Source organism: Thamnophis elegans, chromosome 3 (genome assembly GCF_009769535.1).
Source record: "Thamnophis elegans isolate rThaEle1 chromosome 3, rThaEle1.pri, whole genome shotgun sequence".
Taxonomy (NCBI): Eukaryota; Metazoa; Chordata; class Lepidosauria; order Squamata; family Colubridae; genus Thamnophis; species Thamnophis elegans.
Genome location: NC_045543.1, coordinates 30,311,437 through 30,373,082, shown reverse-complemented (window position 1 = coordinate 30,373,082; position 61,646 = coordinate 30,311,437). Strand labels below are relative to the sequence as shown.

The 61,646-nt window shown below is 41.5% G+C and overlaps 2 protein-coding genes across 3 annotated transcripts in view; both read right to left on the bottom strand.

Annotated features, from left to right (window-relative positions):
* Positions 1–16,896: 16,896 nt before the first annotated feature.
* On the bottom strand, positions 16,897–39,943 carry LOC116505848 (cytochrome P450 2K6-like). 2 transcript variants are annotated; one of them, XM_032213285.1, is made up of 9 exons: positions 39,644–39,943; positions 34,274–34,436; positions 32,327–32,476; positions 31,377–31,537; positions 30,933–31,106; positions 27,853–27,997; positions 24,989–25,173; positions 22,584–22,725; positions 16,897–17,647 (listed from the first exon to the last, which is right to left on the bottom strand). In XM_032213285.1, exons 1-9 carry the CDS (start codon positions 39,824–39,826, stop codon positions 17,304–17,306), a joined length of 1,647 nt encoding a protein of 548 aa, XP_032069176.1. In that variant the 5' UTR covers positions 39,827–39,943; the 3' UTR covers positions 16,897–17,303. The 2 variants fall into 2 exon arrangements, with proteins under 2 accessions (XP_032069176.1, XP_032069177.1); XM_032213286.1 differs by lacking the exon at positions 16,897–17,647 and adding an exon at positions 21,665–22,395.
* Positions 39,944–54,416: 14,473 nt separating this feature from the next.
* Positions 54,417–61,646, bottom strand: part of LOC116505857 (cytochrome P450 2K1-like) — a 14,641-nt gene continuing 7,411 nt past the window's right edge. The window contains exons 6-9 of the mRNA XM_032213299.1: positions 61,138–61,282; positions 56,571–56,755; positions 55,695–55,836; positions 54,417–54,601 (exon numbers count right to left, since the gene is read on the bottom strand). Coding sequence (XP_032069190.1) covers positions 54,417–54,601; positions 55,695–55,836; positions 56,571–56,755; positions 61,138–61,282 — 657 coding nt within the window. The remainder of the gene's footprint in view (positions 54,602–55,694; positions 55,837–56,570; positions 56,756–61,137; positions 61,283–61,646) is intronic.

Below are 61,646 nucleotides of genomic sequence, written 5' to 3'. Positions count from 1 at the left end.
AGCCCACTTTATCATACAGTCTTTAACTAATTCTGTTTCGGAATCCATCTGTATTAATACATTGTATATCCTCTTTATATGCATTAAACTTTGATCTCTTATTTGTTTAAATAAATTATCCTCGATTTGCATGAAAGCAATTTTTTGATCTGTTTTTCACCTGGCCTGTAGCTGTCCATACTGGAACCATGTTTGAATTACCTTTTCCTCTTTTAATACATCTAAGGATTTTAGTTGTAATACACCCCTTTCTAGGGTAAGAAGCTGTCTGTAAGTAATTATATCCTGTTTTTGTGCTATTTTCTATTGCATGTCTAGGAATTTCCCACATGGGTATCTTATCATTTAATTTATATTGATATTTTTTCCAAACCCGCAGTAAAGCATTCCTTAAAATATGACTTTTAAAATTTTTGTCCACTTTTTTGTTTTATAACAGGTAAGCATGCCAGCCATATACCAGATCATACCCCTCGATATTAAGTATCCTATCATTAGTTAAATCAATCCAATCACTAATTACAGATAATGCTACTGCATCATAATATAATTTTAGGTTGAGTAATTTCAAACCTCCCCTCTCAGGCACATCTTGCATTATTTTTAGCTTTACTCTCAGCTTCTTTCCTGCCCATACAAATTTATTAATACCCTTCTGCCATTCTAGCAGGTTCACATCTTTTTTAAGTATAGGTAGCATTTGGCAAAGAAATAAAAATTTAGGTAAAATATTCATTTTCACTGCTGCTATTCTTCCCGGCAAAGATAACTGTAACTTGTCCCATTTTTTAATCTCTGTCTGTATACTATGCCAAAGTGGTTCATAATTATACTTATATAATTTCCCATTTGAGGTTGAAATATTAACTCCTAAATATTTGACCTTCTTAACTGTTTCACATCCTATCATTCTTCCTAGTTCTTCCTTTTGTTTAGTATTCATATTTATAGCTAGTATTTTTGTTTTCCCTAGATTTATTTTAAAACCTGACACTATGCTATGGATTGTATACAGTAGCTAAACAAATATATGACAAATGTATGGTGCATAAAAGATTTAATAAATAAGTTCCACAACATAAAGAAAGGGGATGGAGACGTTTAGTATGAGACCATTTCAATGCATTCAAGTTAATTTTACTGCATTACCTCAAGTGGGGATACCTAAATATTTATTGGTGAGAGTGGATCACTTGACTGGATGGTTGAAGCTTATCTAGCCACGAGGGTCCCTGTAGCAAAAGTCACCAAAATTATATTGGAACAGTTAATGACTAGATATGGAATAACAGAAGCTGTAGATAGTGACTAAATGTCTCATTTTACTGTAAAAGTGCTTCAATCAATCATGGAAGCAGTGGGAATTCAGTGGGAATGCCATGTTCCATGGAATGCAAATGAGTCTATGCCATGGACCAAATGTTTACCCTTGGCCTTGCTCAAAATTCGAACCCCCCCCCCATAAAGGGATACTGGTATTTCACCTTATGAAATGATGTTTGGATTGTCATAGGTGGGCAGAATGGGGGAGATTTCACAATATGAAACTAAGGAGATGTTTGTAAAGAATTGAATACTTTGGCTATCTTCTTTGTCTTACCTCAGGAACAAACGATTGCTAGCTCAAACCCCACTTCTCAAATGTGCTGTCCATGAGTTCCAGCCTGGTGATTGGGTGGATTCATTAAAGCTGAGTGAAAGTACCAGTGGATGAACAAAGGGAGTGGAAAGTGGTTCCTGGAGAAGACCTGCTGAGAATAAAAATTACCAGAAACTGATATGGTCATTGTGGTATGAATGCATTTTGTTTGTGTTTTTTCTGATTAAAAGAATAGCAGCTTTTTGGTTTTCCTGGCCTGAGTGAAAGGCCTACGTTATTCCATCTGAAGGTCCTTAAAAAAGCTGTGGAATTTCACACTCTACAAGATGTGTGGGTTCTGTAATTGTAACTATATCACTGAATGTTGTTACGATTGATGTGATTGTGGACAAGCTTGTGCTTGTGAAGAACCTTGTGATATAGTAATAGTGGAAGACTGGGTAAATTAAATGTGCAAATGTTTGATGCTAGAAGATAATTTTTTTATCAAACATTTTTTATTTTTTGGTTTGAAAATACGTTTATTTCCATTTCCATTTCATTCCATACAATCACATGTATACTGTGCATAACCGGGGCATATAACATTGAATAATAAACACAGCCCTCGCTTTTATAGACAATACCCCCCAAAATACAAACCCAATATACCACCTTGACCCACCATACACCCTCTTTCACCCCCCTCCAACTTTCATTCTTCCTTCCAACATACCCCTCTACTTCCTACTTCCCCTCCCCCTCTATCACTCCTCTCTCCCAATACATTCCCTCCCTTCCTTCTCCTCCTGCCTCCAATCCTCTCTCCCACCCTCTCCACCCCTCCTTCTTCTTTTGCTCTACTCCTCCCTTCGGTGTACCTCTATTGTCTACCAATATGTTCAGCTTGTCCTATTTTTACACTAACATTAAAAAGCCACAGTATACAAGTGCAATCATGTGCTTTAAGATCTAACACATATTATATTTCCCCCCTCCCCCCTCCCCCTAGAACCCCACCTCCCTTCCCTCCCCCCAACTTCCCAGAGCCCATACACGGTATAACCTTTTAGCAAACACAGTCTAAAATGTCTTAAAACAAAGCAGAAAAAAAAAAGGTCGATAAGATCTCTACGTTGAACTCAGCTTCTTACTGTTACCCAAACTTTAAACAGTTTAAGTTATTGCTAATCTTAAGCATAGGCTATCTGGAGTTTCTTAGTCCCATATTTGCTTTGTGTATAATCAATCCATTTTTTCCAGTCTCGTTTATATCTCCCGTTTGAATGTTCTTTAAGATATGCTGAAATTTTTGCCATTTCGGCTAAGTTTATAACTTTCAAAGTCCATTCTTGAGTTGTAGGCACGTCTTTCTTCTTCCAGTATTGCTCCACCAACAGTCTTGCTGCCGTTATTAAGTACAGAACCAAGTTAATCTCTACCGCTGTAAAGTCAGTACATATACCTAGTAAAACTGAGGGGTGAATTTTATCCTTCTTTTGAAGATATTTTGCAGGATCCACCATATTTTTATCCAAAATGCCTTAACCTTACAACATGTCCACCATGTATGAAAATATGTAGCGTCAAGAGAACCACATCTCCAACATTTAGGCTGTACATTCGGATACATAGAAGCAAGCTTTTTGGGATCTAAATGCCATCTATAAAACATCTTATAAAAATTTTCTCTCAGATTTTGTGCTTGTGTAAATTTCACATTTCTTACCCATATTCTTTCCCATGTGTCCAGCATTATTGGTTCCTCAATTATCTGAGCCCATTTTATCATACAGTCTTTAATCAGTTCCGTTTCGGAATCCATCTGTATTAGTACATTATATATCCTCTTTATATGCATTAAGCTTTGATCTCTTATTTGTTTAAACAAATTATCCTCAGCTTTTACAAAGCCAGTTTTTTTATCTATTTTCCACCTAGCCTGCAATTAGCCATACTGAAACCACGTTTGAACTACCTTCTCCTCTTTAAGTACCTCTAAAGATTTTAATTGTAACACCCCCCTTTCTGAAGTAAGAAGTTGTCTGTAAGTGGTTCTATCGTGTTTTTGTTCTATATTCATATTTTGAATTGCATGTCTAGGAATTGCCCACATGGGCAACTTATCGTTTAGTTTGTATTGATATTTTTTCCAGACCCGCAATAAAGCATTTCTTAAAAGATGATTTTTAAAATTCTTATCCAATTTTTTGTTAAATAACAAATAAGCATGCCAACCATATACCAAATCATGTCCCTCGATATTCAATATTCTATCATTGGTTAAATGGGTCCAGTCACTAATTGCAGATAATGCCACTGCATCATAATATAATTTTACGTTAGGTAATTTCAATCCTCCTCTTTCACGTACATCTTGCATTATTTTCATCTTTACCCTCGGCTTCTTTCCTGCCCATACAAATTTGTTGATACCCTTCTGCCATTCTAAAAGATTCGCATCTTTTTTAAGTATTGTTAACATTTGAAAAAGAAATAAAAATTTTGGTAAGATGTTCATTTTCACTGCCGCTATCCTACCCAGCAGAGATAAATGCAATTTCTCCCACCTTTTCATCTCTGTCTGTATACTATGCCAAAGTGGTTCATAATTATGCTTATATAATTTCCCATTTGAAGTTAAAATATTAACTCCAAGATATTTGACTTTTTTAACTACCTCACATCCTAACATCACTCCTAATTCTTCCTTTTGTTTAGTATTCATATTTATAGCTAATATTTTAGTTTTTCCTAAATTTATTTTAAAGCCAGAGACTTGACCATATTGATTAATCGTATTCATTAAGACCGTACTGGATTCCTGCGGTTGTTCCAATATTATGACCAAATCATCCGCAAAAGCGCGGACTCTATATTCTTGCTGTCTAATCTTGATCCTTTTAGACCATCCAAGCCCCGTATCTTATTCAACAATACTTCCAAAGTTATAATGAACAATAGTGGGGACAAAGGACAGCCCTGTCTTGTACTTTTTTCGATTTGAAAGGAGTCTGTTAAACTTCCATTGACTATGATTTGGGCTGTTTGCTGCTGATATATTGCACCAATTGACCTTAAAAAACCATCTCCTATCTGCATTTTTTGCAATATCTTCAACAGGAATTTCCAATTAACTTGATCAAAGGCCTTCTCAGCATCCAGAAATATAAATGCGGCAGGGATTTGATTGTTCTTTCCCAAATATTCTAAAGCATTAATGATTAATCTAACATTGCTCTTCATCTGTCTCCCCTGTATAAAACCTGTTTGGTCGGTATGTATCAATTGTTGAATAACCACCATTAACCTATTTGCTAATATTTTAGTAAAAATTTTATAATCTACATTAAGTAATGAAATAGGTCTATAATTTTTTGGCTGAGTAATATCTTGATCTTCTTTGGGTATCAACGATATAAACGCTGTCTTCCATGATGGGGGCACTTTACCTTCTGATTGAATTTTATTAAATAATTCTCTAAGAGGTTCTACCATTTCTAACTGTAAGTTTTTATAATAAACTGCTGTTAGGCCATCTGTACCTGGTGCTTTCCCTAACTTTAATTGTTTGATTACCTGCAGGATTTCCCCAGAGGTTATTGGTTGGTTCAACTTTTGCCTGTATTCTTCTCTAACTAGGGGGATTTTCTCTTTATCTAAGTATTTATCTATGTCTAAACCCCTAATTTTGTCCCCTTTGTACAGTTCTGTAAAAAATTCCCGAAATGCCTTTTGGATCTCCTCCTGTTGAAACACCTCCTTCCCTCTATAACGCAATTTGGATACATTTCGAATTTTTCTTTTTTTCCTAATCTGATAAGCCAACCACCTGCCGGGTTTATTTGCGTTGCAGAAAGTATTGTGTTTTGCATATAATAAACTGGTGGCTACCTGGTCAGAGATCAGCATATCAAATTGGGATTTTAATATGGAGATTGCTTCCTTAGCCTTTATATCGCCTGGATTCAGTGTTAATTCCAACTCTTTCCCTTTAATTTCCTCTTCCAATTCTTTTCGTTTTTGCCCTTGTTTGTGTCTATGTATTTTGTTTATATTCATCAGTACTCCTCTCATATACGCTTTGCTTGCATCCCATACATATTCCATAGATGTACCCTTATTCATGTTGAGAACAAAGTATTCAGATAACAGTTTTTTACAATCATTAATGTACTTTTCATATCTAAATAAATTTTCATTCAACCTCCAAGACCTTCTTGCCTGCACTACCCTTCCCAGTTCCATCCAAACTGGGTTATGATCCGAAAGAACTCTCGCCGCAATCTTTGTCTTCTTCACCCTAGAAAGTAAATCATTAGTAATTAGTATAAAATCAATCCTTGAAAGAGATTGATGTCTATCAGAAAAAAGGTGAAGTCATATTCCTCTGCATTCCTTTCACGCCAAACATCTCGCAATTCGAAATCGTCCATCATGTCAAAAAAAGATTTGGGTAACTTAGCTCGGAATTTAGTGTTCGGGCGAGATGTCTTCTTATCTCTTTTAGTGTCAATCACGCCATTCCAGTCACCCAATAGTATACAAGACTTAAAGTCCCACTGTACTAATTTAGCATGGAGATTTCTATAAAATCCATCTTGTTGTTGATTAGGAGCATAAATTCCCAAAAGTAATGTCTTTTTCCCTTCTAAGATTAAGTCTAGTGCGATATATCTTCCAAAGGGATTGCTTCAATTAGCTCGGCTTTAATGTCTTTTCTTAAGTATACAACTATGCCATTTTTCTTTTCCGTAGCAGAGGTCACAAAATGTTGACCAAGTTTGGGGTTAAACAAATATTTTTGATCAGTTGATTTAATATGAGTTTCTTGCAAACAAATTATATCATTCTTAAACTGTTTGAGATAATGAAATATTTTCTTTCTCTTCTGTGGAGAGTTCAGTCCGTTAACATTCCATGTCAAAATCTTAGTTGTCATTTTTGGTTGCCTGAAGCTTTTTTAGAGCCTCCCGCATGGCCTGTCTAACCTTTGGTCTGGCTCCTCCCACGGCTTCTGAGCTTGTTGCTGTGACTCCTTGATCAATGGCCAGTGATTGTTGAGATTGTTGCGTTGTAGCTTGTTTTTCCATTTGTCTGGTAGTCGTACGGTTAGGTCTTTGTTCCCTGACCCCTTGCCCTTTCGGGAGGGGGAGATGGTACGTTTTGTCTGGTAGTTGTGTGGTTTGCTGTTTATCTTGTCCTTCTCGTGGTCTTTCTCCATATCCCGATGATTCAGGGTGTCCCACCTTCAGAATCTTATGATAGAAATCTCGAGCTTTCCATACAGAGTTGAGACGATATCTTTGCTTGTCAAATGTGACTATGATACCGAATGGGACATCCCATCTATACTGTATCTGACGCTTTCTGAGCTCTTCCACCAAAAAAGCATAATCTCTTCTGGCTCTTAGCATTTGAGGTGGTATTTCTTTCAAGACAATCAAATCCTGTCTGCCAATTTGAAGCCTGGTATTATAGGACTCTTGTAGTATCATGTTTCTGAACTCTCTTGTAACAAAGTATATTACCACATCTTGGGGGAGTTGCTTCTGTTTTGCCGCCCAAGAATTAACGCGATAAATTTTGTCGATCTGCCAATCAAAATTGGATCCCGGTCTTCCCACCAGACAGTCAAAAGCCTCTGAAAACATCTGCTTTAAGTTCTCCTGTTTCTCTTGGTTTTTTATTTTTTATGATACATATAATATAATCTAAAGTATACCAGTACATCTTAAAAAGCATTTTTCGAATACTTAATTATAATATATCAATTCCTTTTGCCGTTAAGCCTCTTCAATTTTTATTTGCTCTTCTGCTTTCCATACACCATATTATAGTCTATTTCATCTTCAGCTCCCCTCTCCTTCTCTTCTCCCTACTTTCTTTCTTCCTTCTACCCTCTCTCTCTTATCTAATTACCCTAGCTCTCTCCCTCTCCTCTCCTCTCTTTCCACACCTTCTCTCTCTCCTACTCTTTTCCTCTAGAAGATAATTTTAACACTGGAGAATTGGGGCATTGAATCAGATCAACCTGACTTGAACATAGTCCCAGGAGATAGTGATATCATAATCCCTTCTACTGCCCATACACCAAAGTGAAAGCCTGGGTGTATCTGTTTATGAGGAAGTAGGTCACAGATCTAAGAGAGAGTTGAAAATAGGACAATAGAAGGATAATGAATGGCCTTCCAAAAGAATAATTCAAGTATATGGACCAATAACCTGGGAGAAAGATGGAGTGTATGGTTATATAAATCCTATTTATATGCTGAATAGAATTATAAAGTTACAGGCAGTGCTTGAAATAATAACTAATGAAACCACTATTGCTTTAAATTTAATAGCTAAACAAAAAAATCCATCTTCAAAGAGCAATATATCAGAATAGACTTGTTTTAGATTATTTGTTAGCAAAAGAAGGAGGTGTATGTGGAAAAGTTAATCTCACAAATTGTTATTTGCAAATAGATGATCAAGGAAAAGCTGTAGAAGAAATAACTGATAGAACAAGGAAGATGGTTTATGTTCCAGTGCAAACATGGACATGAGTAATGGATAATATCTGGTGGGGGCAACTGATTAGTGGGGGATGGAATAAATGGGGAACAATATTACTTCTGGCAATAATAGGATTACTAATGGCACCTTCCTTGCTCTCCTTAATTGTCCAACTGATTACAATAGAAAAAATGCAGTGATCAAAAACTGGACAGCAAATGGTGACATAATGTATGGTACCAGATTTGAAGAAAGAGAAAACACAAAACATTGAAATAGTCTTGAAATATTTAAATGGTTACCAAAGTATTAATTCAAGATAAATGTGGCAATAATAATTTGAAAATATAGAGAAAGGGTGGATTTGTAGGGGATGTTTTAAAGTTATTATTATCAGAATAAAGGCATAAAGAGTTACCAAAGTTTGACCTAACAAGGTAATACAGTAAGTAAATATGGGATTCAATATAATAAGTTGTAGTTTTCTATAATGTAGAGTACCATATACTGTAGCTTATGAAAGATGTATAACTTAAGCAGTGGTGAGATTCAAAAAATTTAACAACTGGTTCTCTGCCATAAGGATGGGCTAGGTAGGTGTGGCTGTGTGGTAATGTGTCTGGACATGGCCAACATGATGTCTCTCATGTCAAGGGATGCCTCTCTTCTCCTTGCCATGCCTGGCCACACCCCACCTGATCACTTCTGGCCATACCCGGCAATGCCAGGCAGCTCACTTCGCCTGGCCCATTGTCTCAAAGGCCTCAACAAGATACAATTTCACTCTCTATTTATTTACTAGTAGTGTATATCCAAAATACACTATTTAATTCTATGTATATGTGCCATATGCAGTGGTGGGATTCAGCCGGTTTGCACCAGTTCGGTAGAACTGGTAGCTAACGTTTTCTTCGGTTCAATGAATCAGCTGAAGCCTCGCCCCTTCCATTCCACAGCCCCTTTCCTCACAGGGTGGTTCACCCAAACTTTTTAGAGCAGCTTTGCACCCCGATATCACCCAAGGGGAGGGAGTGGAAGCAGGGAGGCTCACTCGCTCCTTTCTCTGGCCCTGCGCCATTCAGCCTTTCCTTTTCCTTTTCAGCATCTGAGCCATATGACTACTTCCATGGGCCACCAACAACTGTACTGGAGCCACCCTAGGAATTTCAGGCTGGACTCATTCTCCTGGTATGTTTGTTTATATTGATGTTTATTTTATTTATATGCCGCCCTTTTCCCCCGAAGGGGACTCAGGGCGGCTCACAACTCAACTAAGGGAGGGGGATACAGACAAAAAAATTAAAACAACACACAACAATACATAATTAAAAACACACAACAGTCATACCATTCGAGAAGGGGGTAGAAGCTTTTTAGCCCCAGGCCTGTCGGAATAGCCAGGTTTTAAGGGCTTTGTGGAAGGTCTGGAGGGTGGTGAGGGTTCGAATCTCCACGGGGAGTTCGTTCCAGAGGGTCGGAGCGGCCACAGAGAAGACTCTCCTCCGAGTAGTCGCCAGTCGACACTGGCTGGTGGATGGAATTCGGAGGAGGCCTAATCTGTGGGATCTTATCGGTCTAGAGGAGGTAATTGGCAGCAGGCGGTCTCTCAAGTACCCAGGTCCAATACCATGAAGGGCTTTATAAGTGACGACTAGCGCCTTGAAGTGTATCCGGAGACCAATAGGCAGCCAGTGCAGCTCGCGGATGATAGGTGTTACGTGGGTGAACCGAGGTGCACCCACGATCGCTCGCGCGGCTGCATTCTGGACAACCGGGAGTCGCCGAATGCTCTTCAAGGGCTGCCCCATGTAGAGCACGTTGCAGTAGTCCACTCTAGATGTCACAAGGGCGCGAGTGACTGTAGTGAGGGTCTCCCGGTTCAGGTAGGGACGCAACTGGTGCACCAGGCGAACCTGAGCAAATGCCCCCCTGGTCACAGCTGACAAGTGGTGTTCAAAAGTCAGCTGTGGGTCCAGGAGGACTCCCAAATTGCGGACCCTGTCTGAGGGGCGTACTGTTTGACCCCCCAGCCTGAGAGATGGAACACTTGGCCAATTAGTAGGAGGGAAAAACACCAGCCACTTGGTCTTATCTGGATTGAGTACAAGCTTGTTAACCCCCATCCAGTCCCTAACAGCCTCGAGGCCCTGGCACATCACGTCAACCACTTCACTGAGTTGGCACGGGGCGGACAGATACAACTGCGTATCGTCCGCATACTGATGGTATTTTATCCCCTGCCGTCGAATGATCTCACCTAGTGGCTTCATGTAGATATTAAAGAGGAAGGGGGACAGGACCGAACCCTGTGGCACCCCATAATTCAGGGGCCTAGGGGTCGATCTCTGCCCTCCGACCAACACCGACTGCGACCTGTCCGAGAGGTAAGAGGAGAACCACTGTAGGACAGTGCCTCCCACCCCCACCTCCCGCAGTCGTCGCAGAAGGATACCACAGTCGATGGTATCGAAAGCCGCTGAGAGGTCAAGGAGCACTAGGACGGAGGCGTAACCACCGTCCCTGGCTCTCCAGAGATCATCGATCAATGCGACCAAAGCGGTTTCCGTGCTGTAGCCCGGCCTAAATCCTGACTGGAAGGGATCTAGATAATCAGTTTCCTCCAAGGACCGCCGGAGCTGAAAGGCAACCACCTTCTCAACAACCTTCCCCACAAAGGGGAGGTTGGAGACTGGACGATAGTTGTTTAAGACGGCTGGATCCAGAGATGGTTTCTTCAGAAGGGGTCTCACCACCGCCGCCTTTAGAGCGGGGGGAAAGAACCCCTCCCGAAGGGAGGCGGTAACAACCGCTTGGATCCAGCCCCGTGTCACCTCCCTGCTGTTAGCGACCAGCCAGGAGGGGCACGGGTCCAGTACGCATGTGGAGGCACTTACAGCTCCCATGGCCTTGTCCACGTCCTCAGGGGTAACAGCTTGAAAATCAACCCAGTGATGTCCAGCCAGATTCTCCCCTGATGTGCGCATGCGTGAGAATAGAATGGCTGCCGGATTCCGCCGCTCCGAATGCCTGAAGATGAGACGATATTAACTGCAGCGCCCAAGACCCCTAATATGGTAACCGGGGGGTTCTTTTTGGGCGCCAGCCTTCAGCCCTCCCAGGGAGGGGGTCGTTTGAGGAGGGGGTCGCCTCTCGGCGGCCCCAGGGACAGCTCTAGAACGACGATATCCTCCCTGGCTTGGTTCATTACATCGGCCCTTTTGAACAGCTGGGAGGTGGCGGTGACGGCTGGGTGCGAGAGGCGGAGGCTTTGGCACCGCTGTTCGGAAGGGTGCCGAACCCCCTTATTGACTAGACAACATTGTGGGGTCGGCTTATGCCCCGAAGAAGAGGTGGGAGATCCAGGAGAGATGTTTGGACTGGACTGGGACTGGGACCGCACACAACTGCGATTACCACTGCTTCGAGAGTGCTGCGTTGGCTGGGAACTCGGGCCCCCTCTAGTGGCCACGACTAGTACTTTTTCCGCAGACCATCAAGTATCATCATTATTGCCAGCCACTATTACATCAGAGAAGCAGTGTGTTGAGCATTTGGACTCCCTCCAGTGGCCATCACTAGTACTTTTCTCTGGACCATTATATTATATTTCTGGACCATATATACTATTACTGGACTCCTACCAGACTCTGCTAACACGAAGGCCAAACTTTTAAAGACCTTTCATATAAGCCTTCACCAATTCGCACAACCGCGCAATTTTTATTTGGTATGATGAGTGCATGAGGTTTGTCTGTGTTGAATGAATGAGCCCACTTTTACTGTTTATTACTGTTGTATTCTTATATGTTTTTTAAATATTACGTGGGGGATTGTTAGGGTGGATATATGAGAATGTTTGACTCGGAGGGCCTGCTGGGGAAGGCGGGGGTCAGTGGGGTGGTTGGGGGGACTACTGCTACGGGAGTGGGTCGGAGCATTACGGTCATTACAGGGAGGGGCAGACATGGCGGGGACTTTAGGGCTAGCCATTACTGGGGAAGGAGGGTTCGCTATATCACAGAGATCCCTCCTTCCGGCCCTATGAGTCCCACTCCAAGGCCAGATGGCGTGAGTAGTCAGGACCCTGGTCTCAGGCTGCTGTTGCTAAATGCCAGGTCTGTTGTTCACAAGGCTCCTCTCGTCCGGGACTTAATTTCTGATGAGAGGGCAGACCTGGCATGTATTACTGAAACCTGGCTGGGCACAGAAGGAGGAGTCCCCCTTGTAGAGATGTGCCCAGAAGCATTTCAGGTGCTTCATCAGCCGAGAGCCCAGGGAAGGGGTGGCGGTGTGGCTATTGTTATCTGGGAGTCTCTAGTACCTTGTAGGGTCCCTGCTCCGGAGCTTGTCGGGTGTGAGACTCTGCTGGTGAAGTTGGACCTCAAGGGTCAAGTGGGTCTGCTGCTAACGTACCTGCCTCCCAACTGCGTTGCAGCAGCCCTCCCCTCGCTCCTCGAGTCAGTAGCCGAGCTGGCAATTGAGTTCCCCAGGCTTATGGTTCTGGGAGACTTCAATTTGCCATCGCTCGGTGAACACTCTGATGGGGCGCAGGAGTTCATGGCTTCCATGACAGCCATGGGCTTGACCCAGGTAATTCGGGGCCCAACCCACTCTGCGGGTCACATGCTCGACCTCGTATTTCTCTCGGAGCAGTGGATGTGTGATCTTGGTCTGAGGGGAAATGACACCATACCCCTGTCGTGGTCAGACCACTGCCTACTGAGGCTTGACTTCCGGAGGCCAAACCCCCACCGTAGGGAGGAGGAACCGACCAGGTGGTTCCGCCCCAGGCGACTGATGGACCCCTTGAGGTTCCAGACGGAGCTTGGGGTTATTCCTGATACTCTCGCCCACAGTTCGGCGGAGACTCTGGCTGCTGCCTGGTATTCGGCGGCATCGGAGTCTCTTGACCGGATTGCGCCACTACGGCCCCTCCAGGTCAGCGGATCCCGGAGACCCCCTTGGTTCACCGAGGAGCTCCGGGAGAAGAAGCGCCGGAGGAGACGCCTAGAGCACTTGTGGAGGTCCGATAAGTCCAAGTCGAACCGAGCACTATTAACAACCTGCACCAAGGATTACATCAGGGCACTTAGGGCAGCAAAAAGATCCCATATTGCCACCTTGGTTGCGTCCGCTGAGTCCCGCCCAGCCGCCCTGTTTAGGATAACCCGTTCCCTCCTAAATAGGAGGGATACAGGGGAACCCTTGCAGGGTAGAGCTGAGGATTATGCCCAATTCTTAGCGGACAAAGTTGCTCGGTTTCGGTCGGACTTGGACTCCACCGCAGCAGATCCAGCCGAGACACAAGAGGATCACTTGGCAAACCATCTCTGGGTTGAGTTTCAGGTTGTTGCCTCTGGGGATGTGGACAAGGCCATTCGAGCTGTGAGTGCCTCCACCTGCATTCTGGACCCGTGTCCCTCCTGGCTGGTTGCCAACAGCAGTGAGGTGACATGTGGCTGGATCCAGGCGGTCGTAACCGCCTCCCTTTGGGAGGGGCACTTTCCCGCCGCACTAAAAACGGCGGTGGTGAGACCCCTCCTGAAGAAACCATCCTTGGATCCAGCCATTTTAAATAACTACCGTCCTGTCTCCAACCTTCCCTTTGTTGGGAAGGTTGTTGAGAAGGTGGTGGCCTTCCAGCTTCAACGGGCCTTGGATGAAGCTAGCTACCTTGACCCCTTCCAGTCCGGCTTCAGACCCGGTTACAGCACAGAAACCGCTTTGGTCGCATTGACCGATGATCTCTGGAGGGCCAGAGATGGAGGCCATGCGTCCATCCTGGTTCTCCTTGACCTCTCGGCGGCTTTCGATACCATCGACCATGGTATCCTTCTGCGACGACTGCGGGAGGTGGGGGTGGGAGGCACTGTTTTGCAGTGGTTCTCCTCCTACCTCTCGGACAGGTCGCAGTCGGTGTTGGTGGGGGGGCAGAGATCGTCCCTGAGGCCCCTAAAATATGGGGTGCCGCAGGGTTCGGTCTTATCCCCCCTACTATTTAACATATACATGAAACCGCTGGGCGAGATCATTCGGAGGCACGGGATAAAATACCATCAATATGCGGACGATACGCAATTGTATCTGTCCGCCCCGTGCCAACTCAATGAAGCGGTGGATGTGATGAGCCGGGGTCTGGAGGCCGTTAGGAACTGGATGAGCGCTAACAAACTGGTACTCAACCCGGACAAGACCGAGTGGCTGTTGTGTTTCCCTCCCAACAATTTGGCTAATGTTCCATCTATCAGGCTGGGGGGTCAAATTTTATACCCCTCAGATAGGGTTCGTAACTTAGGAGTCCTCCTGGATCCACAGCTGACTCTCGATCATCACCTGTCGGCTGTGACCAGGGGGGCATTTGCCCAGGTTCGCCTGGTCCGCCAGTTACGACCCTACCTGAATCGGGAGGCTCTCACAGCAGTCACTCGAGCCCTTGTGATCTCTAGGCTGGAATACTGCAATATGCTCTACATGGGGTTGCCCCTGAAGTGCATCCGGCGACTGCAGTTAGTCCAGAATGCAGCTGCGCGAGTGATAGTGGGCGCACCGCGGTTCGCCCACGTTACACCCATCCTCCGCGAGCTGCACTGGCTACCTGTCGATCTCCGGGTGCGCTTCAGGGTACTGATGACCACCTTTAAAGCACTCCATGGTAGTGGATCTGGGTACTTGAGAGACCGCCTTCTGCCGATTACCTCCCTCCGACCGATTAGATCGCACAGACTGGGCCTCCTCCGAATCCCATCCGCCAGTCAATGTCGACTGGCGACTACACGGAGGAGAGCCTTTTCTGTTGCAGCTCCGACCCTGTGGAACGATCTCCCCGTCGAGATACGCACCCTCACCACCGTCCAGGCCTTCCGCACAGCCCTCAAGACCTGGCTCTCCCAACAGGCCTGGGGATAAGTCCTTAATTTGCCCCACCCGAGTGTTGAATGTAGAATGCATGTTGTGTTTTTACTACTTATCTTGTTTTCATATCGTTTATTGTGTACTGTTTCCCCCCCCTAATGGTTGTAAGCCGCCCTGAGTCCCCTCAGGGAAAAGGGCGGCCTATAAATTTTAATAAAATACCTAAAAAAAAAAATACCTGATGCCTCAGCTGGCTCTGCGCAGTTGGAGTCCAGGTCTGTCCGAAGCCGAGCAACTTTATCCACGAGGAATTGGACGTAATCCCCAGCTCTGCCTTGCAAAGGATCGCTCATATCCCTCCTATTTAGGAGGGAACGGATTATCCTGAACAAGGCGGCTGGGCGCGACTCAGCGGAAGCAATCAGAGAGGCAATGTGTGTTCTTTTAGTCGTCCTAATTGCCCGAAGGTAGGTTCTGATGCTGGATGTTAAAAGCGCTCGGTCTGACTCGGACTTACTGGATCTCCATCATTGCTCTAGGCGTCTCTTTCGGCGCTTCATCTCCCGGAGTTCCTCAGTAAACCAAGGAGCCCTCCTGGATCCACTGCCTCGGATCGGCCGTAAAGGCGCAATCCGGTTAAGAGCCTCTGTCGCTGCTGAATTCCAGGCAGCAACCAGAGTCTCCGCCGGACTGCGGACAAGGGTATCAGGAATAACTCCAAGCTCCGTCTGAAAGCCCAAAGGGTCCATAAGTCGCCTGGGGTGGAACCACCTAATCGGTTCCTCCTCCCTACAGTGGGGGTTTGGTCTCCGAAAGTCAAGCGTCAGTAGGTAGTGGTCCAACCATGACAGGGGTAAGATCTCGCTACCCCTCAAACCAAGATCACAACTCCACTGCTCCGAGAGGAATACGAGGTCAAGCATGTGACCCGCCGAGTGAGTCGGGCCCCGAATTACTTGGGTCAAGCCCATGGCTGTCATGGAAGCCATGAATTCCTGCGCAAAGGAGGCCCGTAGTTGTCTCGCCTCCCTCTGCAGTTAGCACTAAGCAGACTCAGAGTCATCCACTGTGACTCTGGAGTCTGGCAGCAACTACCTTAGCCTTTTTCCTTTTAATTATTCTTTTCTTTTCCTCATGACACTGGTGAGGCCCCACCTCCCCTGCCTCCCCTGACTGCACATCCCTGGTATGTGTATGTGTTTGTGCGTGGGGGGGGGGGGCTTAAGTCTATCTCCACTTTCCTGAGCAAAACTGGTGGGGTATCTAAACATGGTGTTATGACTCTAGTTAGTGCAATCTTGCAATTCAGATGTGTCTCATTGCCTTCTTTACAGCCATGGGTTGTGACTACCTTGCCCTCATCCAAACTTGAAGATATTTTGCTTTTTAACATTTATATTACTCCTCTTAATAAGAACAATCTGGTAAAGAGTATTTTGGAGCACATAAAAAGAATGATCCGTAGTGGTTTGACAAACATTCCACAGCTGCAATTATAATATGTGGGGATTTAAATACTAGGATGGGACCAAATGATTCTACATTATTTCACCAATTTAAGATCCATTATGAGGAGAGTATATTAGAGGAACCCTTGTGCTTTAGACAATTTAAAGACCTAAAAGCTAACTGAACTTGTCTATATGCAAGACAGGTGACTGCACATCTGAACCCATGTATCCTTAACGGTTCCCTAGTTACAGTTAGGTTATTCGCGTTATCCAGTATTTGTAAAGTTGAAAAAGTAGGCTGATAATTTTATACACCCAATTGTGTCTCTTGTTTTATTTTAATATCCTCTGTGTAATTAGTATATTTTGACTTACTAAATGATGATTTTTCTTTAATGATTGGTCAAGAATCTCTTTAATAACAGATACTAGCTCAGAATTAGGTATCCTCATAGCGCCCTCTAGTAGTCAGACTATTATTTATTTATTTATTTATTCCTGGCCAATCAGAGTCCTTAAAATCAGCAGATTTCAACTACCCACAACAATATATTAAAGAGCAGCTAATTATTTTAAAAGTAGTAGATTAAATCCACAAATTTATCCTTATATTTCAAAAGAAAGAATGTTCCATGTTTCCTTATTTTGACTACCTGAAGCAATCTTCTCCCTGTGGTTTAATAGTAGAGAAGAAGTCTGAGAAATGGCATGCCAAGCTTCAAAAAAGAGTAGTAATCTGTAACTATGGAGAGCCTCTTTTAGCTTGTAAAGGTAATAGTCTCATAAATTGTTTAAGAAATGAAGGTCATGGCTTATTATTCATTTGAAAAATAAATTCAAAAATGGCTTTTTTAGCCAACAATGACATGATTTCGAGCCCTCCCAGCTTCAGCCCACCAGTTGTTCTGGAAGCTCATCTTCTAAAACTGTTTGCAGGCTGTTGCTGTTATCCGAGGATATTTGAGGGATGATTCTGGGACTTTCCTTAACTTCAGAGAGACAAGAAGACAAAACGAAGCATGTTCCTTTTGTTGTTGTGTTGAAAAAAACATCCAGAGAGAGGAGATTCTCTGGGTGTGTGAGACTGCCATGGTAGCCAATGATGGGAGTGGCAACCAGAGCTGGAAGAGCTTGAGGACAAGGAGAATCTGACCATGCTGACCCGCTGATGAAGCAAATGATGACATTTGAACCCCATGCCGTGGCTGCCACCTGCGAGTCCTGGTGGACCCCAGATCAGGAACATGGAGGATGGGTGTCAGCACTGGAAATATAATGATTATTACAACTATAATCAATCACGGAAAGGAAACAACTGAAATCTGGCTAAGAACAGAGTAAATTACTGAATGATTTTTACTCTCCCCTTTGTTGAAGACACCACTATTGGTTGGCTTCACAGAAGCCAAACAAAACATCGTATGGCCAAATGCGATATATGAACCACTTTGTTGGTTTGCAGATCTTCCCTTGCATACTAATAAAATTAAACTCCTAGCTTATTAATGTATAAAATTATACCTCCAATTTCAATTTCTCCATCAAAATACCAATTGCTTTATCTGAGTTGTTTCACAAGTTAAATGGTAGGCAATTATTTTCCTATTCTATCACATTAATGACTGTTTTTAAATAAATTACGACTCCTCCCAGGAAAGGACATAAAAAGGGGGAGAGGAAAGTCCTGTACCTTCTTGGACATGGAAATATAATCAGCTGGTAACAGAAGCTGCTGACATGACTATGGGTGCTCTGATTGAAATTATGGGAGAATTTCAGTGCCAGCCATCCAACGTAACCAGGCCAAAGCCGTCTACATGTCCCAATTCTGCTTGCTAAACAAGGACTGTAACCAATTGGAAATATATAGTCTATTGCTGTCTGAATGAGCTCACATTAACTTGTAAGCTTCCCTCCTCTTAGAGCTAGAAAGGAAATTTTAAGTTTCTGTTCTAAAACATGGTGGACTATTGAAAATTAATTCATTAATAGGTCAAAATAATATATTTGCCCTTCCTTACCAATTGAGAAAATTACAAGGAAGCCTTTAATTTCCTCTCAAATGGAAACAGACATACTTGAAACCAAAATTTATGTTGTTTCATTCATATAACAATCCATAATTCTCCTTATATGTTCTCCTTAATCCATAATTCTCCAGATTATATGTTTTCTTTTTTCTGGGCAGCTGAACACATTTTTACAACAAAGCACTGGAAGACACTTACTTTTTTCCCAAGGAAAATAATGGGGCTAAAAGAAGCTCTATCTGGGTGGGGATCAGTGATATTCATCCAAATTTTCATGTTCCCATCCGCTGCCAGGCCCAATTGCAGAGGTCAGGTGGCACCAGACAGCATTGGTACTGGGTCCGGCAGAGGCCAAAAAGAGGGAGTCAGGGAGGGTCGGATATATACGAGTAATCAGGACCCTGGTCTCAGGCTGCTGTCACTAAATGCCAGGTCTGTAGTTCACAAGGCTCCCCTCGTCCGGGACCTAATTTTAGACGAGAGGGCAGACCTGACATGTATTACTGAAACCTGGCTGGGCCCGGAGGGAGGAGTCCCCCTCGTAGAGATGTGCCCAGAGGGTTTTCAGGTGCTTCATCAGCCGCGATCCCAGGGAAGGGGTGGAGGTGTGGCTATTGTTATCCGAGAGTCTCTAGTACCTCGTAGGATCCCTGCTCCGGAGCTTGTCGGGTGTGAGTCCCTGCTGGTGAAGTTGGACCTCAAGGGTCAAGTGGGCTTGTTGTTAACGTACCTGCCTCCCAACAGCATTGCAGCAGCCCTCCCATCGCTCCTCGAGTCAGTAGCCGAGCTGGCAATTGAGTTTCCCAGGCTTATGGTTCTGGGGGATTTCAATTTGCCTTCGCTCGGTGAACACTCAATTTGAGAGAGAGTTTGTTTGAGAAGAGAGGGGCAGCTCTCTCTCCCCCACTGGAAGCCTTGTCCTGCTCCCCACTCACTTTCCTCCTCCTCCTCCTCTCCCCTTTCTTTGCCGGCTGCTGCCACGCCCCCCGCCTCCTCTCCCCCCACTGCTGTGTCCAACAGGCCAGGTGTCTCGTGTTTATGGCAGACATAAACGCGAGATGCCTGGTCTGTTGGACATAGCTGCGAGAATGTCCCTGCTGCTGCTGCGCTCCGCCACCTTGTCCCCCGCCTCACTGACCCCACTGCTGTGAAGAAACACACGCATACACACACACACACATAAATGCGAGGTGCCTGGCCTGTCGGACACAGCGTTGGGGTCAGAGGAGGTGGGGGGGTTGAGGCAGCAGAGCGCAGCAGTGGCAGGGACGTTCTCGCCGCTGTGACTGACAGGCCAGGCGTCTCGCATTTATGTCTGCCATAAATGCGAGATGCCTGGCCTGTCGGATACAGTGATGTGGTTGGAGGAGGGGGAGCCGAGGCGGCGGAGCGTGGCAGTGGCAGGGACATTCTCGCCACTGTGTCCAACAGGCCAGGCATCTCACATTTATGTCCGCCATAAACGCAAGACGCCTGGCCTGTCGTACATAGCGGTGGGGTCGGAGAAGGCCGGGGGGGGCCGAGGCAGCGGAGCGCAGCAGCGGCAGGGACGTTCTCACCACTGTGTCTGACAGGCGTCTCATGTTTATGTCTGCCATAAATGCAAGACACCTGGCCTGTTGGACACAGGACGTTGCTTCTTGCTGCTGCTGCGCCCTTGCCTCACCAACCATAATCCTCACCGCACGTCACTGACACATGCGTGCACGCGCACACAGACACACACACAGACACACACACAGACACAGACACACACAGACACACACACAGACACACACACAGACACACAGACACACACAGACACACACAGACACACACACACAGACACAGACACAGACACACACACACACACACACAGATATATATATATATATATAGAAAATATAAATATATATATATATATATATATATATATATATATATATATATATATATATATATATATATATTCTATATATATATATATAGAAAACCCGAACAACTAGAGACCTACATATATATATATATATATATATATAAATATATATATATATTTATTTATATTTATATATATATATAAATATATATATATATATATATATATATAAATATATATATATATTTATTTATATTTATATATATATATATATATTTAAAGTCACAACCCCTGGTATGCCCAAATATGGGAGGAAGGTCACACTTCCACTCTCTGTCTTCGGCTCGTCACAAGAGACCATCCAGACAGAAACCCAATATTTTTTACTGTTGCCTTTTTGTTACATTTGTTATATTTATGCTGATAAATAAAGTCTCCCTTTATTTATTTATCAGCATAAATATAACATATATATATATAAAGCCACAACCCCTGGTATGCCCCAATTATGGGAGGAAGCTAACTGCTTCCATTCTCTGTCAATCGGCTTGTCACAAGAGTCCATCACGACAGAAACCCAATATTTTTACTGTTGCCTTTGTTATATTTGTGTTTTTTTATTTGTGCTGATAAATAAATAAAGGGAGACTAGTATAGATCTATTTCAAGCTATTTAGCTGTCATCAGCTAGCCATACCCTTACTGGGATTCGAACCTGGGCTATATTACATATTAGGCAGATGTCTTAGCAATTAAGAGTCCATGATGGATTCTTGTGACGAGCCACTTGACAGAAAATGGAAGCAGTTAGCTTCCTCCCATAATTGCGGCATACCAGGGGTTGTAATTTAAATATATACCTTTCTCCCTGGCTCAGCTGATAACGGATCAGAGCCTGTGGCTTAATGGCTAAGACGTCTTCGCGAACCAGTAGGCGGCCTGGGTTGCTGGAACCAGCAGCAACCCAGGCCTGTCACACCCCAAACCAGCTCTCACAGCAGCGCCACAGGAGCTGCCATCTTGTTTTTTGCTTCTGCGCATGCACAGAGCAATTTTAGTTGTACTGTGCATGCCCTGTTGGGCAAAGAGATGTTAGTTCATGCTGCATTCCGCACTGTGTCATTGGTTTTGGGAAGAGCCCTTCCCCCACCATACCCTGATTTCCTCAGAATTCAATTTGTGATGGATGCATTAGTTGGAACCTGACAGAGCTGTTGCTGAAGGCCCCATGGCTGATGTAAAATATTATTTTATTGGTTGTTGAAGAAATAATAGAAATGACAAATAGGTTATAAAGCAAATATATAAATTTACAATTAGGACTATTGCAAAAAAAACAAACAAATGAGATTGCTTTTTAAAAAAGTAATTAAAATACTCAAAGTAAAAGAAACAAAAATTTCTAAACAGAAACAGAAAGGAGAGAAAATAGTAAAAGCCAAAGGAAACAAATGGCCCCAAAAGAAAAATTCAGTAATAATGATTCAAAGCACTTTGCTTTTCATGATTTCCCGCTGTTCTTCCCTATCAGAACCTATATTGCATATGTCTATAAATTATTGCTATTCATCTTTTGGGCAACACGTGAAACCTAAACAATAGATAGCTTGGTCCAGTGGTTAAGACACCAGCCCAGAAAACAGGTGATTGTGAATTCAGGTCCAACTTTAGCAATGAATTTCAGCTGGGTGACTTTGGGCTAATCACCAGGAGACTGAGAGTTCTAGCTTGTCAGTCTCCCTTCTTAACCCAAAGAGCTTTGGGAAAATAAGGGTGGGACAACTTCCTTATTTGTAAAAATAATAAAGGTGGAATTCCAATAAAATAAATGTAACGAATATAATGTAATATGGCATCAGGTTGTCAGATTTTGATTTTCTGTCATAGTAAAGCTATTTAAAAGCTGAGAAAACAGCTTGTCATGAGTTTTTTTTCTGTCAGATCAGGATAAAACAGCACAGGTCTTGTAAGGCACGGGAGGGGTCGTAAGTCCAAGAACAGGAGTCAGGTCCAGATCATCTTTAGATGTTCCTGAAGGCGGCTGGAAGGTAAATCTCTGGAGGAGGTTAGTAAAGAAAAGGAAGAGCTCCATTTTGGCAAGGTCCTCACCAGCACATACTCTCTGACCTGGAAGAAAGCATCGATGGCAAAAAGGTGTTGGGTTTTTTTTTTTTGGCTTCTTAAATTATTTTACATGGCTTTCCATAGTTGCATTGCCTCAAAGGAATGATTATAATCTTAAAAAAAAAATCTTCCTAACTATTCTGTTGCACTGAAATTCTTTCCAGCTTTTCACATATACAGAGTGATGTTACCTGCAGAGAAAGGCATGAATGCATCCCTCTTCACAAATTTTCCTTCAGAGTCAAGAAAATGCTCAGGATAGAATTCATGAGGTTTCTCCCACTGGGATTCATCATGGAGCACAGAGGTCAGCAATGGAATGATGTACATGCCCTAAACATTGAAATTATATAAAGAAGAGAATTTTTCATTTAACACATTATTGTAGAAATTATTACAATGAAATTTATGCCATTGTTTTAAAGGTAAAACAATTGACAACAACATTATAGTCTCAAATAAAAATAACATCCTGTAAAAGACATTCATCTGAATAATCAAAAGTCTACCCAATAATGACAGTAATTTATTCCCTCTCACTGTCTTTTGTAACATCATTCCATATTTTAATATATTTTCTAAAACAACATGCAATTCCTATTGATCAGTGTGACCCCTAGATATTTAATCTTAGTCTCTCCTTTTTTATCCTTTATTCTATTTTATTGTGAACATCTTTGTCTTCTTTTGATTAATTTTAAAACCAGCTAATATGCCCAAATGCTTCAGTTTCTTCATTAGATGTTCTGTACCATTCTGGTATTCCTGTTTATCAAAACTAGTAATATGTGCTTTCTGGCATGTATAAATAGATTTAATCCCTCCAAGAGAATTATCCCAAAAGGCCATATCTTCAACAACTCTGAAGGTAAAATCCCAGTTCAAATTATCAAAGGCTTTCTCAGCATCCAAAAGGATCACAGCTACTTGTTTCTTATTTGGTATTAGGCATACTCCGTTATATCCAAACAGTTCTTATATTGTCCCTTAGTTGTCCTCTATGTAGGAATCCACATATATCATCATGAATAAAATACCATAAGATCTGAAGTTAAATCTTATTCTTCCTTTGGTAATAAGGCAAATTAATCAAATTCTTTAATGGCAATAAGAATTGATCTTCAAAACATAAATTGTGATAGAAATACCATAGTCCTTTTGGCTCTGATGCCTTGACTTTTTAAATTTTCTTTATAGCCTCCAATGTTTGGAAGGTTATTATTATGGGACTTTTCATTGTTTGTTTCTGAGCTTATGTGAGTTTTTGTAAATCCTATTTCTTTAGGTATTCATCAATATTTGCCAATAATTCTTCTTGCCTTTCATGTAAGTGTAAATAAAATCATGAAAGCATTTCTTTATGCTAACCTTATCTATCAAAGTTGTGTTGTCATCCTGTATCCTTAATAGAGTTTTCTTTCTGCTTTCTTTTTATAAACCAACAGTTTTCTGACTTTTTAGAAAACTCAGAATTTTTCTGCTTCACATATTTTTATTTAGTTGCTATTTCTCTCACAGTTGAACATAGATAGTTGTTATAAAAACTTAATTTGATGTAAAATACCGGTAATGGAGTCTGTTGGGGTTTTCTGTAATTCATCCTTTTAACATTTTTCTTCTAATCTACTGTGCATTTTTCTTGTGAATTGTAGTGAACAAAATACCCCCAGCTATACCCTTGCTGTTGTAACAATCTTCACCTCCATATTTTTTATCCAAAAACCTCATTTCGGGGTTTTTTATGGTACTCCCCAATCTATTTGTTTTGAAGTATTGCTTCAATTAGTCTCCATCTAAAAAAATGCTTTTGTTTTAACTGTTGAATTAATAGAAAAGGTCCACATAATCTATCTTTTTGGCCCTTGGAAATTCATATGAGATGAAATCTTGAAAAGGATTTATGTCTTTGTGAAAGAGAGTATATCCTCTTGAATTTCCATTCTTTTGTCAGCAAGAATCTTTCAGTGCCAAATTCTTCTATCAAATAAAAGCAATGATAATTTGCCCTGATTAGGTTAATTGCTTTGACAGAGTCCCGAAGGTGCTTTCTTTTGAAAAGCAACTGAACTTTCTTGTTTTGCTAGAAAACTTCTTCAATTCTGATTGAATGGTGGAGAAATACTAGTTCAAGAAGGTTTAAGGAAAAAAACAAGCAAATAGATTATCAGCTACCTACAACAGATCCTGAAAAACAATAGATGTGAAGTTCCAATGTCCTGGACTTCCTACCCAGTATGATCAATATGATCACATAGCTATATTTTGGCAACCAGCCCACATTTATTGTTGTTTGCAGCCTCCCATATCATATGACTGCAATTTATGTTTTTGCTAGAAACCAATATTTACTTTTTGTTGCTGGCTAAAAAGTGCTACAGTGAATACTGGACTCACTTAATGACCACAGTGTTCACTTTATGATCCCAATGTTTGCTTAATGAGTGCCACAAAAAAAGTTCATAATATTGGGCATATAAAGTGGGCACATGGTGACCCACTTTATATCCATTATGACTTATGATTGAAATTTTGAGCTCAATTAAGGTCATAAATTAAGATTGGAACATTAACGATGGGATTATTTCACAGCAATCACCTTGGGGATGAAGAAGCCTTTGATAGTTACGTCCATGGTGGTTGCATGGGGCAAATTGGTTGGAACAATATCAGCAAACCTTTGAACTTCGTGAATTACAGCATTGGTGTAAGGCATTTTGAATCGGTCTTCTGTCCTTGGCTGACGAACCCCAATCTCTTTTGCGATTTCTTCTTGGACCTTCCCTGGGAAAGTAGAATCACATCACGATGATTCCATAATTTCCATTTTGCTTTAAATGGGAGTTTATGCAAAAATTACAAAGTACATTTATAGTACAGATCTGAAGATAATCATTTGTGATCTATGCTTGTAATTTTTCTTTCGGTACTATTTTTCCCTTTTATTCACCATATATCTTATTCTATGACTATGCCCGTGCAGAAAAAGTCTTATTTATATTGATTATTTATATTTTAAGGTATAGAGATTATGAAATGATTATTGAGATATAAGAAATCAATTAAGGGAATATTGTCCTTCTTGGAATGTATAAATCTTAGCAGAAAAAAACTGGTTACAGATAAACAGAGTTGGAAGAAACCTTATAGGTCATCTAGTCCAACCCCCTGATCAAACAGGAGAGCCTACACAATTTCTGACAAATGGTAGACCAATCTCTTCTTGAAAGTCTCAAGTGATGAAGCTCCCATGACTTCCGAAGGTAAGCTGTTCCATTGGTTGATTGTTCTCACTGTCAGAAAGTTCCTCCTTATTTCTAGGTTGAATCTCTCTCTCCTTGGTCAGTTTCCATCCACTATTCATTGTCTGGCCTTCAGGTGCTTTGAAATATAGCTGGACCCCCTCCTCTCTATGTGGCAGCCCCACAAATATTGGAAGATAGCTGTCATGTCTCCCCTGGTCCTTTTCTTCACTAGACTAGTCATGCCCAGTTCCTGTAACCGTTCTTCATATGTTTTAGTCATATGAGAAATCATCCTGGTTTCTCTCCCCTGTACTTTTTCTAGAGTGTCAACATCTTTTTTATAGTGTGGTGACCAAAACTGGATGCAGTACTCTAGGTTTGATCTTACTAGGATTTATAGAGTAGTATTAGTCCCTCACTTGATCTTGATTGTATCCTTCTGTTAATGCAATTTAGGATAGATTTGACTTATTGGCTGCCACTGCACACTGCTGGCTCATATTTAGCTCCTTGTCCAGAAACATTGCAAGATCTCTTTCACAGTCACTGCTATTAAGCCTGCTTTCACCCAGTTTATATGCATATATTTTGATTTTTCTTACCTAAGTGTAGGACTTTACTTTCCTCTACATTGAATTTCATTTTGTTAGATAGGACCCAGTGACGTGCAGTCAGGGGAAGCAGGGGAGGCAGAGCTTCACCACTGTCATCATGAAAAGAAAAAAAAATGTAAAAGGAAAAAGGCTGAGCTAGTTGCTGCCAGAGTCACAGTGGATGACTCTGCTTAGTGCTTAACTGTTTAAAAAAGCCTCTAAAAAAGTGCCCTCTATAGGAGGAGGCAGGAAAACCATGTGCCTCATCTAGTCTGACTTTATGATCACTCAAGCAGAGTTAAGCAAGGGTTAAAAGCCAGAAAATTCCTTATGTAGATGAGGCACTTGGTTCTCTTGCCTCCTCCTGTAGAGGGCGTTTTTAGAGGCTTTTTTAAACAGTTAAGCAGAGTGATCCATTGGGGACTCTGGCAGCAACTAGCCCAGCCTAACCTCAGCTGCTCTTGCCTTTTTCCTTTTACATTTTTACATTTTCATGATGGCAGGCAAGAGCAGAATTGAAATCTTCTGTGAAACAGCTGGAAAAGGTATGTGGGTTGGAGGGAGAGAGAGGAATTCAAAATTAATCCTCCTGGTGCAACTTTGTGTGTGTGTGTGTATGTGTCTGTGTGTTTGTTTCTTCACAAACAAGAGAGGGATGTGAAGAGAGGGAAGGGGTAGGAGAGGCAGGGAGGGCAGCCCGCCAGCTTTCTTTCTCTGTGTCCACGGCAGCCCACCAGCAGAGGCCAGTCTTTTACCCACCTCTGCTGGCGGGCTGCCACCGTCTTTTGCCCAGAGGTGGGCAGCTCAGGTGGGCCAGTGGGCTGCTGCTTTCTTTTGCCTGCCTCTATGTCCGTGGCAGCTGCGGACACAGTGGTGGGCAAAAGAAAGCGGCAGCCAGGCAAAAGAAAGCGGCAGCCCGCCAGCTCTCCCGCCTGAGCTGGAGGGCTGCCGCTTTCTTTCGCCCACCTGTCAGAGCTCAGGCGGGAGAAAGAAAGAAAGTGCTTTAGACAGTGGGGTGTCGGGGGAGAGGACTGCCTATCTTCTAGGGTGTTGGCTATTCCTGCTAGCTTAGTATCATCTGCAAATTTGATAAGTTCCCCTTGTATTCCCGCATCTAAGTCGTTTTTGAAGATATTGAAGTCTTAGCTCTCTTCAGTTTTAGCTAATATTCAGCAGTAATGAGAGGTGATAGGAGCATAACACACATTCTATGACTGATACATCTTCCAGAAATCCCTGAAAGGTAAAGGTTCCCCTTGCACATGTGTGCTAGTTGTTCCCGACTCTAGGGGGAGGTGCTTGTCTCTGTTTCAAAGTCGAAGAGCCAGTGCTGTCTGAAGACGTCTCCCTGGTCATGTGGCCAGCATAACTAAACACCGAAGGCACGTGGAACACTGTTACCTTCCCACCAAATGTGGTTCCTATTTTTCTACTATTCCACTACTAACTTTTCTACTAACCCTATTCCATTGTGGGGCAATAGGAATTTGAATCACTGAACAGCTGAGCTTTCTGATTGACAAGCTCAGCGTCTTAGCTACTGAGCCACCACATCCCATCCCCCATGTTATTTGGCAGGTAATTTTATACTTGTATTGAAAATCAGTCAAATAAAAACTGCTTACTCTGAACCTCTGGATACTTCATCATTAGGAGTAAAGTCCAGTACAAAGTGTTTGAAGTTGTATCCATGCCAGCAATAAATAGGTTATCCACAACACCTATAAGATTATCATTATGGAAATAGCTATTTGTTGACTTCTTATTCTCCTGAAGAGTATAAAGAAAAGATATCAAGGACATTCAATGTATGCCTATAATCTACATACATGAACAGATGTTGCAGTGGCCTCCAAATTTCCAGTATCAGGAGATTGCAAGAGTTGTAGTACACAAAAACTGGAGAACTGTGTTTTGCTTATCTGTAATAAATATTAGGATTAATATCTACAGTGGGCTATCAAACTATATATTAATAGTGTCCAGGTCCAAGCAGAATAATAAGTCCGCTTGGACTTGCAAGACAATGGGATGCGAATGCATGAAGATGGTGGTGACAGCAGCCGCTTTTTCGCTGACTGGAGGACTTTTCAGTGGCCTGCAGCCAGCCACCAGCCTTTTTGAGAGCCAGTATGCAAAGAGGTGGCGCAAACCAGCGGAGACTGGGCAGGCAGGGTGACCAGTGACAGGGAGACTGGTTTGGGGGTGTGCCCAGATGGCCATTGTTACCAATTCACCAGACTGGGCAAAATGTCTGCCACCGGTTCAGGGAAACTGGTGCAAACTGGCTGAATATCACCTCTTGTCAGAAGACTGTGAGAGTTTTATTTCACAAAAACTGGAGGACAGTGTGTTGCTTATTTGTAAGGATTATTATTTATAATGAGGGGGGAAAGGCTATCAATATATTTACAGCAATTTATTGAGCAAGATTAAATCTAGACTTGAGATTTATGCTTATAGAAAGCCTTATTAAACAAACGAAAGCGAAATATAAGCATCCTGAATATGTCGTGTATGTACCTCCCACAAATAGCCTTTAACTCATGACCATTCCTTGCAACAGCAAATGATAGGAAACAAATTGTGCAACCTCTTTGCAACTAATTCTTGGAGTTCCCACAATTACATCATCCTGCTTTGAGTGCTTGGCAGCCATCTAGCACTTACTATAGTTCAGTGACTGTGATTACGTGTGTGCCTTTTGCAATCTTCCTTGCTGTTTCCTCCATAAAGATAAGGGGGAGCCAGCAGGGATTTTCTGGGGTAAGTCTCTCCACTTGCCTCTCTGCCCAACACCACACTCCTTCCCAAGCCTCAACTGCCACCTCCCTTGCAACCTTGAGCACCTCAAAATCCCACGCACACCCTCAGTCTCTCCCCATCTGGCAGCAATCACTCTTGGGATTGCAACTTCCTGTTGGTTTCTCCCCTGGGTTTGGTTGTGGGAAGCCCTAGGCAGTTGTGAAGAAGTCCTCTACTAACAACCATTGCAGTTCAGTTAACAATGGCAGTTGGCAATACAGGGATTTCCATCACTAAGCAATTCGGTTGTGCTTTACAACCATTGCTCAGTAACAGAAATTCCAGGCTGAATTGTTGTCATAAATCAAGGATTATCTGTATTGAGTTGCAGACTATAGTGGAGTGGCTTGCAAAGTAAACTTTAAATCAGAGATTATATTTTTAGATCCTGTATGCAGCAAAAACTGACCTTTGGTTGTGTTTGTGGCATGCTGGCTAAAATGAGTCACAGGTTTTGTGTTCTATGATTAGCAGGGAGCCTTAACACTCATATCCTGCCAGAAAGAATTATGCCAAGATCTTGATTGACCAAAAAGATGATGGATATTAGAGTTTATGGACACATCTGTTTATGGCATTTTATTTTCTAGGCATTTCTTAAAACTCATGTTAATGAGAAACATATGGTAAAGACCATGAATTACTAAATGAATTGAAATAAAGAAAAATTAAAATGTTTCCTGTTTTGGAATTTAAGAGAAAATGGGAAAGGAACTCGATTTAAATGAAGACAGAAATGGCAGAAATGTATGTCAGAATACATGAAGTCAGGACATCCTTCTGCTTTGGCTGTGTGTGGAAGTACATAGGCTGAGTGACTGTTGCACGTTGATTTTCAGTGAATGGCGACAATGGAAGAACCAGGAATGAGTATGGAGAAAAATTGTGATTAACTTTCCCCACCTCTCTCTGTCAGTTCTTCTCAATACATGCTTGGTCAATGCTTTCTTTCATGAAGACTGATTTTATTTTAGCTAACACGAAGAAGAAAGACTTCAGATTTCAGAGCTTATCTTCACTTTTCCATGGATTTCCTTAGACTGCAATTTCTAAAAAAAGGGAGAATGCTTTCCTCTTCTCCTGCACTGATGAGTTTCTGGACCAATAGGAAGAGCATTCACCACATATCCCAACCCATATCACAATAATTAATATTCCAATGTTTATAAATAAAGATAAAAGGGTTGCTTCCCAAGGGCCCACCTGACCGTTTCCCTACTGGAGTTATCCCTCCATGAGAGACAGTAGAAGTGGTACTACGGGTAATCCTCAACGAATGACCACAATTGGACATTGAGAAAGTGATTGTTTAGTAAAACCCACATGTGACTGCTTCACTCAACTGCTAAACAAACAACAAAAGTATTGCTTTTTACAGAGAAAAATTCCAGTTAGAATTGCATTGTAGTAACTTTAATAGTTATGCAAGGAATAAATATATAACACAATGCTTGATGACCAACACTGTTGGCAATCAAGGATGCTGCAAGAATTCTTGCTGAGAGCCACCTCTCAAGAATTCAGAAAGAGGTGGAGCTGCCAAATAATGCAAAATCTTATATCTTGGAGGAGCTCTTGAATGTTGTTTCATAAAGTTTTAAACATGATCACTTTTTTAAACAGCCTTAGCTGTTTAATAGTGTCTTGGTTGGTGGAGGTTATCAATTTTTATTATTTTTGTTTCAAGTTTATATCCCCACAGAACCTGAGAATGAGATTACACAAATTCCAAACTATACTCAAGCCTTGCTTTCACTCCAGGGAACTGTTTTCCTGGACATTTCTAAAGCAAGGATTTTCCCCAGCTGCATGTATTGTTGTACCAGCCAGAATATTTTTAAAACATGTGAAAGAAAAAACATCAGCTACAATTCCTTGCATACTTGAAATGCTTTATTACCTTTTTCTGCCGAACAAGAAATGCATCAATAAATGTCCTCTGATTATTTTCATCAAACTCCTTGAGATTTTCAAGGAATGTGGCCTGTATGAACTCATGGAACTCTTTTCGGTTTTTCATTATTTTTTTGGGACCATCCAAAAGGAATCCCAACTTGGGAAACACATTATATATCTGAAACAGTACAGAATAATAAGAGAGATAGCAAGTTAACAGAGTGGAATACTATGAATATATTTTATGGTAGACATCTCAAAGCATTTTTATCCAAATAGGTTTGTTCCATAGTGTTCAAAATCATCATCATTATCAACAATTATGAAATATGTGGGTGCTAAATATATGATAAATCAAGTTTTCTAATTAATTAAGAACCAAATCTCACAAATTAAACCTTAATAAACTGTAGGGTTGAAGTTTATTTCATATGAAAGATTACATTACCAACACCGAAGGGGTTCCTACAAGGTGTAAACTTTCTTCAATTAATTCCAGTAGTCTTAGCAGTGTAGCATCTTCATATTCAAATCTCTTGCCAAGTAAAAAAGAAACTATGATATTGGCAGCTGCAGCTTTCAAAATTCTTGCTGGGTCAAATGGTTTTCCTGGTCATGAGCAATAAATTAAAACAGAATTGTGAAAGAATCCCAGAATTAAACCTGTTCTTCATGACCTTAAGATTGGGGATAAAATTGCTTATCATAGAAACTACACTCTGCATAGAAGATAGCAAGAGAACACAGGTTTATGAGCTAAAATTTACTGTCAGCAAAGTCAAAGAATAATTCTGTGATCCATCCTTTAAAAACCAGAAGTAATTACACATTAATGTAGTACTAGCATCATTTGGAGTAAGAAGCATTTCTGATGACAGGTAAAATGGAGCAGCAGCATTCTAGTCCCTGTGTTCAATCCCAGCTCTTCCCATTTGAGAGGAATCTAACTTTTATCTACAATTTGTTTCTGCTGTTATTTAAAATGATTGTATTCCTTGAAAAAATTTAAATTGTTACAATAAGATGTTTTAAGGACCTAACTTCCCACCCATCATTACAAAAGTGAGTTAACAGAGAGTCCTGTAATCCAAAACAGAGAATGCTGGGCCATAAGAATAAGTTGAAATTGTCAACAGAACTAATAGACACATGAATATCACTGACTAAAAGCCTGAAGGAACAAGTAAGTCCAATTCCAACACTTTTTCATTTTCAAAAGCAGTGCTCATATTGAAAAGAATGTATCCTTCTGTAAACTTCAATTGTTAATTTAGTATAACAATTCCTCATAAATAAAAGTTATTGGCATATTTTTCTGAAAAGGTTCCTCTACAACTTCTATACATAGATTGCCTTGAAAGATAACAGGTAAATCTGTAGGATGGAATACCAACTCACCTTCATAAACCTCATATGTTTTTATCAAGACACTGCACTCTTCACTGATTTTATCTTCAACAATCCTCTTACCCATCCCATAATCCCGCAATGTAGCTATTGAAAATTGCCGCATCTGTCTCCAGTTCTCACCATGAGCAAAGATAACACCTGGAGAGGTAAAGAAGTGGTCAAATTAGAAATAAGAGTTCATGTCGAAGATCAGTTTGAACCAGGAAAATTCCACCATTATAATGCATATGTCTGAAGAGTATAAAAATTGAGGGTTATGGAAAGCATTTATTTCTAGTATAGCAGATGAGAGTTCATGCTCTCACCAGGTAGTTGCCTACGTGTGAAGTTTAAAGTTTAAGCTGCCTATGATGAGTAAGGATTGCTGTGCCTTCCTTCGAGAGTGGACCAGCTAATTCCAACATCTACTACTGATTTGGCTGTGCAAATTCTCAGTACCCTAATTTGGGGCAAATGAAGAACCATAAATGCACGATACTGGGATTTCCTGCACCCCAAATTTGAAAACAAGTAAAACAAACATGTTCAAGGTTTGGACTTTGGATTAGTACAATTATTCCTTACAGAGGTATCCTGTAGTAAGATGGGTGGCCATTACGTTTAATACACAAAAAAAAATCATTATCTTTTGTTCTCTGAATGCCTCTGTTCGCACTGAGGGATTAAGTCAAGTACAATCTGTTGTGATTTCCAGAAGCTGTCCAAGTTCTCTGATGTTACCCTGTATGAAAACCTCAGGTGAAACATTCTACATGTAATCCTTGTTTACCAACTGCAAATAGTTGCTGTGAAAAGGTTGCTATGTGCAATGGTTGATAAACAAACATGAGACATACAGGGAGTGAAAGAGGGAGAAGGAGAGTGGATGGAGGAGAGAGAGAGCTGCAAAGATAAAATTAGATATAAGAGTTCAAGTTGAAGATCAATTTGAACCAGGAAAATTCCACCATTATAATGCATATGTCTGAAGAGTATAAAAATTGAGGGGTATGTAAAGCATTTATTTACTTCTAGCACAGCAAATGCAGTATTCATGCTCTCATCACATGGTTGCCTAAGTGTGAAGTTTAAAGTTTAAGCTGCCTATCATGAGTAAGGATTGCAGTTCAGCATATAAAAATACATCTGGTGTCTCTTGCAAGGAGAAATAGGAGGAAATACAAATGGAACTCTGGGAGAACACTCCCCCTCTCCACTTCCTTCCTTAGACAGTGGACCGGCTAATTCCAACAATTACTACTGACTTGGCTGTGCAAATTGTCAGGTACCATAATTTGGGGCAAATGAAGAATAATGGATGCACAATACTAGAATTTCCTGTACCCCAAATTTGCAAACAAGTAAAACAAACATGTTCAAGGATTGGATTCTTGGATTAGTACAATTATTCCTTATGGAGTTATCCTGTAGTAAGTTGGGTGGCCATTACATTTAATAAATAAAAAATGCCATGTCTTTTGTTCTCTGGATGCCTCTGTTCGCACTGAGGGATTAAGTCAAGTCAATCTATTGTGATTTCCAGAAGCTGTCCAAGTTCTCTGATGTTACCCTCTATGAAAACTTTAGGTGAAACATTCCACATGTAATCCACAAGTTGTTATGTGATATGGTTGATAAACAAACATGAGACACACAGGGAGTGAGAGAGGGAGAAGGAGAGAATGGAGGGAGGGAGAGCTGCAAAGATCAAACACAACTGGTTATAGTTATCTTGGGAATTACTCTTAGTTTGGTGGAAGAAATTTGGGTGCATGCACTGGTTGAAAATGGATTTTTATACTACTGTTTACTACCACTTATTACCTGCTATTTATTATCCTTACATTAGCAAATAGCCACTATCTGAGGCAATTGCTAAATGAGGATCACATATACATAATATTGATTAGATTTTTGCAAGGATGGTCAACTACAATCCAGAATGAAATAACTTACCAAAGCCCTTTGTATAATCCTCAAAAATGGGGACAATGGGCCTCTCTGCAAATGCCTTTGCCTGGTTCACCAAAGCCTCTTTGACCATCTCATAGCCAGTCAGCACCACCATTTCCTGGCATCCCATTTGAAGACGGAAAATGGGACCATATTCTTTTGACAACTGGAATTCAGCAGATGAAAAACGAATGACAGTTCTGATCAACAATTAGTCTCATGTAAGGAAAATTCTGTTACAAATCATGTCTCAAAAATTCAAGGTTGAAGTAATTTCTTTCTTTCTTTTGTGGTAGAAGTTATTATACTATTTTTTTTAACATGCAGAAAAATACTACTGTCCGTTGGATACTCATGACAGAATATGGTCACGTTTTGGAAAGAAGTTAGCTATGCAGGAAGAACATTTTTAATGGTAACAATTTCTGATGTATTAATTTCTAACCCTCCATGCAGCACCATTCTAGATCTACCACACACAACATGGCACATTGAATTCTCAGCTGTACACAAGCACTAACACCTCAAAAAAATGAAACAGTTTTAAGAAATGCCTAGAAAATAAAATGCCAGCAGTTATTCCCAAATCCATCCTGAGTCTAAATCAGCAATTTCCAGTGCTTTGTAATGTTTCCTAAGATGACAGGAAGAGACTGACACCATCACCTTCAAAAGCAGGGAATGTCTGACTTCCAAGCTACAGTTGCTCTTCAAGTATCACATTTTCACTACATTATTAATCGTTTATGCTGGACTTTTTTTTTTTAAATATATTTTATTCATTTTCACATTCCATTTTACAATCACTTATATACAGGGTATTTGCTATAAGAAAAAAAAAGAAAGATAAAAAAATAAAATAAAACAAAATAAAAAAGAAAACACAACTCATCATTCACAACCCCACCTAGAACTTCCATCCTCCATACACCCCATCTACCCCCTCCAACTTTCCTTTCCTCCCTCTAACACTCCCCTCCTACTTCCCTTTCCCCTCAAACCTTCCTTCTCCCCTTACTCCCCACACGCCCTCCTTACATTCCCCTTACTCCTTCCTTACTCCTCCCTCTTCTTTCCCTCTACCTCCCTCCTTGGTGTATGCCTTTATTCAAGTGTTGTTTAATCTGATAAAAAGTAAAATAAACCAAGGAAAAAAAATATAAAGAAAGAAAAGAGAAAAAAAAACGGAAAAAAAACAACAACCGTATATAAGTGCATTCTTGTTCTTATTGAGACTATGTTAACACCCACCCACCCACCCCCCATAAATCCCCATCCCTAATCCTCCCGACTTCCCAGGGCCCACACCTGGCACTGCCTTCTATCTAAAGTATCTTGTGTTCGTATGGATTAAAAATAAAAGTAATATATTAAAGAAAAGAAAAACAAGAAAAAAGAAAGAAAAGAAAAAAGAAAAAAGAAAAAAGAAAAAGGAAAAAAAAGAAAAAGAACTCTTTGTGTTAAGCTCAGCCCCCCATCTTTATCTATGCTTAAATAGTGTAAGTCATTCTATCTATATTTTATTCTCGTCTCTTGCTTCTTTGTTATTTACCCCAACCTCCTGTAGACTCTCCCGTTCCTCTTCCTTAACCTTGTATTCAGATAAACATTTATACAAATTTGTATAGGCATCAATATACAGTCTAACTCAAAAGTAATCCCTACCAGTAAAATTTAAGCAGCGTGGATCATTCCACATATTCAAATATTACTTTACAGAAAAATAATCAAACTTTCCCTTCTAATAGGATTTAAACAGCGTAAATAATCTTTCTTAACCATATTTTCAAACAGTAATTCAAAATAATCTAACCAAACCTTCCCTTCTTAGTAAAATTTAAGCAGCGTGGATCAAGTATTACTTTACACAAAAATCAGTTTACATTCTATCTTAAGATGATCCCGACCGGCTTTCCCTTCTAATAGGATTTAAACAACGTAAATCATTCCGCATGCATTTTACCCTCATCCCTTGCTTGTCTGATATTTACCACTATCAAATTTATGCAGACATTAGTTTAAGATCTAGCTCAAAATAATTTCACCAAACTTTCCCTTCTAATAAGAATTAAATAGCATGGATCATTCCACATATTCAAATAATACTTTCAACAAGAATCAGTTAACCTTCTGTTTTAAAAAAATAATCTCGTCCAGCTTTCCCTTCTAACAGAATTTAAACAACATAAATCATTTTGCATCCTTTTACATATATACATTCAATATCACCCCACCAATATACGTAAATCATTCCTCATGCATTTTACCCTCATCCCTTGCTTCTCTGATATTTACCACTATCAAATTTATGCAGACATTAATTTAAAATCTAACTCAAAATAATTTCACCAAGCTTTCCCTTCTAATAAAAATTAAATAGCATGGATCATTCCACATATTCAAATAATACTTTCAACAAGAATCAGTTTACCTTCTGTTTTAAAGTAATCCCTTCTAACAGAATTTACACAACATAGATCATTCTGCATTCATTTTACATATATACAATCAGTATCACCCCACCAATAAGTTCCGCTTTTTCTACCGGAGAGAGGTCGCAAACCCCCATTCAGTCCACAACTTTGGCAAATATTTTAAAATGTCTAAATCCTCGATCTCCGCTTTTCTGCTTCTCCGAGGGAGGAAAAGCTACCCCCTCCATCTTGCAGCCATGTGGTCTGTTGCTTGCCTTCTCCTTCAGCTTGTCTCTCCTCTTTCCCAAGTGAATCAGGAAGTCCCGCCTTCAAAGTCTTGTAATAGAAATCTCGAGCCTCCGAAACAGAGTTAAGACGAAGTCTTTGATTCTCAAATGTGACCGTAATGCCGGCTGGGGCCTCCCATCTATATTGAATCTGTTGATTTCTAAGCTCTTTTGTTAAAAATGCATAGTCTCTTCTTGCTCTCAACATCTGGAAAGGTATTTCTTTGAAGACAATCAAGTCCTGGTCATCAACTCGCAGACTGTTATTATGAAACTTTTGCATAATCGCGTTTCTGGATTCTTTTGTGGAAAAATATATAATTATGTCCCTCGGGAGCTGTCGCTGTTCCGCTACCAACGAGTTCTGGCGATAGATTTTCCGAATCTGCCAATCAAAGTTAAGTCCCGGGCTTCCCACCGCATGGCTGAAGGCTTCAACAAAGGTCTGTTTCAGATTCTCTTGCTCCTTTTCGCGGAATCCTCTGACTCTTATTGCGAATGCCTTCTTATTAAAATTTATCATCACGAGCTGTTCTTGAGTGTCTCTAATTTTTTGTTGTAATATTTGAATATTAGTAGTCAAATTAAAATTAGCCTCCTCCAAGCTTTCCAATTTATTCTCTATTTCAGCAGAATAATCTGACAGGGCAGACACGGCTGCAAACGTATTCGCCTTCATTTGGTCAATTTTAGACTTTAAATCATCATATAGCTCCAATACAAATTCCTTAATGTCTTGTTTAAAATCATTAAGCATTTGAAAGAAAAATTCCTGTGTTAAAAATTCTCCAGTAGAGGGCGTAGGAGACAAGGGCTGCGATTCCAGTATAGATTCTTTAGATTCTTTAGGCACATTTGCAGAGAGACGCTTCGATTTTTACCTGGGTGCCATTATAAATAAACAAATAAACAGCGTTTTCGCTCCCCTCTGTTTCCAAAAAAAAAATTTATTTTGTTAAGGAGCGGTCTGCAGGAAGGTAAAACCAGCTAAGTACATCCCCTATCAGTCACCAACGGAGAGAAATCGCCATTTTGAAGTCTGTTTAAACAAAGAAGGCTCTAAGACAAATGGTGCTGGTATTTAAGATAGTAATAAAAGCATAAATCTCACAGGAGTGGGACCCGCCCGTATTAATCCTAGCTTCAAACAACTTTGCTTTGTCCTGGGGGGGGGGGGGCTCGCCTGTCTGGGGCTGCAAAAAAGGCAGCTGAGAAGAACTGGCTGGAGATAAAAGCTCCGCTCACGCTGGGTCTAATCTCTGTCCACAGCCAAAAAAAAAGAGAAAGGCTGTGGATTGCGAATAGACCCTAGCACACAGAGCTACTCCCTGCCCCTTTCTTAGCCAAAAAGGGGTGATATCTATGATCTTATTTAGATATACAGACCAGATCTCTGAGAGGAACTCGGTTGAGCCCTCCTCGGCAACAGGCTCCGCCCCCCCAGCCCGTTTATGCTGGACTTGATGTGGCATGTTATTTTTCTCAGCTACTGCAGAACCCTCTCTGCTATCTTTCTTTGATACTGAAGGTTGCTAGCGTATTTGTTTAATTCTAAAGGACGAGACAGATCTGATAGGGTTCTCCCAATCAGAATGGTTTGGAAGAATTAGCTACTTGCGTACAACAAAAACAGGTACTTAATTAAAAATGACATGGAGTACTTTATCAATATATTTGCTTCTGTCTTGAAACGTTATGTTTCCTACACATTCCTTTCCTCTAATGCTATTTACAAATGTCTCTGTTTATGCTGTAGAAATGGGAACTTCAGACTTCTTTACATGTTCAGTAATGAATTGATATTATCAATGGACAAAGGATTTTTTTAATGCACTCTGTGATGACACCATTTATCACATATTCTCTCATTTTACCAGTCTAAAATGTGATATATTAATGTGCATAATAGCAACAACCTTATCTGCCTCTATAGAAATGCAACAGCTTTCAACTGATTTTATAAACAATATAATATATCAGAATTTGAAGGAATCTAGTGCAAAAGCTCACACACTTACAGTATTTTAAAAATATTGACAGTTGTTATTTATTTTTTACAAATATTTCATACACTTTTGTAAAAACTTCAACATTTTAATGCAGGCTGCAAATCCTTTGCAGGGGGAGGGTAGATATTTCCAATCTTTTAATTCTTTGAACCTTGTCATATTTAAACTGGAATTAAAATCCTTTGAGTAAGGTTCAAAATTATATTTTTTCATTCAGCTGTTTTGGACAAATTCTCTGGAGTAGGAAATAAATTGGAAGTTTTTGAACAATGGGCATTTCACTAAAATTATATTTTATTAAAATATATTAACCTACAGATTATTATATTAATACAGATGTCAATGTAAGATTTATACGTTTTCCTTCCTCTACATAGTCATAGGCAATTTTAACTACCTGTTCAAGTTTCAGATAAATAATTAGAAAAATGTACATTCTATTAACAAATATTTTTTTGTATAATCCTTCCAGTATATATAACAAATGCAAACATCAAGTTAATGTCATTTTTATAGACTTCCATAGATTCCTTAGAGCCAACAAGGAACATATCAAGCTTATTCCAGTTAACTGCTTAACCTGATAAATAAACATTAAACATTTATATCAGCATTAATACACTTTGGCAAAGAACATCCATAGTTGTTAATCGTCAGGTTTACCTTTATCATTGTCTTATAAGTCCTCTTGAAATCCATTATGTGCAGATTTCCCAAAATGGGTATAGTCCTGGGTCCAGGTGGAAGGGTTGGGGAGCTGTTTTTCTGGAAAGTATCCATTTTGAAAAGGAATAAAACTGCAAGAATGAATACTACTAATAATAAAATAAGTAAAACCCAAGCCATTTCCTTTCAGAAGCCGTTTTCATGTAACAAGTAGAATGAAATCTGTAAACTGAAATGATACAAACATGTATTTTAAAACATTGCACTAAGCAGAAACTCAGCTACTGTTTCTACAGAATCATGAAACTGCCTCTTTATGATAAATCACTTTGAACTTTGACTTGGTTTTCTAACTCCTCCCTAGAAATTTGATATACATTTGATTGTTTTACCATACAGTGTGGGTGGTGCTTATTTTTAAATGCAAAACAGATTTAAGCTTATTTGAAATTCACAGCAATCCAATACTTGAAACACTTTTTAAAGATTGGATTATGAAATCCTTTTGTTTGTCAACAACATTTCAGATTAGGAACCAAAAAATGGAATCATTTAGTCCATTAATGTGCTAGATCCAAAGAGCAACAATGACTTATCTCCTTGAGTAATTATTCGGCTGGTATTTTCACACAATTATAGATAATTTCCCATTTCTGCCCAATCAACTGAGAAGGAAGTGGGGACTTTTTTCTATTTTCTGCTTGATTCATTACTTCTGTCACACAGTCTTCTGCGATGCAATTTCATTTGCTGGATTACTCTGATATAATGGGGTTTTCTTAGATGTTCTGCTGTTTCTTGTGCATTATCATAAATAGCCCTTCTAGAGAATTAAATTATTCAAGCATGCACATAGAAGCAATATAACTCCTTGTGTCCATCTTATCTATATCTTCAGTAAGCCTCAGAAAATATTCTAGATGGGGGTCAATTATGTGGGTTGTGTTGAATAGCCTCGTAAGTCCTCACACTTATGAATGAGAGCTCGGCAGCCGCCAGGCGCGTCTCAGCCAATCAGACGCGCCTGCCGGTTGCCGGGCTGTCATATGCGAGGCGATTGGTTAAACAGTTTGACAGCCGAGTATAAAAGGCTGCACAACTTCGGAGGCTATCCGGTCTACTTACAGTTACTGTTGCTATACGTTCTTGTTACAATAAATGGTTACTGTTACCTCAGATGCCTCTGTTTCTTCATACTGCCGATCTAACAGGTTGGTTTTGCTGCCCCTTAGGAATAACTTGGATTTCTAACTTTCTTTTCTAGTACTATGGGATAGAATGCAGTACAGCAGTCTACTTCTGCTGATCACTGTCTGCCAGCAGTTCGCAGATCAAATCTCACCAGGTTCAAGGTTGACTCATCCTTCCATCCTTCCGAGGTGGGCATAATGAGGACCCAGATTGTTGCGGGGAATATGTTGACTCTGTAAATCGCTTAGAGGGGGCTGTAAAAGCATAAGAAGTGGTAGATAAGTCTAAGTGCTATTCTATTGCTAAAAGAGGCATTATTTTCATTTTAAAGCTAATCTAATTGATTGAAGGTAATAGTCTGTCTATCAAAAATATATTCTAGCCATCTTACAGATAAAAACAAATGGAAAGGGGAGCACATTTGCTCCCCTCCACAAATGTAAAGTTTGGAATACTTTCTGATTGCACTGCATAGCATTTTTTTTTGTGAAGCTTCATTTTTATCTGCAATGAAAATTTGAATGTAGCCAGGTGATGTTAGGGAGTCTTCTGCCAACTCAGATTGAGGTAACAAATTGGGGGTTGAATTATTTAGAAAACCAAGCTTTCCCGCTGAGTGTCAGATCCCTAAAAGTGATACTGCCATTCAATTGGGAGGAGGGGGGCCTTGGAGTTAGATCACTAGCTGTACCTGTAACAACTGAGTTTTATGACTTTACAACTGGTTTCCTGTCATCAGGAGATTAAAGGTCCCAACATCTCTGGAGGGATGTTTATGGTAGCCATGTGCGATATCTTACTTTAATGTCTAACTAGAGATAGCCATGGGAACGTGTGTTTTATTGACTCTCAGGGCAGAAGAGTTAAGGAAACATCTTCACACTTGTGTATTGGTCAGAATCTGCATTCGAACAAAGAGGAGGGGTCATTATCAGTTTAATCCCACTTGCATTGCCTAAAGGGTTTCAGATGCTGCTTTGCCTCTAATGGTTTCCATCCTGCTTGATTAAAGGTTCCTTTTGAAATAATCCGTTTCAAGAGTCTTCAAATGTGAAGCCTAACAGATGTGATGAAGGAAGCATTGAGGGTAACACACAATGAATGAAACATCGCAATCTTGGTTGTATAATCCTTGGTTGTATAAACAGAGGCATAGAATCAAAATCACATGAAGTATTAGTACCACTTCATAAATCCTTAGTAAGATCATACCTGGAATACTGCATCCTGTTTTGATCATCACCAGAGGTGGTATTCAGCCAGTTTGGACCAGTTTGCGGATGGACTTGCCCACCTGCCCTGGCTCTATGTCATCCTATTTAGGGACATTTTTTGAACAAAGTGAATGCACAGAAGGCTGGGTGCATGAGTGGATTGGGGGGGGGGTCATTGAACAAAGTGAGCCTGTGTGTGTGCACATTTGCAAACTGGTAGGGAAGGTAAGTAAAAATCATCCCTGGTTTTTACAAAAAAGTTGTTCAGACTTTGAAAAAAGTACAAAGAGCAACTAAGATGATTAAGGGCCTGGAAAGAAAAACATATAAAACAGTTGCAGGAATTGGGTATGGCCAGTCTAGAGAAAAGAAGGACTAGGGGTAATATGATAGCATTGTTCCAGTAGTGCTATCACTACTTGAAGGGCTGCCACAAAAAAAGAGGGGATGGGACTTATTTTCCAAAGCATCAGAAGGCAGAACAAGAAAGAATGGATATAAACTGATCAAGGAGAGAAGCAGCCTGGAATTAAAGGCAAACTTCTAATAGTGAGAACAATTAACCAATGGAACAGCTTGCTTTCAGAAGTTGTAGGTACTTCATCATCAGCCAGTTGTCTGAAATGGTATCAGATCCCCTGCTTGAGCAGGAGGTTGGACTAGAAGACCTCCAGCTCTATTCTGATTAATTGATTGATTGGTATACTGGATCCAAAGTACAACAGTGACCTACCTCCTTGAATAATTATTCAGCTGATATTTTCACACAACTTTAGATAATTTTCCATTTTTGTCCAATCACCTGAGAAAGAAGTAGGGAATTTCTCCGCATTTTCTGCTTGATCTGTTACTTCTGTCACACAATTTTCTGAGATGTAATACCTTTTTGCTTGTATCACTCTGACATAAAGTAAATTTTCTAAGATGTTCTGCTACTCAAACAAAAACCCCAGTATTTGAATTAGTGGCTTATTGGCCATTTGCATAGAGATGGCCACTAAAGAGTGGTGATGCATTGTGGATAATCATAAATGGCCCTTAAGCAACAACAGTGCATTGGAAGATTCTCAAGAAATACTATTTGCTTGCAAGCAAGAACTGGTGGGGACCATAAAATAGAGAAAATAATAGAAAATAAAGGAACTAAAGTGCTCTGCAACTTTAGAATTCAAACAGACAGTACCTGCTGCCCAACATGCCAGGCTTAACAATGGTTGGTAAGAAAGACAAAAAAGTGTGCATAGTGGATATGGCAGCACCTGAGGTTAGCAGACTAATAGGAACTAGAGAAGATAACAAAATACAAAGACCTGCAAATAGGAAAAGAACGAGTATGGTAAAAGAAAGCGAAGGTACCAGTAGTACCAGGGGTGGGTTTCTCGCCCCGTTCCAACCAGTTCGGTTGGAACGGGGCCGGCGGCGTCCTCATGCACGCGCGCGGTGCACGCATGCGTACTACCGTCTGCGCGACGCTCCAGCTGCTCCTGGAGGATCGCACAGGCGCTGTATGCGTCCTGCGCATGTGTGGAAGCGCAGAACTCGTCAAAACCGGGTAAGGACCGTGGGCGGGCAGGCAGGTGGGCCCTTCGCCATTCCGGAAGTTACTTACTTCCGGGTTCGCCGACCAACCGGTTCGCAGGGACCGCCGTGAACCGGTTGAAACCCACCCCTGAGTAGTACCAATAATGGTAGGTACCTTGGGTGCAATCGCAAAATAATTGGCGCACCACTAGAACACCATCAGCATTGATAAATTCACCATTAGTCAGTTGCAAAAGGTAACTTTACCCAAGCAGCTTTTTATTCATTTATTTAGCATATGACACATGGACTAGCAAAATATATTAATGTTTCACCTAGATTAGTAAGACATAATAAATTATAATTGGAACAGCTTATATCCTGTGACAATACTTCTAGCACAAACAAACATCAACATCTGCCTACCCCAGGTGTTTGGAAATGACTTAATAGGTGGATAAAAAAGCCAAACCCAGTCTCAACATCTGGTTGACTATGCAATGAACCACATATATTGAGCCAATTTGGTCTGGTGGTTTAGACATAGACTAGAAAGCAGGAGGCCATGAGTTCAAGTCCGGTCTTAACCATGAAAGCCAACTGCCTGACCTTGAGCCAGTCACCCTTTCTCAGCCCAACTCATCTCACAGGCTGTTGTGCTGAAAATAGGAGGAGGGAGGTATATTTTATAAGTGGAGTTGTTTGTAAAAATATGAAAAGCATGATACAAATAAATAAATCAGGAAAGATGCTGTTCAGTATATAGTGGACAGATTTGCAGGAAAAAAATTTGATGAGTTTAAGATTGTTGAAGAGAAGCACTCCGTATTCATTTGAAATAATTCGTTAAAGTTATTTCACATTCTACATTTGTTCTGAAAAATATCCAGTATAACATTAGGAGGAAATGACAACTCACCTGCATAAGTCTTAACTGTTTTTGTCAAGACACTGCACTCCTCAATAGTTTTGCCTTCAATAGTCCTCTTGCCCATTCCATAGTCCGTTAATGTGGATAATGTGAATTATCACTTTCCAGTTTTTACCATGAGCAAAAATAAAATCTGAAATAAAGGGGTAAAGACAAGAAGTCAAGTCTGTATCACAAAACTTCCACCATTATAGTGCATAAACCTCTTTTGAAGTTATTTCCAGAATTCATAGATAGTTACAAACAAAAGTTGTGGAAAGTAGTTTGTTTTTATGTGATGTGTGATGAACATTTATTCATCTCTTTCCAAGAGAACTGAAAAACCAGTGGATATGCCCTGAGCAACTGCTTAATAAGAACTAAAAGTTAATTAAAACTGGCAGCTAAGAAAAGATAAACAAATGAGGCTTATGATGAAGAAGAATTGCAGTCAAATATGTAAAGTTGGTTGGCAAACTGAGAACTCTCCTTTTGCCTTTTAACTATTTTTAACATATTGTAATTTCCCTTGCCTCCTTTTAAATTCTACATTTCCTAAATTTTTATATGCTGTTTTATACTTACATTTTTGTTGTATACTGTCCTTCCTCGTAGGAGGTCAGCAGTTCAAATATGAAAAACAAACAAACAATCAACCAAACAAAAATACCCAGGTGCCTCTTGCCAAGAGATGATCTAAATGGGGCTTTGGGAGAAAACAACCCATGCTTCCTTACACAGAATTTTTTTTAGAATTTTAGAATTTTATTAGAATTTGTAGGCCGCCCTTTTCCCTGAGGGGACTCAGGGCGGCTCACACAAAAACTGGGAAGGGGGGGAATACAGACAGTAGGACAACATGTAATAAAATAGCAAACAACATACATTCATCATTCGGGAGGGGCAACTATCCTATCCCCAGGCCTGACGGGCGAGCCAGTTCTTCAAGGCTATGCGGAAGGCCTGGACGGTGGAGAGGGTACGAATCTCCACGGGGAGCTCGTTCCAAAGGGTCGGGGCTACTGCTGAGAAGGCCCTCCTCCTTGTAGTTGCCAGCCGACACTGGCTGGCCGATGGAATGCGGAGGAGGCCTAATCTATGGGATCTTATCGGTCGCAGGGATGTAATTGGCAGAAGGCGGTCTCTCAAGTATCCAGATCCACTGCCATGTAGGGCTTTATGGGTGATTAATAGCACCTTGAAGCGCATCCGGAGATCAACAGGTAGCCAGCGCAGCTCGCGGAGGATAGGTGTAATGCGGGTGAATCGGGGTGCACCCGCAATCACTCGCGCGGCTGCATTCTGCACTAGCTGAAGTCGCCGGATGCTCTTCAAGGGCAGCCCCATGTAGAGCACATTGCAGTATTCCAGCCTAGAGGTCACAAGGGCCCGAGTGACTGTTGTGAGAGCCTCCCGATTCAGGTAGGGTCGCAACTGGCGCACCAGGCGAACCTGGGCGAACGCCCCCCTGGTCACAGCCGTTAAGTGGTGGTCAAATGACAGCTGTGGATCCAGGAGGACTCCCAAGTTGCGAACCCTCTCTGAGGGGTATAAAATTTGACCCCCCAGCCTGAGTGGTGGAACAGTAGCCAAATCTTTGGGAGGGAAACACAACAGCCACTCGGTCTTTTCTGGGTTGAGCACAAGCTTGTTAACCCTCATCCAGTCCATGACGGCCTCAAGGCCCCGGCACATCACGTCCACCGCTTCATTGAGTTGGCACGGGGCGGACAGATACAATTGAGTATCGTCCGCATATTGATGGTATCTAATCCCGTGCCTGCGGATGATCTCTCCCAGCGGTTTCATGTAGATGTTGAATAGTAGGGGGGATAAGACCGAGCCCTGAGGCACCCCATAATTTAGGGGCCTAGGGGACGATCTCTGCCCCCCCACTAACACCGACTGCGACCTGTCCGAGAGGTAGGAGGAGAACCACCGTAGCACGGTGCCTCCCACTCCCACCTCCCGCAGTCGTCGCAGAAGGATACCATGGTCGATGGTATCGAAAGCCGCTGAGAGGTCAAGGAGGACCAGGATGGAGGAACGTCCTTCATCTCTGGCTCTCCAGAGATCATCCATCAATGCGACCAAAGCGGTTTCTGTGCTGTAACCGGGCCTGAAGCCTGACTGGAAGGGGTCTAGGTAGTTTGCTTCCTCCAAGGACCGTTGGAGCTGGAAGGCCACCACCTTCTCAACAACCTTCCCCAGAAATGGAAGGTTGGAGACTGGACGATAGCTATTAAGAACAGCTGGATCCAAGGATGGTTTCTTCAGGAGGGGTCTCACCACCGCCGCTTTCAGTGTGGCGGGGAAGTTCCCCTCCCGAAGGGAGGCGGTTACAACCGCCTGGATCCAGCCTCGTGTCACCTCACTGCAGTTAGTAACCAGCCATGAGGGACACGGATCCAGGACGCAGGTGGAGGTACTTACAGCTCTCATGGCCTTGTCCACATCCCCGGGGGTAACGTCCTGAAACTCAACCCAGAGCTGTTCTACTTGGTCCCCTTGCGCCTCGGCTGGAACTGCAGGGGTGGAGTCCAAGTCCGACCGAAACCGAGCAATTTTGTCCGCTAAGAATTGGGCATATTCTTCAGCTCTGCCCTGCAAGGGTTCCCCCGCCTCCCTTTTGTTCAGTAGGGAGCGGGTTATCCTAAACAGGGCGGCTGGACGGGACTCAGCGGATGCTACCAGGGTGGCTATATGCGATCTTTTTGCTGCCCTAAGTGCCCTGGTGTATTCCCTGGTGCAGGCGGTTACCATTGCCCGGTTCGGTTCGGACTTATCGGACCTCCAACGGTGCTCTAGGCATCTCCTCCGGCGCTTCATCTCCCGGAGTTCCTCGGTAAACCAAGGGGGTCTCCGGGATCCGCCGCCTCGGAGGAGCCGCAGTGGCGCAATCCGGTCGAGGGCCTCCGACGCTGCCGAGTGCCACGCAGCAGCCAGAGTCTCCACCGGACTGTGGGCGAAAGTGTCAGGAATAACCCCAAGCTCTGTCTGGAACCTTGACGGCTCCATAAGACGCCTGGGGCGGAACCACCTGGTCGGTTCCTCCTCCCTACAGTGGGGGTTTGGCCTCCGGAAGTCGAGCCTCAGTAGGTAATGGTCTGACCACGACAGGGGTATGATGTCACTCCCCCTCAGACCAAGATCACAAATCCACTGCTCCGAGAGAAATACGAGGTCAAGCATGTGTCCCGCTGAATGGGTTGGGCCCCGAATTACTTGGGTCAAGCCCATGGCTGTCATGGAAGCCATGAACTCCTGCGCCCCATCAGAGTTTTCGCCGAGCGACGGCAAATTAAAGTCCCCCAGGACCATCAACCTAGGGAACTCAATTGCCAGCTCGGCTACCGACTCGAGGAGCGAGGGGAGGGCTGCTGCAACGCTGTTGGGAGGCAGGTACGTTAGCAGCAGACCCACTTGACCCTTGAGGTCCAACTTTAACAGCAAAGACTCACACCCGACAATCTCCGGAGCAGGGACCCTACGAGGAACTAACGACAGACCAGCCACTTGCTGTGGAGACTAAGAACAGGCTGTGCAAATTATCAGTTTCCATATCTTGGCTTAGGTTACCCTTAATTGTCTTTCAATAACAATCCTTACTGTTCAATGTCCATTACAACTCCCTTAATCTACTATATAGAATAACAAGTGGTACACATCTCACTTTGTTCATCATCTTAGGAGTTCTATACGTGTCCATGACTTCTTCTATTTTCCCCAAGCCACTGTCAAACCCAGTGAAATCTTTTGTATTTTCCTTTGTTGGGACATAACCCCCCTCTTCAGTTTCCCTATGCCACTGTCAACATCAACCTCAGTAAGATATTTTGTCTGCTTTTTATTTCCTTTTGTTGAGACACATCCCCACTTTTCAATTTTCCCTATACCACTGTCAAACTCAATGAAGTTTTTTTGTCTGCTTTTTATTTTCCACCATGTCTACCCCTTCATTATCCCCCCTTCTTCCTTCAGTTCTTCCTTTAGTTCCTGCTTCTCTGAGTTCAAAATTCTATGATTTTAATGATTTATGCATATATTTTTTATAATTTCACGTAGTTTTTCAAATTCCCACCTTTCCATAATGTCCAGTTGCAAAGTTACAGTTAGTTATACAGTTAGTTAGTTATTTCAGAGTTCTGGTCCACCTTAAATTTAGCTAGTTTAGCTGTGTGGAGAGGAAGAAAGGTGGGAGCCATCTTGATCTTTTACAAAGAAAAAAACCCCTTCTTTTTCCCAGTTCTATATTATATTATATTTTTCCCTTGTTACCTCCACCTCTCGTTGGTTATAGTTGTTCAAAGTACATTAATTGGAACAAACTTGTATACAGACAAACTCAGGTATGTTTCTCTTTGCCTCCTGCTTTTCCAAGTTCTGATTTATGGCAGTTGCCTCCTGCCAATTACCTCCTCGCGACCCATCAGATCACACAGATTAGGCCTCCTCCGAGTTCCATCCGCCAGTCAGTGTCGACTGGCAACTACACGGAGGAGGGCCTTTTCAGTAGTAGCTCTGACCCTTTGGAACGATCTCCCCGTAGAGATTTGTACCCTCACCACCCTCCAGACCTTCCGCACAGCCCTCAAGATCTGGCTATCCCGTCAGGCCTGGGGTTAAAGATTGTAATCTGTCCCCTCCCGAATGGTGAATGTTGTTTCTATTTTTTAATTATGTATTGTTTTTATATGTCATTGTTTGTACCCCCTTCCTCATAAGTTGTAAGCCGCCCTGAGTCCCCCCAGGGAAAAGGGCGGCCTATAAATAAATTTTCCATTCTATTCCATTCCAGTTGGTTAATTAAATCTTCCTGCTCAAAGTTTCACATTCCATCCGCCACACAGGCAAGATTAGGTTATCAGTGAGAAAAATAGTGCTTTTTTCTTGATTTTTTCCTTTATTACATTCACCTCTCATTAATTGGAGTTGCTTAAGATATGTTAGTTAGAAGAAATTTGAATGGAGCAAATCTGCTTGATATGTTTTGGTTTCGATTTCAACCTCCTAGTCTCTTTTAAAAAACACAATCTTTCCAAATCCAGAACAAATATAGAGTTTGTATTTGAGTGGGTTTGTCACTTCTCTACTTTCTCCTTTTCTGCCCGAATTGTTTCAATCAAGCGGCTCTTATTGGCTAGTGAATCAACCCTCCATTTCCCCCCTTCTTTCTTTCTTTCTTTTTTTTTGCCAAAATCCAGATCTGTCCATTAATTTATATATTTAGTATATAAATAAATATACTATATTATTTATACTCTCAAGGTTCTTTGCCTTTTCCAAGTTCTGATTTATGACTGTGTGTTAATTAGATCTTCTTACCAGGCTTTCATCTCGTCCTGCACACTCCTGCTCAGTTGCTTTGGCTGGAAGCCAGCTTCTTGTGCAGCCAAGTTGCCATGCTGCTGCCCCAACTCTGATTCAGAGAACAAATCTCTGACCCACAATGGACCTCCCTCTGGGTCTGATGAAATGCTGCCCCTTCTTAACCCCCCCCCAGGGGGGTTCTGATCCAAAAAGGATCTCGGAATTGGTTTGTCAGTCAGAGTTCAGAGCTCACAGCCCCCTCATCTGTCCAGCTGGAGAACGTCCGGTTGAACTTTTAGGTTCAATTGAGGAGAAGAATACGGAGAAATTCGTAGGTAATCAGATCAACTCAAAGTAACACAACAGATATTGTTTCTCTGTCCTGTTTGGATTGGCAGAAGCTCTCTCAGTCCTCTGATGTTATTGCCCAGGAAAATTTCAGATGAAAATTTCATGTCCTGTATAATACTGATCACAAATCTGAAATATTTGTTACCCTGATCCAGATAAAATGACTCACCAACGCCCTTTGCAAATTCCTCTAAAAGGCTCTCTCTGCAAATGTTTCAGCCTGATTCACTAGAGCCTCTTTGACTGTCTCATAGCCAGTCAGCACCACCATTTCCTGGAATCTCAGTTTGATGTAGAAAATGGGACCCTATTCTTTTGACCACTGGAATTCAGCAGATAAAAAACCACAGACTATTTGGATCAATAATTAATAATGGATCATGTGCAGAATTTTGTTTAAACTATCACATCTCATAGTTGCAAGTTTGAGATCATGTTTCTTCTTCTTCTTCTCCCCCTCCTCCTCCTCCTCCTCCTCCTCTTCTTTCTTTCTTTCTTTCTTTCTTTCTTTCTTTCTTTCTTTCTTTCTTTATGGCATATTACGACACTGCTATTTTTGCACAAGAGATATAATTATATTCCAGCATTTTGCAATGCTGTCTTGCAGCTTTTAGTGCCAGAAGTACAGTTGAATTTTAGCCATAAAAGACTCTGCCCAGTTGTGGAAAGGATCACACAGAAACATTTCTATTATGCATCTTGCAATTTATGAAGGCGATCGTGGGAATTCCTTAAGGAAAGAAATTAAAATGTATTCTTATAAATGAATCTGAAAATCAGGAAAATTAGTTTACTTTGCTTCTTTAAAGAGCTGTAAGCAAACCTTTTATAGAATGTTGTTCCCTGCAGAAATTGTTTTAATATAAGAGTGTCTCTGAACACATATATAAAGTCAATCAGCTTAACAGTATTTATATGTCCACATAGACTTATTAGGATTTTGAACCAGCTCTGCAAATCTGCATGAACAATTATAAAATTGTTCATGCAATTGTTCATACCGTATTAGCAAATAAGATTTTCTGGGCATAATGCATCCAGGATATATATATATAATCTCCCCCTACTCAAGAAGAATATATTTAGATATCTGGTAAATCTCACTTTTTAAATATGTCCATAGACATTGAAAAACCATCAAGGAACACATGAAACTTTCCTGACCAAGTTACTAACATTTTGTCTCATCCCAACCAATTTTGGCACATAAAATTCATCCTTTTTAACCACCAGGCTTTACCTCTATCATTGTTCTGTAAGGCTTCTTCAGATTCATCATGTCTAGATTTCCTAAAATGGGTGTAGTCCTGGGTCATGGAGGGACGTTGTGGGAGCTGTTACTCCAGAAACTTTCATCCCAAAGGTGCTTTTTCAAGAGGTAACTGTTAACTTTCTGGTTAACTTTACCAGAAAGTCCAGTTGCCTCTTGAAAAAGCACCTTTGGGACAATCATGACCTGAATGACTAAGAATTTCCATAGACATCCAGGGGCTGCCCTTTTTCAAAAGAAATATAATTGCAAAAAGAAATAGTAATAAAATTAAAATCTCTGAATCAGTCATAGCCCATCTATTCTTTCTACCAAATCATCAGCATGTCCTATATAAGAGGGGACCTCCCTCTTTTCCCTTGTTTTTTCTCTCCTCCCCATTAATTTGACCTGAATTTGCCTATGTATGGGCAGGATCTGCAAAGCCTTTGCAAACAAGTTTAAACTTATTTGAATTTTGCAACAATTAATTTTTTCCGACAGATGGTATGAATATTTTAGAGAGCCTTGATGGTAAACGTTTCATCATTCAGTTAAGTAATTCTGCAAATAGAATTGAACTAATCAAGATCAGATCCAAAGAAGAAAAGAGATCTGCCTTCTTGAGTCATTATATAAATAATTATTTAGCCAATGTTTTCACATAGTGATAAAGATTTTTCATGTCTTTCTGAGCAGGAAAAGAGGAATATTTTACGTTTTCTGCACAATATTTTATTTGGGCCACAAAGATTTCTGAGACAAACTTTGTTTCTTCTTGTGGCACTGAAGGACTATCTGTATGGGAGAGCTGATATACGTACTGTGGATAAGAACTGGCATACAATTGAAATTCCTCATCTAAATTGGTTCCTACCTTGGCATTTGGATAGGGTTGACACAAAAGTAGAGGTTATTTACTGTATGTACATTTCTATACACGGCTACAATTGGGTTCTTTTTGTTCCCTTTGTACATGCTAAGGAAAATTTTTTCCTTCATTCCTTCCGCCCTCCCTCCCTCCCGCCCTTCCCCTTTTTCCTCTCTTCCTTCCCTGCAGGAAAAATGCTAGGAAGAAAAGTATTCCAAGAAAGTGTGTAGAAGGGACCACCTTCTTTTCTTTTTTTGGTCATTTCGGTCATAAAAGTCTATTTACAAAGATCTTAGCTGTTTGGGTTTTTGTAGGTACTTTGCATCCTTGAAAGAAAATTGATACCATTCTTTCTCTAGTCTTCCAATGCCCTATGCTTTGCAAATGGTTGCTTTTGAGAGCAACTTGGAACTATTAACTGGTTCAGAATGTGGCAATGTAGGCAGTGTCGGACATGCATTCATATGCCTATGAGACATCCTTCCTCCACCAGTAGAACTGGTTACTAGTTTGTTTATGCTTGTGATTTCAGGGGCTGGTTGTGACCTATAAACCTTACATGGCATACTGTAAATCCTAGGTATTTGAGAGACCGCTTATTGATAAAATACAAAAACAGAAAGTTAAACAAAATTTAAAATATGAAAGAAAAAGTGCAGGAAAGAAAAACAGAAATTAGAAAAAACAAGCAAATTCCAATCCTCTATATAGCAGTTCCAAACAAGCTTAAAGTCACAACCCCTGGTATGCCCCAATTATGGGAGGAACCAGACAGAAAGCATCCAGACAGAAAGCCCAATATTTTTATTGTTGCCTTTATTAAAATACTACACACACACACACACACACACACACACACACACACATTAAATAGCAGTTAGCAATAGCAATAGCAGTTAGACTTATATACCGCTTCATAGGGCTTTCAGCCCTCTCTAAGCGGTTTACAGAGTCAGCATATCGCCCCCACAGTCTGGGTCCTCATTTCACCCACCTCGGAAGGATGGAAGGCTGAGTCAACCTTGAGCCGGTGAGATTTGAACTGCTGAACTGCAGATAACAGTCAGCTGAAGTGGCTTGCAGTACTGCACCCTAACACATATATATATGTAAAAAAAATATCTTATATACATATATATATATCCCCTGTCAACACTTTTTAATTAACAAAATAAAAAAATAACACGGTTTATTTAATTGATTTCAGCAAGATAAATTTTTAATACATTTCTTTTCTTTTATACAATTTAGCCAGAGGTGTTATTCAGCAGATTCTGACCAGTTCTGGAGAACTTGTAAATGCCACCTCTGACTGGCCCTCCTCCATCTATTCTCTGCCTCCCGAATCCCAGCTTATCAGAAGGAAATGTGGATTTTGCAGTAACCTTCCTGTCAGTTGCTGCTTCACTTAGTAATCAAGAAAGAAACCACTCAACTCCATTTTGCAGAATTAAGAGTACTTTTACTGATTATAAGTAAATAGAAGCTAAGCAAAGCTGGATCTGAGCAAAAGCGCACGAAAGCATTAGATACCAATACATGACCCATTCCCCTCCCCCTGGTAACTCCAGTCCATAGTCCAATCCAATATCTCCACAGCTGTCAGGTGGGAGACATCTTCAAAAATAATCATCAGGTTGGTATGCCGGACAGTTGGCCTTGGCGGGAAACTCCCCTCCTTGCCACATGCGCAGACAATGGTGAGAACAACTCTCAATTAACAATCCTCCTGTACAGATTATTTCCCTCACCCAAATACCATGCCCTCCCTCCCCATTTCAAAGCCAAAAAGCAAGCAGCATAACAGAGGCTGACATTGCCCCTGGAGTGGGGAGGGAATGAAGATTTTACAGTATCCTTCCCCTGAAGTGGGGAGAGAATGGAGATTTTACAGTATCCTTCCCCTGGAGTGGGGTGGAAATGGAGTTTTTGCAGTATCCTTCCCCTGCCATGCCCACCAAGCCACACCCACAGAACTGGTGGTAAAAAAAAATTAAATCCCACTACTGAATTTAGCCATTAAACAACTTCTAAAAACTGGACCATATGGCATCAGATTGCCAGATATTGCCTCTCTTTCAAAAAAAAAAAAAAAAAAAAAGGCCATTTCAAAGCATAAAAAACAACAGCTTGTTATTATTGTTTCTCTCAGATCAACGCAAAATAGCACAGGTTTTGAAAGGCATGGGAGAGGCAGTAAGTCCAAAAATGGGGGTGAGATCCAGGCCCTCTTTAGATGTCCCTGGGGGTGGATGGAAGGTAAATCTTTGCAGGAAGCTGGTAAAGAAGAGGAAGAGCACCATTTTGGCGAGGTTCTCACCTGCACACATTCTTCGACCTGGAAGAAAGCATAGATGGCAAAAACAAAGAGTTTATTGGGTTTTTTTTATAAAAAAAACTATTTCACGTGTTTTTCCAATGTCCTATGGCTATGGAGAGATCAGCGCACTGAAAAACAATGATCATAGAGATGGAAAGAAGTTAAAATTCAATAATGGAATAGAGATGGACTGAGTACTAGATGACAGCAGATGTTCTGAATGTGAAAATAATGTCAAAAAAGAAGGAAAATAAATCACAACAAATGGAGCAATGGCCTCTTTTAAGTATCTCAGTATCACATTTCATTAGTTCCTCATGAGCATCCCACCTGCTTATCTAATTCTCTTCTCTTTGGAAATAATTTATTTCTTGGACTGAGAAACACCAGAGAAAGACTTCTTGAAAAGGATGCGAATGAAGATTTTATTGTAGTACATGCATACCCCTGAGCTCTGTTTTGCTGGCACAAATGGGGTGGGGTGGGGGCTGCATGCACACACAACACAAGCTCCATTTTCACTAGGAGAAGCATTGCGGGCAGGTCCTTTGCTGTTTCCAGGCCAGCTCCGCATGCTACAGCTAGGGACCCCATGGGCCAGATCCTGCCTGTGGGCCTTGAATTTGACATTCCTGGTTTAATTGTAGCCCTAGTTTGATTTTAATCCAATTTCCTTTTCTCTAACACTCTTTTTATCATATTATTTCATTTTCCTTTATTGTATTTTATGCTCTGCGACCTTGCTATAACAATAAAAGCTTAAGAAAAGTTAATAAAGGGGTAAAGCTAAAAATACCCAAAATCTGTGTCCATCTGAAGGCCCTGTCAGCCATGAAGGCTGAAAGACAAGATTCATCCTAGACTGCCAAAAAGCAGAGATGATGAGGTCAGTGTAGCAGTAACTCATGCATAGGGTTGATGATTGCCCAGGCAGATTCTGGAATCAATATATTAGATCCCCAATGAGCCTGGCCACACATGTTGTCCATGAGGAGCAAACTTTGTCAAAATAAGGTCTCTGAGATCAAGCTTTTATCAGTTGTTTTCTTTTCAAACAAGGTGTTAAAAGTTGCCTTTATTGAACATAATCCATGACATCAGAGAATCTCACCTGCAGAGAAAGGCATGAAAGCATCTCTCTTCACAAAATTTCCTTCAGAGTCAAGAAAATGCTCAGGATAGAATTCATGAGGTTTCTCCCACTGGGATTCATCATGGAGCACAGAGCCCAGCAATGGAAATATGTATGTTCCCTAAAAATTTAATGGATTAAAAAAAAAAGAACTATATGAAAATGAGTATGTAAATTTAATACATGGCTATAGAAATTATTATAGTTGTTTTGTAAATTGTTTATTGAGAAGTAAATATTTGGCCTGGAGCAACATCCAATCCCTCCCTCCCCGCCCAAATACAATTATGATTTAAAAATGGTATTGCAAAGATGCATACTGAATTAATTACTGGGCATGAAAAACAGACAGGTTCAAAAATTAAAACATGAAGCAAATTAATAGATTGTCCATTGAACCAATTCTAAATACCTCTTAAGCTGTATTTTATCATGCTGAAAAAGAGGACTAACGAGACTAAACAACAGATCATGTAATATCATTCTCATAGATAATGGATCTCAGGTTGGTTCCTGTTTGCTTATATGCAGGTAGACAAGGAGGGAAAATAAAGCAATAAACCAAGACGAGGTAGAAATAAAAGAATAAAACAAGAGAAGAAAGCATCTTTCATAAATCAAGAGTGGGGACAGTTTAGGAATTCCAGATGCCAAAGGAAGACATTTGCCACTGGCACTTTGAGAGATGCATCTATGAGTGTTTTTCTAAAGGGATAACGCTCTATGTGGCCTTATAGCTCTATACTGTAGATCAACTTGTTTCAGCCCATTCCATTCATTTAAGGACTGACTCTTTTACCACATCGTACATGATAGATTAGATCTTTTACAATGCAGTGATTTTAGATTGACCACCTTGGGGATGAAGAAGCCTTTGAAAGTTACGTCCATGGTTGTTGCATGTGGCACATTGGATGGAGCAATGTCAGCAAACCTTTGAACTTCATGAATTACAGCATTGGTGTAAGGCATTTTGAATCGGTCTTCTGTCCTTGGCTGACGAATCCCAATCTCTTTCGCAATTTCTTCTTGGACCTTCCCTGGGAGAATAGAATCACATCACGATGATTCCATAATTTAAATTTGGCTTTAAATGGGAGTTTATGCAAAAATTCCAAAGTACATTTATAGTACAGATCTGAAGATAATCATTTGTGATCTATGCTTGTAATTTTTATTTCGGTACTTTTTTCCCTTTTATTCACCATGTATCTTATTCTATGATTATGCCTGTGCAGAAAAACTCTTATTTATATTAATTATTTATATTTTAAGGTATAGAGATTATGAAATGATTATTGAGATATAAGGAATCAATTAAGGGAATATTGTCCTTCTTGGAATGTATAAATCTTAGCAGAAAACTCTGATTACAGATAAACAGAGTTGGAAGGGACCTTATAGGTCATCTAGTCCAACCCCCTGATCAAACAGGAGAGCCTACACAATTTCTGAGAAATGGTAGACCAATCTTATTATATATTCAGGAATGAAGACAGAGGCTCGTGTCCGGTAACTCTGTAACCAATTTATTATAACACAACTTGTAACATTAACAGGATACGACCAGGCAAGGGTGCTGGTTGAACAATGTAACAAACAGAAGGATATTCTGTGTAGAGAGGTCCGGAAATGTTTGCCACCGCAAGGTCCTTTGCCGCCCCAAGAGCGGTGTACGACCTCACCTGGCAAGAACTAACAGACGGACTTCAGGCATATTACGCGCCTACTCCCCCTCAAATAGCCAGATGCTTCGCTTACCGCAGGCGAGTCCAAAAGCCTGCAGAGTCAGTCAATCAATTTTTGCAAGCCTTGAGAGTTGCTGCAGCACAGTGTGAGTTCCCAGATCTGGAGGCAAACCTCGCAGAGCAATTCGTCTGTGGCCTGAAGGATATTTTCCTTAGGCGTAGGCTTTTGGGCAAGCCTAAGGTCACATTAGTCTATGCCATAGACGAGGCTCGCGCTGCGGAGTTGGCAGATTCATCGTCCAGCGAAATAGAATGCTACCTCGCGCAGATGACAGTTGCTGGAGGGTTACCTGCCACTCAAGCCTCAACCGCTCCAATGCCTCCTCCGCTCCAGCAGCCAACTTACATTACAAATCTAATTGATGAGCTAGCCCCCCTGCCTGACTATCTACAACAACTTCAGGTAGATAGACTCGGGGCACAACCCCGCCGTCAGCAGCCTCGACAAAATCAAGCCATCAGCCGTTTCCCTTCAAACTCCTCTGCTTGCATTGGCTGTGGCGGAGCGCATGCCCGGGCTAATTGCCCCTTCAAGGCAGCGGTTTGCCGCCGCTGCAGAAAGAAAGGACATTTAGCCCATGTCTGCAAAGCCTCACTTCCTACTCCTTCTGCAGCAATCGAGCCACCTCCTCCATATGGTCCTCCTCCACCCCCGCCGAAGAGCTCGCAGCAGCGGAAACCTGCTCAGCGTCAAGACGAATGTTTTAATATCAATCAAGCTTCTTCGTCTCTGCATGACACTTCCATCAACTCATCCTCACAGGGTACGGACAAAGTCAATATTAATATACTGATTGAAGGGAAGCCGTGTCAGATGGAAGTGGACTCCGGCTCCTCAAAATCCCTTCTTTCATGGGACACTTTTTCTCTGTTGTGCCCCCACGTAAAACGTTCTCACTTGTCACCCCTTAACGCAATTTTAACAGACTATCAAGGCTCCCATATCTCTATCCTTGGTTCATATGCCTTGAGGGTTTCTTATGGCAAGTTTTGCGCTGTTTTACCTGCTTTAATTGTTCAGAAGCCCTTACCAGCAATTCTGGGGTTAGAATGGTTTTCTCCCTTGGGTATCTCCCTTCAGGGGATTCATTCTACTGTGGACACGCCCCCAGACATAGCAGCAGTCTTGTCAGACTACGCTGACATTTTTGATGGCCAGCTAGGCCATTACAAAGGTAGCCCCATATCCCTTAGCTTGGATCCCCAGGTTGCACCAATCAGACTGAAGGCCCGCAAGGTGCCCTTTGCCTTAAGGCCAAAGGTTGAAGCGGAGCTCGATAAGCTTGTGGTGCAGGGCATACTGGAGCCCGTCGACCACTCACCTTGGGAGACCCCCATTGTGATTGCGGTGAAGGCCAACGGCTCCATTAGGATCTGCGCCGACTATAAGTTGACCATCAACCTTGGCCTTCAGGCAAACCCCTATCCAGTCCCTGTTGTACAGCACCTGCTCCGCTCCTTGGGGCAGGGCCGTATTTTCGCCAAACTGGATATGGCGCAGGCCTACCAGCAACTCCCTGTGGATGACGATGCGGCGGCTGCCCAAACCATCGTCACCCACCGGGGGGCTTTCCGTTGTCGCCGCCTTCAATTCGGCGTTTCCGTTGCCCCGGGGATTTTCCAGAGCCTCATGGAATGTCTGCTCCATGGGAGCCCTGGAGTGGTACCTTACTTTGATGACGTCCTGATCGCTGCTGACAGCCGCTCAGACCTCATCAAAGTACTGAGGAAAGTCCTCGACCGTTTCAGGGGCGCGGGTCTTAAATTTAAATGCAGCAAATGTTTCTTTGCTGTGCCCCAAGTGGACTTCCTGGGCTTCACAATTGATGCCCAGGGAATTCATCCCACCCTCGTCGCCAGTATTATATATTCAGGAATGAAGACATAAGCTCGTGTCCGGTAACTCTGTAACCAATTTATTATAACACAACTTGTAACATTAACAGGATACGACCAGGCAAGGGTGCTGGTTGAACAATGTAACAAACAGAAGGATATTCTGTGTAGAGAGGCAGCGAAGCAGCTCCAGCTGGACCGGAGAGTTCGTCTGCTCTGGTGCTGAACAACTGACAGTTTGAAATAGTCTGCCTTTTATAGTTCCGCAGACTCACGCGCCTGACAGCCCGGCAACTGACAGGCGCATCTGATTGGCTAAGACGCGCCTGGCTGCTGCCGAACTGTCATTCGTAACAGCGAGGACTAACTTTAACTATACAACAAATCTCTTCTTGAAAGTCTCAAGTGATGAAGCTCCCATGACTTCCGAAGGTAAGCTGTTCCATTGGTTGATTGTTCTCACTGTCAGAAAGTTCCCCCTTATTTCTAGGTTGAATCTCTCCTTGGTCAGTTTCCATCCACTATTCATTGTCTGGCCTTCAGGTGCTTTGAAATATAGCTGGACCCTCTCCTCTCTCTGTGTCAGCCCCTCAAATATTGGACGACTGCTGTCATGTTTCCCCCGGTCCTTCTCTTCAGACTAGCCATGCCCAGTTCCTGTAACCGTTCTTCATATGTTTTAGTCATATGAGAAATCATCCTGGTTTCTCTCCTCTGCACTTTTTCTAGAGTCTCAACATCTTTTTTATAGCGTGGTATCCAAAACTGGATGCAGTACTCTAGATTTGATCTTACTAGGTTTTATAGAGTGGTATTAGTCCCTCACTTGATCTTGATTGTATCCTTCTGTTAATTTAGGATAGATTTGACTTCTTGGCTGCCACTGCACACTGCTGGCTCATATTTAGCTCATTGTCCACAAACATTGCAAGATCTCTTTCACAGTGACTGCAAGTAAGCCTGGTTTCAGCAAGTTTATATGCGTATATTTTGATTTTTCTTACCTAAGTGTAGGACTTTACTTTTCTCTACATTGAATTTCATTTTGTTAGATAGGGCCCAGTGTTCAAGATCCATCTGGATCTTGAGCCTATCTTCTAGGATGTTCGCTATTCTGGCCAGCTTAGCATTGTCTGAAAATTTGGTAAGTTCCTCTTGTATTCCCTCATCTAAGTCGTTTTTTAAATATTGAAGTCTTAGCTCTCTTCAGTCTTAGCTCATATTCAGCAATAATGAGAGGTGATAGGAGCATAACACACATTCTGTGACTGATACATCTTCCAGAAATCCCTGAAAGTACACGTGTGAACCCTTCATATGGTGACATCTTATAATCACTCTCCATCACATTAATTCCTTCAAATATAAATAGATGGGGCAACTCATTCTTGCTTCTTATTCTGCCCCCCCCCATGTTAGAAAGGTAAAGGTTCCCCTTGCACATGTGTGCTAGTTGTTTCTGACTCTAGGGGGAGGTGCTCATCTCTGTTTCAAAGTCGAAGAGCCGGCGCTCTCTGAAGACATCTCCATTGTCATGTGGCCAGCATAACTAAACACCAAAGATGCACAGGACACTGTTACCTTCCCACCAAAGGTGGTTCCTATTTTTCTACCGGTATTTTTACATGCTTTCAGACTGCTGGGTTGGCAGAAGCTGGGACAAGTAACCGGAGCTCACTCCATTGCGGGGTGATCGGAATTTGAACCACTCAACTGCCGACGTTTCTGATTGACAAGCTCAGCGTCTTAGCTACTGAGCCACCACATCTCATCCCCCATGTTATTTGGCAGGTAATTTTATACTTGTATTGAAAATCAATCAAATAAAAACTGCTTACTTTGAACCTCTGGATACTTCATCATTAGGAGTAAGGTCCAGTACAAAGTGTTTGAAGTTGTATCCATGCCGGCAATAAATAGGTTATCCACAACACTTATAAGATTATCCTTATGGAAATAGCTATTTGTTGACTTCTTATTCTCCTGAAGAGTATAAAGAAAAGATATCAAGGACATTCAATGTATGCCTATAATCTACATACATGAACAGATGTTACAGTGGCCTCCAAATTTCCAGTATCAGGAGATTGCAAGAGTTGTAGTTCACAAAAACTGGAACTGTGTTTAGCTTATCTGTAATAAATATTAGGATGAATATCTACAGTGGGCTATCAAACTATATATTAATAGTGACCAAGTCTTGCAAGGCAATGGGACGTGAATGCGAGAAGAAGATGGTTGTGAGGGCAGCTGCTTTTTCACCAGTTGGAGGACTTTTCAGTGGCCTGCGGCCAGCCGCCAGCCTCTTTGAGAGCCAGTATGCAAAGAGGTGGCGCAAGCCAGCGGA

Bases quoted from the DNA above. Each gene is read 5' to 3' on its own strand.
- LOC116505848 (XM_032213285.1), bottom strand. From the start codon at position 39,826: ATGGCTTGGGTTTTACTTATTTTATTATTAGTAGTATTCATTCTTGCA. The intron at 34,437-39,643 runs GTAAACCTGACG...GCTGAATTCCAG, and splicing joins CTTATAAGACAATGATAAAG to TTGTCAAAAGAATATGGTCC. The intron at 22,726-24,988 runs GTGATTGCTGTG...TTCAATGTTTAG, and splicing joins AAGGCTTCTTCATCCCCAAG to GGCATGTACATCATTCCATT.